Here is a 72,089-nt window from a genome sequence, read left to right on the forward strand (position 1 = left end):
GCCTTTGAAGGTCGTCTTTGTAGGTTTAATCCTTGAGGGGTCTATGCCCATCTTGCGCACTGTATCCTGATAAAGCAGGTTCAGGCTGCTGCCGCCGTCCATCAGGACTCTCGTTAGGTGAAATCCATCGACGATTGGGTCTAAAACCAATGCGGCGAATCCGTCATGGCGGATGCTGGTCGGATGGTCTCTTCGATCGAAAGTGATCGGGCAAGAGGACCATGGATTGAATTTCGGGGCGACTGGCTCCATCGCATATACGTCCCTTAGTGCACGCTTCCACTCCCTCTTGGGTATATGGGTTGCGTATATCATGTTTACCGTCCGCACTTGTGGGGGGGAAACCCTTCTGTCCTCTACTGTTCGGCGGCCGGGTCTCTTCCTCGTCGTCGCTATGCAGCCCCTTGTCACTGTTTTCGGCAATTAACTTGCCTGCCTGCTTAAATACCCAACAACCTCTGTTGGTGTGGTTAGCTGGCTTTTCGGGGGTGCCATGTATCTGCCATGAGCGGTCGAGTATTCGGTCCAAATTGGATGAACCCGGAGTGGTTCTTTTGAATGGCTTCTTCCGCTGACCGGGTTTAGAGCCTCGGAATCCAGCGTTGACTGCCGTATCCTCATTGTTGTCGCCGTTAACGCGGCGCTTGTTTTTGCTTCGACGCGACCTGCCGCTGTGGTCCTTAGTATCCGGACTGCCAGCATTTTTACTGAGGTTGTTGCTGCGAGCTAGCCAGCTATCCTCTCCCGCACAGAAGCGGCTCATTAGTGACGTGAGGGCTGCCATGGATTTCGGCTTTTCCTGTCCTAGGTGCCAGGCTAGCCATTCGTCGGGGATGTTATGTTTGAAGGCTGTGAGGGCCTCTGCATCCGAACAGTCGACGATTTGGTTTTTCTTTGTTAAGAACCGTGTCTAGAATTGTCTGGCCGATTCATCTGGCTGCTGAATTATGTGGCTTAGGTCATCGGCATCTGGTGGTCACACATATGTGCCCTGGAAGTTGTCGAGGAATGCGGCTTCCAGGTCTTCCCAACACCCAATTGACTCTGCGGGCAAGCTGTTAAGACAATGCCGAGCTGGTCCTTTAAGCTTGAGTGGGAGATACTTGATGGCGTGGAGATCGTCACTGCGGGCCATATGGATGTGAAGGAGATAATCTTCGATCCAAACCGCGGGATCTGTTGTGCCATCGTAGGATTCGATGTTGACGGGTTTAAACCCTTCAGGGATTTGATGATCCATTACTTCGTCAGTGAAGCATAGCAGGTGTGCGGCGCCTCTGTATTGAGCAATATCACGACGTAGCTCGAGGGAGTGTTGTTTGCTGTGTTCGGCCCGGCCGGAGTTGTTGTATTCGGCGCGACGATATTCGTCGTGGGTCGTGGGGCGCCCACGTGATCCGTAGATGGATCTGGATTGCCTTGCTTTGTCCTCCAATATATCTCGCAAGTCCAGCGCGTTCCCTCTTGGCTTCGTACTTTTGGAGCGATGCCGGGGTACGGTCTTGGTGGAGGGCCTGGATGCCTCTCTGTCGCGACCACGGGGTGGTTGGTCGGCCGTATTGTGCGCTGGTGATGAAGGTATGTATGCTTCTTCCTCTAATCGGGGGAGCAACTTGCGTTTTGGGTAACTCTTGGAGGGACGTTCGAGTTCATACTCTTCGGCCGCGAGGACCTCAGTCCATCTGTCGGCCAGCAGGTCTTGATCAGCTTGAAGCTGCTGCTGCTTTTTCTTTAGGCTATTTGCCGTGGCGATAAGCCTGCGTTTAAAACGCTCTTGTTCGACGGGATCCTCTGGCACGATGAATTCGTTGTCGTTGAGGCTTGCCTCGTCTCCGGAGGGAGGTATGTAATTATCATCCTCGACCTCTTCGTCTGCCGCTCTCTCGTGAGGGCTTGCTTCTGCATCCTCCTGCGCTGAATCTTGCTGGAGGGGATTGTCTTCGGCACTTTCTGGGGTATTATTATCTCCTGTGCCGGAATCTCCATTCTTGCTGTGGCGGGATTTAGAGCGGCGCCGCTGACGTCGGCGCTTGGGCTGTTTCTTTGAGGAATCTGCCTCCGCTGCATCTTCGCCACCCCCATCTTTTGGGGTGTCCACCATGTATATGTCATATGACGAGGTGGTCTTCCAGTGCCCTGTAGGTGCTGGTTCTTGATCGTCTCCGGCATCATCGTCCATACCGCCGATGTCCTCGGAGTCGTAGTCTAGCATGTCAGTTAAATCGTCGACAGTGGCTACAAAGTGGGTGGTGGGTGGGCTTTGAATTTCTTCGTCGTCCGCATCCCAACCATCCTGGCCGTAATCCGGCTAGGGCTCTCCGGATAGCGAGAGATGCTTTAGCGAATTTAGGATGTCGCCAAAGGGTGAGTGTTGGAAGATGTCCGCAGCGGTGAACTCCATGATCGGCGCCCAATCAGATTCGATTGGCAGGGGCGCGGGAGGTTCGGAGTCCGGCAAGGAGTCCGGCACCTCGGAGTCACATGCTTTATAAGGGACAGGGTCAGTGTTCGGCTCCATCGCCGTGGAAATTGCAGCCCCCGAGGCGGTGTCCAGCCACCCGTCCTCGATCTGCGTAATCGGCTCCGGACCATGGGCCGGAGCGAATTTGTGTGCGGCCTCCAAGGTACTGTCCGGCGGTAGAGTTAGATCATGCCCATCGTGACAGTGCGGCACGCTCGGCTGCAGCTTGGATCCATCGAAGATCAAGTCTCCGTGGATATCCGCCATGAAGTTTAAGCTTCCAAATCTGACCTGACGGCCAGGGGCATAGCTTTCGATCTGCTCCAGATGGCCAAGTGAATTGGCCCGCAGTGCAAAGCCGCCGAACACGAAGATCTGTCCGGGGAGAAAAGTCTCACCCTGGACAGCGTTGTCGTTGATTGAAGGACCACAAGCCTATCGGTGACGACACAGAGGAACTCTCAATGAAAGCACCAATGTCGGTGTCAAAACCGGCGGATCTCGGGTAGGGGGCCCCGAACTGTGCGTCTAGGCGGATGGTAATAGGAGGCAAGGGACACGATGTTTTACCCAGGTTCGGGCCCTCTTGATGGAGGTAAAACCCTACGTCCTGCTTGATTAATATTGATGATATGGGTAGTACAAGAGTGGATCTACCATGAGATCAAGGAGGCTAAACCCTAGAAGCTAGCCTATGGTATGATTGTTGTAATGGATGTTGTCCTACGGACTAAAGCCCTCCGGTTTATATAGACACCGGAGAGGGCTAGGGTTACACAGAGTCGGTTACAATGGTAGGAGATCTACATATCCGTATTGCCAAGCTTGCCTTCCATGCCAAGGGAAGTCCCATCCGGACACGGGGCGAAGTCTTCAATCTTGTATCTTCATAGTCTTGGAGTTCGGCGGACGATGATAGTCCGGCTGTCCGGACACCCCCTAGTCCAGGACTCCCTCAGAGCTACACAAGGTAGCCAACCAAGTGGTAGCCAACAAGTGCCAAGCCAATCAAGTGGTAGCCAACAAGTGCCAAGGCAACCAAGTGGTAGCCAAGCAAGTGGTAGCCAAAGAGGATCTAGGCAACAAAGAGGGAGGCAACTAGGACTTACAAGAGGCCGTGGTGGTGGTAAGATCGTGGTGGTGGTCTAGGCCGTGGTGGTGGTAGAGCTCGTGGTGATGGTCTTGGTCGTGGTGATGGTCTTGGCCTTGGTGGTGGACTTGGCCATGGTGATGGTCTTGGCCTTGGTGGTGGTCTTGGCCGTGGTGGTGGTCAAGGGCAAGGTCGTTATAGAGGAATATTTGGATACCTCGATGGACCATTTCCGTATGTTGCTTACTAATTATAATGTTTCACGTGTTCTTGTTTTTCATATGTTCTTGTTTTTCATATGTTCATGTTGCAATGTCATGTCCTTCCATTTGTTCTTATTGTCATTACTAACTATTATGTTTCCCTCATTGTAGGTATGGTGGCTTCTCAACCCAACAAACCAACAATGAAGAAGGATGGTGAGGATGAGATGCCGGGGTGGTGGGAGAAGGCTGCGAAGAAGCTGAGAGAGGAGGATGCAGCCGCACTAACGAAGAAGAAGGAAGAGGAGCTTGAAAAGAAGAGGAAGGAAAGAGAGGGAGAGCAGATTTTGAGTGTCGCGCTAGGGAGCGAGCGTTGCACAGGAAATGTGAATAGGCACAAAAGAAGAGTCTCAAGGATTTTCAAGAAAAAACCTTGAAACTTTGGGCATTCGAAGCTGAAAAAGAAGAGAGGAAGAACAAGATATGCATGGAGAGGGTGGTTAAGGAGGCTCACTGCATAAGGGAAAGGGGGGAGGAAGAGGAAGAAGAGAGGAAGAAGAAGAAGGGAAAGGGGCCTTGCTCTACGCAATAGAGCTATGTCATCTTCATAAGGATTGTGGACTATGAACTACTATGCGTCATGAACTACTATGTCCTTTGAACTCCTCCTCGATTTGGTTGTGAACTACTATGTGTCATGAACTACTATGTGTCGTGAAGTACTATGTATTTCCTCCTCGATTTGGTTGTATGAACTACTCCCAAGTTGAAGTACCGTGTGTTATGAACTATATGTGTCATGAAGTACTTTGTGCATATGTTGTCTACTTGCTATCAATCCTATAGTACATCATCATACTATGTGTGCATATGCTACCTTCACACTTCTCCGTTTGTCAAAAAAACGCTAAGTACAAGTGCCACGCCTAGCTCAGAGGCGTTGCACTGTTTAGTGCGGCGCCTCCTAGCTAGGCGCCACACCAGGTTGTATTTGTCCGTAGCTTATGTTACTCCCTGGATAGTCTACCCAGGCGTGCAACGCCTCAGAGCTAGGCATTGCACTACACAGTGTGGCGCCTAGCTCGGAGGCGTTGCATGCCTATGTAGAGCAATCCAGAGAGCAACAGAAAGTTTGCACCCATTTTGGGGGGGGGGGGCAAACAATCTCTAAGTGTTGGTGTGGCGCCTAGCTAGGAGGCGCCACACTATATAGTGCAACGCCTCCGAGCTGGGCGTTGCACAATACAATGCGGCGCCTCCTGATACGTCTCCGTCGTATCTACTTTTCCAAACACTTTTGACCTTGTTTTGGACTCTAACTTGTATGATTTGAATGGAGTTAACCCGGACTAACGCTGTTTTCAGCAGAATTGCCATGGTGTTGTTTTATGTGCAAAAAACAAAAGTTCTCAGAATGACCTGAAACTCCACGGAATATCTTAGAATAAATAATAAAAAATCCTCGCCAAAGATGAAGGCCAGGGGGCCCACACCCTGTTCACGAGGGTGGGGGGCGCGCCCCTCCCCCTGGGCGCGCCCCCTACCTCGTGGGCCCCCTGGTGGCCCTCCGACGCCAACTCCAACTCCATATATTGGCTTTCGGGGAGAAAAAAATGAGAGAGAAAGTTTCATCGCGTTTTACAATACGGAGCCGCCGCCAAGCCCTAATCTCTCTCGGGAGGGCTGATCTGGAGTCCGTTCGGGGCTCTGGAGAGGGGGATTCGTCGCCGTCGTCATCATCAACCATCCTCCATCACCAATTTCATGATGCTCACCGCCGTGCGTGAGTAATTGCATCGTAGGCTTGCTGGATGGTGATGGGTTGGATGAGATTTATCATGTAATCGAGTTAGTTTTGTTAGGGTTTGATCCCTAGTATCCACTATGTTCTGAGATTGATGTTGCTATGACTTTGCTATGCTTAATGCTTGTCACTAGGGCCCGAGTGCCATGATTTCAGATATGAACCTATTATGTTTTCATGAATATATGTGTGTTCTAGATCCTATCTTGCAAGTCTATAGTCACCTACTATGTGTTATGATCCGGCAACCCCGAAGTGACAATAATCGGGACCACTCCCGGTGATGACCGTAGTTTGAGGAGTTCATGTATTCACTATGTGCTAATGCTTTGTTCCGGTTCTCTATTAAAAGGAGGCCTTAATATCCCTTAGTTTCCATTAGGACCCCGCTGCCACAGGAGGGTAGGACAAAAGATGTCATGCAAGTTCTTTTCCATAAGCACGTATGACTATATATGGAATACATGCCTACATTACATTGACGAACTGGAGCTAGTTATGTGTCACCCTATGTTATGACTGTTACATGATGAACCACATCCGGCATAATTATCCATCGCTAATCCGGTGCCTACAAGTTTTCCATATACTGGTTTACGCTTATTTACTTTTCCGTTGCTACTGTTACAATCACTACAAAATACTAAAAACATTACTTCTACTGTCTTTACTTTTGTTACCGTTACCACCACTATCATATTACTTTGCTACTAAACACTTTGATGCAGATATTAAGTTTCCAGGTGTGGTTGAATTGACAACTCAGCTGCTAATACTTGAGAATATTCTTTGGCTCCCCTTGTGTCGAATCAACAAATTTGGGTTGAATACTCTACCCTCGAAAACTGTTGCAATCCCCTATACTTGTGGGTTATCAAGACCTTTTTCTGGCGCCGTTGCCGGGGAGCATAACTCTATTCCTTGAGTCACTTGGGATTTATATCTGCTAGACACTATGAAGAATTTGAAAGCTGATCGAACTACTATTTTGCCCTCAACTACGAGGGGAGGTAAGGGATTGCCATCTAGCCTTGCACTAGATTCTCCTTCTGTTATGAGTAAGTTTGCGACACCTAAACCTACTACTGCTATTGATTCTTATATGTGGCATGTTATTGATGATGCCACTTCTGCTATGCATGATACTTATGATGAAACTACTTCTATGCTTGATACTACTGTGCCACTCGGTGAATTTCGTGATGAGCAAATTGCTAGGTCTAGAGAAAGAGAAATTATTGAACCTGAACACGATGATGATAGTGATGATGATCCTATGCCCGCTATTCCTGAGGGTTATCTTTTTAGTGCTGAATCTTTTGAAGCTGTTGTTGCTTGCCAGGATAGTCTTGAACGTAAGAGGTTGCTAACTAAGTGGAGTAAAGAATCTTTTAGAGGTAGGATGAGACCCGACCCTACTTTTGCTACTTCACCTATCTGTGTTCCTGATTATGATTATTATGATATTTCTGTCGATCCAGATATAATTACTTTGGTTGAATCTGATCCTTTTTATGGCTACGAATCTGAAACTGTTGTGGCACATCTTCGTAAGTTAGATGATATAGCTGCCCTGTTTACTAATAACCTGAGATCGCGCCACTTTTATATACTCAAAATATTTCCGTTCTCATTAAAGGGTGATGCTAAGAAATGGTTTAATTCTCTTGATCCTGGTTGTGTGCAAAGTCCCCAGGATATGATTTATCACTTCTCTGCTAAATATTTCCCTGCTCATAAGAAACAAGCTGCTTTGAGGGAAATATACAATTTTGTGCAAATTGAAGAAGAGAGTCTCCCATAAGCTTGGGGGAGGCTTCTCAAGTTACTTAATGCTTTGCCTGATCATCCTCTTAAGAAACCTGAAATATTTGATATCTTTTATAATGGACTAACTGAAGCTTCTAGAGATTACCTGGATAGTTGTGCTGGTTCTCTTTTCAGGGAAAGAACACCGGATGACGCTGAACTTCTATTGAATAATATGTTGGCTAATGAAAATAATTGGGCACCTCCCGAGCCAACTCCTAAGCCAACTCCTGAGCCAGCTCCTGAGCCTATTACTGAGCCTATTCCTAAACCAACTCCGAAGAAGAGAGGTGTTCTATTTCTCAGTCCCGAAGATATGCAAGAGGCAAAGAAATCTATGAAAGAAAAAGGTATTAAAGCTGAAGATGTTAAGAATTTACCTCCTATTGAAGAAATACATGGTCTTAATTTACCGCCTGTTGAAGAAGTATATGATCTCAATTATTTACTGAAGAACCTCCCGATATCCCGACACAGGTAGTAAAGGTAAATTCTCTCTATAGATATGATAAAGCTGAAGTTCCTCCTACTAAAATTGCTAGTCAGTGCTTGGATGAGTTTGATGACTTTATGTTTAAGCAAGATGACTTTAATGCTTATTTTGGTAGACAATTAAAACATAATACCTTTATGATTAAACGCTTGAGTGATTATATGGCTGATATTAGAAGTGAACTTAAACTTGTTAGCAAACATGCTTCTATGGTTACGACTCAAGTAGAACAAGTACTTAAAGCTCAGAAAGAAGTGCTCGATGAAATGAATAGTAAGAAAAATGATTATGCTGTTAGAGTGGCTACTAGAACTAGTAGAATGACTCAGGAACCTTTGGATCCTGAAGGCCACCCTAAGAGAATCGAGCAAGATTCTCAGAGAAATAATATTGATCTGCCTAGTTCTTCTAAGAGGAAGAAAAAGAAAAATGATAGGACTGTGCAAACTTCTAGTGAACCTATTACTGAACCACCTGATAATCCAAATGATATCTCTATGTCTGATGCTGAAACACAATTAGGTGATGAACGTGAACCTAGTGATAATGTTAATGATAATGTTCATGTTGATGCTCAACCTAGTAATGATAATGAAGTAGAAGTTGAACCTGTTGTTGATCTTGATAACCCACAATCAAAGAATCAACGTTATGATAAAAGAGACTTCGTTGCTACGAAACATGGTAAAGAAAGAGAACCATGGGTTCAGAAACCCATGCCTTTTCCTCCCAAACCATCCAAGAAAAAGGATGATGAGGATTTTGAGTGCTTTGCTGAAATGATTAGACCCATCTTTTTGCGTATGCGATTAACTAATGTGCTCAAAACAAATCCTTATGCTAAGTATATGAAGGATATTATTACTAATAAAAGAAAGATACCTGAAGCTGAAATTTCCACCATGCTTGCTAATTACACCTTTAAGGGTGGAATACCAAAGAAACTTGGAGATCCCGGAGTGCCTACTATACCATGCTCCATTAAAAGAAATTATGTTAAAACCGCTTTATGTGATCTTGGAGCCGGTGTTAGTGTCATGCCTCTCTCTTTATATCGTAGACTTGACTTGAATAAGTTGACACCTACTGAAATATCTTTGCAAATGGCTGATAAATCAACTGCTATACCTGTCGGTATTTGTGAGGATGTGCCTGTTGTGGTTGCAAACGTTACTATTTTAACGAACTTTGTTATTCTTGATATTCCCGAGGATGATAGTATGTCTATTATTCTTGGAAGACCTTTCCTTAATACTGCAGGGGCTGTCAATGATTGCAACAAAGGCAATGTCACTTTTCATGTTAATGGCAATGAGCACACGGTGCACTTTCCGAGGAAACAACCTCAAGTTTATAGTATCAACTCTATTGGAAAAGTTCCATCGATTATATTTGGAGGTTTTGAATTTCCTCTCCCTACTGTCAAGAAAAAGTATGATATTCTTATTGTTGGGGATTTTCATATCCCCGTTGAGGTAACTTAGTGTCATTCGAAATTTCTCCAGCTCCGGGATTATTCGGAATGAGTTTGTTAACAAGACTTGATCAACCTTGTTAGCGGGTTCATTTTGATGATCACGAGATGGATGAAACTAGAAGCACAACTTTCTGTACCCTCTTTATATTTTCTGTTATTTAGTAGAAATAAAGTAAAATAGTATTTTTCTGTCTGTTTCCTGACTTATCCATGCAATATAAAAACATCCCGAAAATAAAAGTCCTCAGAATGCCATGCCAATTTAATATGATTTTTTCGGGAATATTTGAGAATTTACTGTGCAAAAATTACCACGGGGGGAGCTACCCCCTGGGCGCGCCCCCCTGCCTCGTGGGCCCACGGTGGCCCTCCTCCACTTATTCCTGCACCCATTTTCTTCCTCTGTCTCACACAAACACAAAAAACCAACTCAAGCACGAGTTCCAGCCCCCGTTGCTGTGATTTTCGATCTCCTTGCTCAAAGCACCTCTCGCAAAACTGCTTGGGGAGATTGTTCCTTGGTATGTGACTCCTCCATTGGTCCAATTAGTTTTTGTTCTAGTGCTTTATTCATTGCAAATTCGTGCTGCATAGGTGACCATGTTCTTGAGCTTGCATGTCAAATTTATATGGTTCCAAGTAGTTCTAATGCTTGATATAGGCCCTAGGCACTTGTGGGAGTTGTTGCTATCAATTTTATTGAAGTTGGTTCACTTTTATTTGAAGTTACTAAAAATTTCAGAAAATTTTCAGAGGAAACAATATGCTTAGGAGGATGTTCCAAGGTGGTCCTTCAAGGAAGCAAGGTCCCAGGCTTGCAATACGTGATGCTGACGAGGAACCACCAAGAGACGCACTCGTGAGGCCCTGTCAATGGCCTTCAGAAAATTTTATGAATCAAGTGGGAATTAAAGAAGAATTTTACGCATATTTGCGTAATGCCGATCTTGAGGACTTTGAAGCTGATAAATGCCCACAGTATCGTGACCTTACAAGTTCATTTGTGGGGAGGTTTGATTTTTCAACTTCGCGTAATTCTCCTTCGGTCATGTTTGACCTTTATGAAAAATCTTATACCATGGACTTAGAGGATTTCACTCTTGCATGCAAACTTCCATCTTGGGGTAATATCAGGGATCCCCCTAAATCTGAATATAGAGACTTTCTTGCTAGAATAACTATGGGGGAATCTAGAGATATAGCGCAGGCCACTATAGGGACCATTCACTTTCCTGCTATACATTATTTGGCTCTCTTCATTGGTAGATGTATAACTGCTAAGGATGAAGCATGTCACATGTGTGCCCCGGATCTCAGCATTCTCAGAAGTGCTGTGTTAGGAGACCAATCTTATCATATGGGCGCCATTGTAGCTCGTAGGTTGCATCAGAATAGGCATAATGGAGATTTCTTTGGAGGAATTTATGCAACCCGCTTAGCTAATTTTCTTGATGTAGACATTCGTGAGGGTGATATGGAGTTACCCTCTTCTTATTTAGATCTTGATCCTATGTTTTCTCACCAGTTCATTGAGAGGACTGGACCACCTTACCAGTATCGACTAATCTTTAACAAATGGCATGTGGTCCGTGTTGCTCTTCCTGCTCCTACCTTCTTTGATTTTCAGGCGAGAGGAAGATATATTATTACCAGAGAGGAGGCAGATGAGTACGAAAGGAGAATGGAGGCTGCTCGACTCCACGCTACAGCTCAGGCGGCGATAGCCGCTGTGTCACATTACGACCCCAGCTTCACCTACGGATATCCGCCAGGCCACCCCTGGCAATAGACCAACTTAGGCCAAAAGCCTAAGCTTGGGGGAGTACGTATTTCCCACCGACATTACATTCATGTTCACACACACTCATTGCTAGATGTCGGTGCTTATACTCTTTCACTGTAATATCCATGCTAGTTTATTTTCTTTTTCCTGCTTTCTTCTTGTGTGTTTGATAAACTTTAAGAAAAACCAAAAAAAATAGTTAGTTTACTTTCCATGCTTGTAGTAGAATTAAAAAGAAAACCCAAAAATATTTCCCGTTCTTCTTTTTACTTGTTGGGAGCTTTCCCGTGTAAATAGTTTTTATTTCTTTTCCTTTCTTTGGGGGTCGAGAAGACTATATTGAAAATGCTTAGCGGCTCTCATATGCATGATTGATTATTCAAAACTTAGAGCCCATATTACTTGTCTTCTCTCTTGAGTTGAATGCTTGCAGATTCCAGCTTAGTCCAATGCACGTGCACTCTTATTATTATACACACCATTCGGTCGTGCAAGTGAAAGGCAATAATGATGATATATGATGGACTTATTGGGAAGAGAAAAGCTGGTATGAACTCGACCTCTCTTGTTTTTGTAAATATGATGATTCATCATTCTTGATTCAGCTATTATGAAGTAAACATATTTGCAATGACATTTAGAGATTATAGTTTCTTGTGCCATGCTTGATTAGCTATGAGTTATAATGGTTTACCTTGCGTGCCAACATGCTATTGAGATGATTATGATGTGGTATGATAGGATGGTATCCTCCTTTAAATGCATTGAGTGACTCGACTTGGCACATGTTCACGCATGTAGTTGAATCCAATCAACATAGCCTTCATGATATTTATGTTCATGGTGGATTATATCCTATTCATGCTTATATTCGGTGTAAATTAATTTTAATGCATGTTTACGACTATTGTCGCTCTCTCAGTTGGTCGCTTCCCAGTCTTTTCCTAGCCTTCACCTGTACTAAGCGGGAATACTGCTTGTGCATCCAAACTCCTTAAACCCCAAAGTTATTCTGTCACACCCTAGCTAGTCATGCATTAGAGTGTTGCATCATGTTTACTCTTTCATCAGAAACTTGAAATGGGGATCTGTGAAACCCTCAGAATCATTTTGAAAATGACCCAAATAAAAATTTCTCCAAAAGGGTCCAAGAAAATGCTCATGTTGATCTCTGAAAATATTGGACAGAGATAAAAATCAAACCAATATTTTTAGTGGCTCATGGACATTTATTTTGGGCATTTGGAATTAATGCATAAATATTTGCTTTGGAAATATATTTCTATATATATTAATATATGTCCAAATATTATGCCAATTATAAAGGAGTTCTGGAATAATATATCTAGCCCCTGAAAAATTTGGCATAAGTTAAATAAATGATTTAATATATTATTTAAATCAAAACAAATGTCAGAAATTAGAAAACAGAAAAAAATAAAAGGGAGAAGCTTACCTGGGCTCCTCCACTGTGCAGCCCATCCAGCTGGCCGGCCCAGCCAGCAGGCGGCCCAGCCCGTCTCCCTCCTCTGTCGTCTTCGTCCCGACAGAGGGAGGGGAGTGTGGCCGGCGCGCGCGCGCGCCACCGCGCCACGCCACCTCTCTCCCTGCCTGCCTGCCCTCCCCTCCTCGCCTCGATGCCCTGGACGATGCCACGCCTCCCCCGCTGCTCTCTCTCACTCGCCCTCGGCTCTTCCCTCCTCTCCCTCGCTCTCTCTCTCACGGCCGAACACCACCGTCGCCGCCGTTCGCCTTAGCAGCCGTCTCCGGCCACCCCTCGCTCCCTCGACTAGCTCAGAAGCTCCGCCACAACCCCCTCTTCCTCCCCACCGCTCCACGGGCCTCCGGAAGCCCTGCATGGCCGCCACGTCGCCGTTTCCCTCTTCGGGCTCCGACCATCATCGCCGTCGAATTCGCCGTCTCCAGCGCGTCCCCGAGCCCGCTTCGACGCCCACTGCAACCGCGGTGAGCCCCCGAGTCGTTTCCCCCTTCTCCCCTGGTCTCTTTCGACCTCTAGGCCTTAGCCCCACCTTGGCCGAGAGCTCCACGCCGCCGGCGATGTCGCCGTCGTGGCCACGGTCACCGTAGCGCCCAACCGAGCACACTATCGTGCTCCACGCCTCACTAGGAGCACGCAGCACGCACCAACGCCTCCCCAAACCCCCTGCAACGCCGACTCCGACCGCACCCGAACTCCGGCGGCCGCAGCCGAGCTCGCCGCCGTCGACTCCGGCCACCCCAGGCCCAGCCACGGCCACCGTTCGACGCGCGGGAGCAAGAGCTCTCCAACGAGCCCAAGAACGGCCTCGCCCGGGCCCTGTAGCGCGATCCCGCATCGCGCCGCCGTCTCGGGCCTCGCCGGCGTCACGTCGCCGGTGGGTTTGACCCACTTTGACCACGGCAGGAACCCCCTGAGTCCCTGACAGGTGGGCCCAGCCCTGTAGCTAATTAGGATTAGCGCTAACCACTGTTAGTTAACCCCCTGACACTGACTAGTGGGCCCCAGCGCCACTAATTAGTAATTAGGATTAATTTAACCCTGTTTAACCCCCCTGTCACTGACGTGTGGGCCCCACACGTCAGGTTTGACCTCAGCCAGCCGCAGTTGACCACTGACGTCATGCTGACGTCATGCTGGCGCAATAATTATATTTCTGGATATAAATTAAATCAGGAAATTCCAGAATATTACTTAAACTTCAAAAATTCACAACTTTTATTCTGTAACTCCAAATTGGACAAATTATATATGAAAAATGATCAGAAAAATCCAATCTATCCATCTGTACTATGTTCATGCATGATCAAACAAGTTAAATTGATGTTTCAAGCAGAACAAGGAAAAGCACTTTAAAAGGCCATATTTGAATTTGAAATTTGAATCCTTGATTCAAATTTGTTCAAACCCTTCTGGTTTTAGTTGCATTAGCCCAACACACTCATATTGCTATGTTTCATGCATGCATCATATTGTTGCACATTATTTGGTGATGGTTGTGTCGGTGTCCTTTGCGACAGGTTCTGCCTCCGAGGAGTACCGCGATTACCCTAACGAAGAACCGTATCAGTGCATCGAACCATCAGGCAAGCAACCAACCATTTGATCATATCGATACAATCCCATGTTCTCGCTCCTGCTCTCTTTTACTGCATTAAGACAACGCGATTCAAACTGCTGTGTGCTACGGTAGTTGAACCCATTTCCTCTGCATGACCTGTCATTGCCACAGTAACTAGATGAAACCCACTAGCATGTGTAGGAGTTGATTGAGCCCCATGTATGTGTTGTTCCTACCTTGCTATGCCTGCTATGCTTAGAGTCGTGTCAGGTCTGGTTCATCTGGGTGATGGGCTAGAGTGAAATGATTATGTCGGTAATGGGAGTGGTGTGGTGAACACGATTTGGTAAAGGTATCGATGAGAGGCCATGTAGGAGTACATGGTGGGTTGTTTCATTGAAGCCGACCTTAAGCACTGAGATCTGTATGTGTGATTTAAGAATCAGCTACTACCATGCATTGGGCCCGAAACCAATGGACCCTCTTGGCTTCTTATTCACCCTAGTTCTCCGTCCAGGAGTTGCAAGTAGTTTCTGGTGTTTGTAGCCTACTGGAGGCCGTGGACAGCGCTGACCGTAGGGGTGGGCTGTGATGCGGTAGGTACGTGGCACGGTGTACCGAATACCCGTTAGGTATCTCGGGAACCCTGTTCACATCGTTCGGGGCCGTATGGGAAACCTCGGCCGGACTCCCTGCGGATGGAACCTGGATAGGCGATAAACCTGGACTAGAGGCTTAGGTGATTAGGTAGGTCGTGGCCGACACCCACGTTGGGCTTCCGCTTGAAGGTTGCCGAGTACATGTCGTGTAAACGACGGTAAGTGGTGGGAGCGTGTATGAAGGAGTACACCCCTGCAGGGTTAACATGATCTATTCGAATAGCCGCGTCCGCGATAAAGGACTACTTGGTTGCCTATACAGTTCATAGACAAGTAAATGGAAACTACTAAAAGCCTCAAGATAAGAGTGAGTGCCGAGGATGGCTCTTTCGTAGGAAGACGGAGGCGGATCCTCGGTAGTGTATTGAATTGGTGAGTAGTGGACTCGTGTGCGCAAAACCATTTCAAGTTGGAGTATCGTAGGATAGCCTAGCCAAGAGTCAAAGCTGGCTTGCTGCAATAACTCCACCAACCCTTCTTGATACTAAGCATGTATGTAGGATCTGATGTAAGTCTTGCTGAGTACCTTTGTACTCATGTTGCTATAATCTACATTTTTACAGAAGACGCTGCAACCCCTTCTGATGGGTTCTATGTAGACGTTGACATCAACGAGTAGGCTAAAGACCCAGGTGGTGACCCTGAGCTTGTGAAGGACCTTGTAGTATAGCTAGGCTTCCCAAGCCTCTTTTATTTTACTAGTTGTCTGTACTCAGACAAGTTACTTCCGTTGCTGGTTTGTATGACTGTATGACTTGTATGTTGGGTCGTGAGACCCGTACCTTCGTGTATGTTATGTATGGCTTCCTGAGCCTTAAATAAAGTACTTGTGTCGTAGAGTCATGTTGTGATGCTTCGTTGTATTTGTACATATTGAGCATATTGTGTGTATGATTGAAATGCTTGGTATGTGTGGGATCTGACTATCTAGTTGTTTATCTTTAGTAGCCTCTCTTACCGGGAAATGTCTCCTAGTGTTACCGCTGAGCCATGGTAGCTTGCTACTGCTCTGGAACACTTAGGCTGGCCGGCATGTGTCCTTCTTCGTTCTTGTGTCTGTCCCTTCGGGGAAATGTCACGCTTTGAGTACCGGAGTCCTGTTAGCCCACTACAGCCCGGTTTACCGGAGTCCTGCTAGCCCAGTGCTACAGCCCGGACCCACTTGCTGATGACCGACACGTTCGAAGCTGGGTCATGGATGCCTGTCCCTGTAAGTCTGTGCCACTTTGGGTTTACGACTAGTCATGTCAGCCCGGGCTCTTTATCATATGGATGCTAGCGACACTATCATATACGTGAGCCAAAAGGCGCAAACGGTCCCGGGCAAAGGTAAGGCGACACCCGTGGGGATACCGTGCGTGAGGCCGCAAAGTGATATGAGGTGTTACCGGCTAGATCGATGTGACATCGAGTCGGGGTCCTGACAGCGCCGCCGTCTCGGGCCTCGCCGGCGTCACGTCGCCGGTGGGTTTGACCCACTTTGACCACGGCAGGAACCCCCCTGAGTCCCTGACAGGTGGGCCCAGCCCTGTAGCTAATTAGGATTAGCGCTAACCACTGTTAGTTAACCCCCTGACACTGACTAGTGGGCCCCAGCGCCACTAATTAGTAATTAGGATTAATTTAACCCTGTTTAACCCCCCTGTCACTGACGTGTGGGCCCCACACGTCAGGTTTGACCTCAGGCAGCCGCAGTTGACCACTGACGTCATGCTGACGTCATGCTGGCGCAATATTTATATTTCTGGATTTAAATTAAATCAGGAAATTCCAGAATATTATTTAAACTTCAAAAATTCATAACTTTTATTCTGTAACTCCAAATTGGACAAATTATATATGAAAAATGATCAGAAAAATCCAATCTATCCATCTGTACTATTTTCATGCATGATCAAACAAGTTAAATTGATGTTTCAAGCAGAACAAGGAAAAGCACTTTAAAAGGCCATACTTGAATTTGAAATTTGAATCCTTGATTCAAATTTGTTCAAACCCTTCTGGTTTTAGTTGCATTAGCCCAACACACTCATATTGCTATGTTTCATGCATGCATCATATTGTTGCACATTGTTTGGTGATGGTTGTGTGTCGGTGTCCTTTGCGACAGGTTCTGCCTCCGAGGAGTACCGCGATTACCCTAACGAAGAACCGTATCAGTGCATCGAACCATCAGGCAAGCAACCAACCATTTGATCATATCGATACAATCCCATGTTCTCGCTCCTGCTCTCTTTTACTGCATTAAGACAACGCGATTCAAACTGCTGTGTGTTACGGTAGTTGAACCCATTTCCTCTGCATGACCTGTCATTGCCACAGTAACTAGATGAAACCCACTAGCATGTGTAGGAGTTGATTGAGCCCTATGTATGTGTTGTTCCTACCTTGCTATGCCTGCTATGCTTAGAGTCGTGTCAGGTCTGGTTCATCTGGGTGATGGGCTAGAGTGAAATGATTATGTCGGTAATGAGAGTGGTGTGGTGAACACGATTTGGTAAAGGTATCGATGAGAGGCCATGTAGGAGTACATGGTGGGTTGTTTCATTGAAGCCGACCTTAAGCACTGAGATCTGTATGTGTGATTTAAGACACAACTACTACCATGCATTGGGCCCTGAAATATGACCCCGCTCGACTTCTTATTCACCCTAGCTCTCTGTCCAGGAGTTGCAAGTAGTTTCTGGTGTTTGTAGCCTACTGGAGGCCGTGGACAGCGCTGACCGTAGGGGTGGGCTGTGATGCGGTAGGTACGTGGCCGGGTGTACCGAATACCCGTTAGGTATCTCGGGAACCCTGTTCACATCGTTCGGGGCCGTATGGGAAACCTCGGCCAGACTCCCTGCGGATGGAACCTGAATAGGCGATAAACCTGGACTAGAGGCTTAAGTGTTTAGGTAGGTCGTGGTCTACACCCACGTCGGCTTTCGCTTGAAGTCTGCCGAGCACATGTCGTGTGCAGACGCTAAGTGGTGGAAACATGTATGAAGAAGTACACCCCTGCAGGGTTATCATAATCTATTCGAATAGCCGCGTCCGCGGTAAAGGACTACTTGGTTGCCTATACAGTTCATAGACAAGTAAATGGAAACTACTAAAAGCCTCAAGATAAGAGTGAGTGCCGAGGATGGCTCTTCCGTAGGAAGACGGAGGTGGATCCTCGGTGGTGTATTGAAGTGGTGAGTAGTGGACTCGTGTGCGCAAAACCATTTCAAGTTGGAGTATCGTAGGATAGCCTAGCCAAGAGTCAAAGCTGGCTTGCTGCAATAACTCCACCAACCCTTCTTGATACTAAGCATGTATGTAGGATCTGATGTAAGTCTTGCTGAGTACCTTTGTACTCATGTTGCTATAATCTACATTTTTACAGAAGACGCTGCAACCCCTTCTGATGGGTTCTATGTAGACGTTGACATCAACGAGTAGGCTAAAGACCCATGTGGTGACCCTGAGCTTGTGAAGGACCACGTAGTATAGCTAGGCTTTCCAAGCCTCCTTTATTTTACTAGTTGTCTGTACTCAGACAAGTTACCTCCGCTGCTGGTTTGTATGACTGTATGATTTGTATGTTGGGTCGTGAGACCTGTACCTTTGTGTATGTTATGTATGGCTCCCTGAGCCTTAAATAAAGTACTTGTGTCGTAGAGTCATGTTGTGATGTTTCGTTGTAATTGCACATATCGAGCATATTGTGTGTATGACTGAAATGCTTGGTATGTGTGGGATCTGACTATCTAGTTGTTTATCTTTAGTAGCCTCTCTTACCGGGAAATGTCTCCTAGTGTTACCGCTGAGCCATGGTAGCTTGCTACTGCTCTGGAACACTTAGGCTGGCCGGCATGTGTCCTTCTTCGTTCCTGTGTCTGTCCCTTCGGGGAAATGTCACGCTTTGAGTACCGGAGTCCTGTTAGCCCGCTACAGCCCGGTTTACCGGAGTCCTGCTAGCCCAGTGCTACAGCCCGGACCCACTTGCTGATGACCGACACGTTCGAAGCTGGGTCATGGATGCCTGTCCCTGTAAGTCTGTGCCACTTTGGGTTTACGACTAGTCATGTCAGCCCGGGCTCTTTATCATATGGATGCTAGCGACACTATCATACACGTGAGCCAAAAGGCGCAAACGGTCCCGGGCAAAGGTAAGGCGACACCCGTGGGGATACCGTGCGTGAGGCCGCAAAGTGATATGAGGTGTTACCGGCTAGATCGATGTGACATCGAGTCGGGGTCCTGACATATTCCATATGAGTCCACCATACCTTCCTGTATGCGGTATTTACCTGCCGTTCCAAGTAAATTTGTATGTGCCAAACTCTAAACCTTCAAATAAACATTCTGTTTTGCATGCTCGAATAGCTCATATGTTAACTAGAGCTGCCCTTATATTCCGTGTTAGGCGGGTTATTCTCAAGAGGAGTGGACTCCGCTCCTCATTCACGAGAAAATGGCGGGTATTCGGGATGCCCAGTCCCATGCTTTGTGCAAACTAAATCAAAATAACTGCAAACAAAACTCCCCTTGGGACCCGTTGAATGTTGGAGGCACTCGTTGTTTCGAGCAAGCCATGGATTGATGCTTGTGGAGGAAGGGGAGTATAAACTTTACCATTATGTTTGGGAACCACCTATAATCTGTTTAGCATGGAAGATATCGTCGTCTTTTAGTTATTATGTTGACAATGAAAGTATGCCGCTCAAAATATAATTTATCTCTATTTCAAAATCAAGCTCTGGCACCTCTACAAATCCCAGCTTCCCTCTGCGAAGGGCCTATCTATTTACTTTTATGTTGAGTCATCACCCTTCTTATTAAAAGGCACCGCTGGAAAGCACACTGTCGTTTGCATTCATTATGATTGGTTTATATTGGGTATGACTTTACTGGATCTCTTTTACCATGAATTACAATGTTTAGTCAGTCCTTGATCTTTAAAGGTGCTCTGCATTTATGTTTTGCAGTCTCAGAAAGGGCTAGCGAGATACCATTTTGTTATATCATGTTATAATTATTTTGAGAAAGTGTTGTCATCCGAGTTTTATTATTATGGCTCGCTAGCTGATTATGCTATCGATATGAGTAATTGTGAGACCTACGTGTTATTGTGAGTATGGTTAGTTCATAATAATTGCTGAAACTTGAATGTTGGCTTTTCATGTTTAAAACAACAAGAGCAAACGGAGTTTGTAAAAGTATTTCTTTTTCTCTTTCAGTTTGTCAACTGAATTGCTTGAGGACAAGCAAGGGTTTAAGCTTGGGGGAGTTGATACGTCTCCGTTGTATCTACTTTTCCAAACACTTTTGCCCTTGTTTTGGACTCTAACTTGTATGATTTGAATGGAACTAACCCGGACTGACACTGTTTTTAGCAGAATTGCCATGGTGTTGTTTTATGTGCAGAAAACAAAAGTTCTCGGAATGACCTGAAACTCCACGAAATATCTTAGAATAAATAATAAAAAATCCTCGCCAAAGATGAAGGCCAGGGGGCCCACACCCTGTTCACGAGGGTGGGGGGCACGCCCCTCCCCCCTGGGCGCGCCCGCCTACCTCATGGGCCCCCTGGTGGCCCTCCGACGCCAACTCCAACTCCATATATTGGCTTTCGGGGAGAAAAAAATGAGAGAGAAAGTTTCATCGCGTTTTACGATACGGAGCCGCCACCAAGCCCTAATCTCTCTTGGGAGGGTTGATCTGGAGTCCGTTCGGGGCTCCAGAGAGGGGGATTCGTCGCCGTCGTCATCATCAACCATCCTCCATCACCAATTTCATGATGCTCACCGCCGTGCGTGAGTAATTGCATTGTAGGCTTGCTGGACGGTGATGGGTTGGATGAGATTTATCATGTAATCGAGTTAGTTTTGTTAGGGTTTGATCCCTAGTATCCACTATGTTCTGAGATTGATGTTGCTATGACTTTGCTATGCTTAATGCTTGTCGCTAGGGCCCGAGTGCCATGATTTCAGATCTGAACCTATTATGTTTTCATGAATATATGTGTGTTCTAGATCCTATCTTGCAAGTCTATAGTCACCTACTATGTGTTATGATCCAGCAACCCCGAAGTGACAATAATCGGGACCACTCCCGGTGATGACCGTAGTTTGAGGAGTTCATGTATTCACTATGTGCTAATGCTTTGTTCCGGTTCTCTATTAAAAGGAGGCCTTAATATCCCTTAGTTTCCATTAGGACCCCGCTGCCACGGGAGGGTAGGACAAACCATGTCATGCAAGTTCTTTTCCATAAGCACGTATGACTATATATGGAATACATGCCTACATTACATTGATGAACTGGAGCTAGTTCTGTGTCACCCTATGTTATGACTGTTACATGATGAACCACATCCGGCATAATTATCCATCGCTAATCCGGTGCCTACGAGTTTTCCATATACCGGTTTACGCTTATTTACTTTTCCGTTGCTACTGTTACAATCACTACAAAATACCAAAAACATTACTTTTACTGTCTTTACTTTTGTTACCGTTACCACCACTATCATATTACTTTGCTACTAAACACTTTGCTGCAGATATTAAGTTTCCAGGTGTGGTTGAATTGACAACTCAGCTGCTAATACTTGAGAATATTCTTTGGCTCCCCTTGTGCCGAATCAACAAATTTGGGTTGAATACTCTACCCTCGAAAACTGTTGCGATCCCCTATACTTGTGGGTTATCACCTCCTAGCTAGGCGCCACACCAGGCTGTATCTAGCTGTAGCTTCTGTTGCTCCCTAGAATGTTTACCCAGGCGTGCAACACCTCTGAGCTGGGCATTGCACTACACAGTGTGGAGCCTAGCTCAGAGGCGTTGCATGCCTGGGTAAACATTCCAGAGAGCAACAGAAAGTTTGCACCCACTTTGGGGGAAAAAAAATTGCTAAGTGTTGGTGTGGCGCCTAGCTAGGAGGCGCCGCATTGTATAGTGCAACGCCTCCGGGCTAGGCATTGCACAATACAATGCGGTGCCTCGCCAGGCTGTACCTGGTTGTACCTTATGTTGCCCTCTGGAATGTTTACCCAGGCGTGCAACGCCTTTGAGCTAGGCGTTGCACTGCACACTATGGCGCCTAGCTCCGAGGCATTGCACTATACAGTGTGGCGCCTCTTTGCTGGGCGCTGCACAAGCACTTTGTGTTTTTTTAACCCTCAAACTTGGTCATTTCAGACACATGTTAAGGCACATTTTCAGGCACATATACTTACATCACAGAATAAACAATAATGATCATGATGACATTTTAAATGAAGGAAATATGCCCTAGAGGCAATAATAAAGTTATTATTTATTTCCTTATATCATGATAAATGTTTATTATTCATGCTAGAATTGTATTAACCGGAAACATAATACTTGTGTGAATACATAGACAAACAGAGTGTCACTAGTATGCCTCTACTTGACTAGCTCGTTGATCAAAGATGGTTATGTTTCCTAGCCATAGACATGTGTTGTCATTTGATTAACGGCATCACATCATTAGAAGAATGATGTGATTGACTTAACCCATTCCGTTAGCTTAGCACTTGATCGTTTAGTATGCTGCTATTGCTTTCTTCATGACTTATACATGTTCCTATGACTATGAGATTATGCAACTCCTGTTTACCGGAGGAACACTTTGTGTGCTACCAAACGTCACAACGTAACTGGGTGATTATAAAGGTGCTCTACAAGTGTCTCCGAAGGTACTTGTTGGGTTGGCATATTTCGAGATTAGGATTTGTCACTCCGATTGTCGGAGAGGTATCTCTGGGCCCACTCGGTAATGCACATCACTTAAAGCCTTGCAAGCATTGCAACTAATGAGTTAGTTGTGGGATGATGTATTATGGAACGAGTAAAGAGACTTGCCGGTAACGAGATTGAACTAGGTATTGAGATACCGATGATCGCATCTCGGGCAAGTAACATACCGATGACAAAGGGAACAACGTATGTTGTTATGCGGTTTGACCGATAAAGATCTTCGTAGAATATGTGGGACCCAATATGGGCATCCAGGTCCCGCTATTGGTTATTGACCGGAAACGTGTCTCGGTCATGTCTACATAGTTCTCGAACCCGTAGGGTCCGCACGCTTAACGTTTCGTTGATGATATAGTATTATATGAGTTATGTATATTGGTGACCGAATGTTGTTCGGAGTCCCGGATGAGATCATGGACATGACGAGGAACTCCGGAATGGTCTAGAGATAAAGTTTGATATATGGGATAATAGTGTTTGATCTCCGGAAGGGTTCCGGAATTCACCGGAAGGGGTTCCGGATGTTTCCCGAAATGTTTGGGTACGAGAACACGTTATTTGGGCCAAAGGGGAAAGCCCACGAGGCTTTTGGAAAGTGCAAAAGGAATTTTTGCGGAGACCAGAGGCTAGACGCCAAGAACCCTGGCGTCTAGGGGGTAGACGTCGGGAACCCTGGCGTCTAGCCCTGGAGTCTGTGTAGGACTCTTGCCTTTCGGGAAAACCCGACTTTGAGGAGGCTTTTACTCCAAGTTTCGACCCCAGGGCTCAACATATAAATAGAGGGGTAGGGCTAGCACCAAAGAGACATCAAGAAACACCAAGCCGTGTGCCGGCAACCCCGTCCCCTCTAGTTTATCCTCTGTCATAGTTTCTGTAGTGCTTAGGCGAAGCCCTGCGGAGATTGTTCTTCACCAACACCGTCACCACGCCGTCGTGCTGCCGGAACTCATCTACCACTTCGCCTGTCTTGCTGGATCGAGAAGGCGAGGACGTCATTGAGCTGAACGTGTGCAGAACTCGGAGGTGCCGTGCGTTCGGTACTTGGATCGGTCGGATCGTGAAGACGTACGACTACATCAACTGCGTTGATAAACGCTTCCGCTTAGCAATCTTCAAGGATATGAAGATACACTCCCCCTCTCATTGCTATGCGTCACCATGATCTTGCATGTGCGTAGGAATTTTTTTGAAATTACTACGCTCCCAATAGTGGCATCCGAGCCAGGTTTTATGCGTAGATGTTATATGCACGAGTAGAACACAAGTGAGTTGTGGGGGATACAAGTCATACTGCTTACCAGCATGTCATACTTTGGTTCGGCGGTATTGTTGGATGAAGCGGCCCGGACCGACATTACGCGTACGCTTACGCGAGACTAGTTCTACCGACGTGCTTTGTACATAGGTGGCTGGCGGGTGTCAGTTTATCCACTTGAGTTGAACCGAGTGTGGCTACGCTCGGTCCTTGAGAAGGTTAAAATAGCACTAACTTGACGAACTATCATTGTGGTTTTGATGCGTAGGTAAGAACGGTTCTTGCTAAGCCCATAGCAGACACATAAAACTTGCAACAACAAAGTAGAGGACGTCTAACTTGTTTTTGCAGGGCATGTTGTGATGTGATATTGTCAAGGCATGATGCTATATTTTATTGTATGAGATGATCATGTTTTGTAACCGAGTTATCGGCAACTGGCAGGAGCCATATGGTTGTCGCTTTATTGTATGCAATGAAATCGCCCTGTAATTGCTTTACTTTATCACTAAGCGGTAGCAATAGTCGTAGAAGCAATAGTTGGCGAGACGACAATGATGCTACGATGGAGATCAAGGTGTTGCGCCGGTGACGATGGTGATCATGACGGTGCTTCGGAGATGGAGATCACAAGCACAAGATGATGATGGCCATATCATATCACTTATATTGATTGCATGTGATGTTTATCTTTTATGCATCTTATCTTGCTTTGATTGACGGTAGCATTATAAGATGATCTCTCACTAAAATTTCATGATAAAAGTGTTCTCCCTAAGTATGCACCGTTGCCAAAGTTCGTCGTGCCCAGACACCACGTGATGATCGGGTGTGATAAGCTCTACGTCCATCTACAAAGGGTGCAAGCCAGTGTTGCACACGCAGAATACTCAGGTTAAACTTGACAAGCCTAGCATATGCAGATATGGCCTCGGAACACAGAGACCGAAAGGTCGAGCGTGAATCATATAGTAGATATGATCAACATAATGATGTTCACCATTGAAAGCTACTCCATTTCACGTGATGATCGGTTATGGTTTAGTTGATTTGGATCACGTGATCACTTAGAGGATTAGAGGGATGTCTATCTAAGTGGGAGTTCTTAAGTAATATGATTAATTGAACTTAAATTTATCATGAACTTAGTACCTGATAGTATCTTGCTTGTCTATGTTTATTGTAGATAGATGGCCCGTGCTGTTGTTCTGTTGAATTTTAATGCGTTCCTTGAGAAAGCAAAGTTGAAAGATGATGGTAGCAATTACACGGACTGGGTCCGTAACTTGAGGATTATCCTCATTGCTGCACATAAGAATTACGTCCTGGAAGCACCGCTAGGTGCCAAACCTGCTGCAGGAGCAACACCAGATGTTATGAACGTCTGGCAGAGCAAAGCTGATGACTACTTGATAGTTCAGTGTGCCATGCTTTACGGCTTAGAACCGAGACTTCAACGACGTTTTGAACGTCATGGAGCATATGAGATGTTCCAGGAGTTGAAGTTAATATTTCAAGCAAATTCCCGGATTGAGAGATATGAAGTCTCCAATAAGTTCTACAGCTGCAAGATGAGGAGAATAGTTCTGTCAGTGAGCATATACTCAAAATGTCTGGGTATAATAATCACTTGATTCAACTGGGAGTTAATCTTCCGGATGATAGCGTCATTGACAGAATTCTTCAATCACTGCCACCAAGCTACAAGAGCTTTGTGATGAACTATAACATGCAAGGGATGGACAAGACGATTCCCGAGCTCTTTGCAATGCTAAAGGCTGCGGAGGTAGAAATCAAGAAGGAGCATCAAGTGTTGATGGTCAATAACACCACCAGTTTCAAGAAAAAGGGCAAAGGGAAGAAAAAGGGGAACTTCAAGAAGAACAACAAGCAAGTTGCTGCTCAGGAGAAGAAACCCAAGTCTGGACCTAAGCCTGAGACTGAGTGCTTCTACTGCAAGCAGACTGGTCACTGGAAGCGGAACTGCCCCAAGTATTTGGCGGATAAGAAGGATGGCAAGGTGAACAAAGGTATATGTGATATACATGTTATTGATGTATACCTTGCTAGAGCTTGCAGTAGCACATGCGTATTTGATACTGGTTCTGTTGCTAATATTTGCAACTCAAAACAGGGACTACAGATTAAGCGAACTCTGGACAAGGACGAGGTGACGATGCACGTGGGAAACGGTTCCAAAGTCGATGTGATCGCCGTCGGCACGCTACCTCTACATCTACCTACGGGATTAGTATTAGACCTAAATAATTGTTATTTGGTGCCAGCGTTCAGCATGAATATTATATCTGGATCTTGTTTGATGCGAGACGGTTATTCATTTAAATCAGAGAATAATGGTTGTTCTATTTATATGAGTAATATCTTTTATGGTCATGCACCCTTGAAGAGTGGTCTATTTTTGATGAATCTCGATAGTAGTGATACACGTATTCATAATGTTGAAGCCAAAAGATGCAGAGTTGATAATGATAGTGCAACTTATTTGTGGCACTGCCATTTAGGTCATATCGGTGTAAAGCGCATGAAGAAACTCCATACTGGTGGACTTTTGGAACCACTTGATTATGAATCACTTGGTACTTGCGAACCGTGCCTCATGGGCAAGATGACTAAAACGCCGTTCTCCGGTACTATGGAGAGAGCAACAGATTTGTTGGAAATAATGCATACAGATGTATGTGGTCCGATGAATGTTGAGGCTTGTGGCGGATATCGTTATTTCCTCACCTTCACAGACGATTTAAGCAGATATGGGTATATCTACTTAATGAAACATAAGTCTGAAACGTTTAAAAAGTTCAAAGAATTTCAGAGTGAAGTTGAAAATCATCGTAACAAGAAAATAAAGTTTCTATGATCTGGTCGTGGAGGAGAATATTTGAGTTACGAATTTGGTCTACATTTGAAACAATGCGGAATAGTTTCGCAACTCACGCCACCCGGAACACCACAACGTAATGGTGTGTCCGAACGTCGTAATTGTACTTTACTAGATATGGTGCGATCTATGATGTCTCTTACTGATTTACCGCTATCGTTTTGGGGTTATGCTTTAGAGACGGCTGCATTCACGTTAAATAGGGCACCATCAAAATCCGTTGAGACGATGCCTTATGAACTGTGGTTTGGCAAGAAACCAAAGTTGTCATTTCTTAAAGTTTGGGGCTGCAATGCTTATGTGAAAAAGCTTCAACCTGATAAGCTCGAACCCAAATCGGAGAAATGTGTCTTCATAGGATACCCAAAGGAGACTGTTGGGTACACCTTCTATCACAGATCCGAAGGCAAGACATTTGTTGCTAAGAATGGATCCTTTCTAGAGAAGGAGTTTCTCTCGAAAGAAGTGAGTGGGAGGAAAGTAGAACTTGATGAGGTAATTGTACCTGCTCCCTTATTGGAAAGTGGTTCATCATAGAAACCGGTTCCTGTGACGTCTACACCAATTAATGAGGAAGTTAATGATGACGATCATGAAACTTCAGATCAAGTTGTTACTGAACCTCATAGGTCAAACAGAGTAAGATCCGCACCAGAGTGGTACGGTAATCCTGTTCTGGAAGTTATGTTACTAGACCATGACGAACCTATGAACTATGAAGAAGCGATGGTGAGCCCAGATTCCGCAAAATGGCTTGAGGCCATGAAATCTGAGATGGGATCCATGTATGAGAACAAAGTGTGGACTTTGGCTGACTTGCCCGATGATCGGCAAGCCATTGAGAATAAATGGATCTTCAAGACGAAGACTGACGCTGACGGTAATGTTACTGTCTATAAAGCTCGACTTATTGCGAAAGGTTTTCGACAAGTTCAAGGGATTGACTACGATGAGACTTTCTCACCCGTAGCGATGCTTAAGTCTGTCCGAATCATGTTAGCATTTGCCGCATTTTATGATTATGAAATTTAGCAAATGGATGTCAAAACTGCATTCCTGAATGGATTTCTAGAAGAAGAGTTGTATATGATGCAACCAGAAGGTTTTGTCGATCCAAAGGGAGCTAACAAAGTGTGCAAGCTCCAGCGATCCATTTATGGACTGGTGCAAGCCTCTCGGAGTTGGAATAAACGCTTTGATAGTGTGATCAACGCATTTGGTTTTATACAGACTTTTGGAGAAGCCTGTATTTACAAGAAAGTGAGTGGGAGCTCTGTAGCATTTCTAACATTATATGTGGATGACATATTGTTGATTGGAAATGATATAGAATTTCTGGATAGCATAAAGGGATACTTGAATAAGAGTTTTTCAATGAAGGACCTCGGTGAAGCTGCTTATATATTGGGCATCAAGATCTATAGAGATAGATCAAGACGCTTAATTGGACTTTCACAAAGCACATACCTTGACAAAGTTTTGAAGAAGTTCAAAATGGATCAAGCAAAGAAAGGGTTCTTGCCTGTGTTACAAGGTGTGAAGTTGAGTAAGACTCAATGCCCGGCCACTGCAGAAGATAGAGAGAAAATGAAAGATGTTCCCTATGCTTCACCCATAGGCTCTATCATGTATGCAATGCTGTGTACCAGACGTGATGTGTGCCTTGCTATAAGTCTAGCAGGGAGGTACCAAAGTAATCCAGGAGTGGATCACTGGACAACGGTCAAGAACATCCTGAAATACCTAAAAAGGACGAAGGATATGTTTCTCGTTTATGGAGGTGACAAAGAGCTCATTGTAAATGGTTACATTGATGCAAGCTTTGACACTGATCCGGACGATTCTAAATCGCAAACTGGATACATATTTACATTGAACGATGGAGCTGTCAGTTGGTGCAGTTCTAAACAAAGCGTCGTGGCGGGATCTACGTGTGAAGCGGAATACATAGCTGCTTCGGAAGCAGCAAATGAAGGAATCTGGATGAAGGAGTTCATATCCGATCTAGGTGTCATACCCAGTGCATCGGGTCCAATGAAAATCTTTTGTGACAATACTGTAGCAATAGCCTTGGCGAAGGAATCCAGATTTCACAAGAGAACCAAGCACATCAAGAGACGCTTCAATTCCATCCGGGATCTAGTCCAGGTGGGAGACATAGAAATTTGCAAGATACATACGGATCTGAATGTTGCAGACCCGTTGACTAAGCCTCTACCACGAGCAAAACATGATCAGCACCAAGACTCCATGGGTGTTAGAATCATTACTGTGTAATCTAGACTATTGACTCTAGTGCAAGTGGGAGACTGAAGGAAATATGCCCTAGAGGCAATAATAAAGTTATTATTTATTTCCTTATATCATGATAAATGTTTATTATTCATGCTATAATTGTATTATCCGGAAACATAATACTTGTGTGAATACATAGACAAACAGAGTGTCACTAGTATGCCTCTACTTGACTAGCTCGTTGATCAAAGATGGTTATGTTTCCTAGCCATAGACATGTGTTGTCATTTGATTAACGGGATCACATCATTGGAAGAATGATGTGATTGACTTGACCCATTCCGTTAGCTTAGCACTCGATTGTTTAGTATGTTGCTATTGCTTTCTTCATGACTTGTACATGTTCCTATGACTATGAGATTATGCAACTCCCATTTACCGGAGGAACACTTTGTGTGCGACCAAACGTCACAACGTAATTGGGTGATTATAAAGGTGCTCTACAGGTGTCTCCGAAGGTACTTGTTGGGTTGGCGTATTTCGAGATTAGGATTTGTAACTCCGATTGTCGGAGAGGTATCTTTGGGCCCACTCGGTAATGCACATCACTTAAAGCCTTGCAAGCATTGCAACTAATGAGTTAGTTGCGGGATGATGTATTATGGAACGAGTAAAGAGACTTGCCGGTAACGAGATTGAACTAGGTATTGAGATACCGATGATCGCATCTCGGGCAAGTAACATACCGATGACAAAGGGAACAACGTATGTTGTTATGCGGTTTGACCGATAAAGATCTTCGTAGAATATGTGGGAGCCAATATGGGCATCCAGGTCCCGCTATTGGTTATTGACCGGAAACGTGTCTCGGTCATGTCTACATAGTTCTCGAACCCGTAGGGTCCGCACGCTTAACGTTTCGTTGATGATATAGTATTATATGAGTTATGTATATTGGTGACTGAATGTTGTTCGGAGTCCCGGATGAGATCATGGACATGACGAGGAACTCCGAAATGGTCTAGAGATAAAGTTTGATATATGGGATAATAGTGTTTGATCTCCGGAAGGGTTCCGGAATTCACTGGAAGGGGTTCCGGATGTTTCCCGAAATGTTTGGGTACGAGAACATGTTATTTGGGCCAAAGGGGAAAGCCCACTAGGCTTTTGTAAAGTCCAAAAGGAAGTTTTGCGGAGACCAAAGGCTAGACGCCAGGAACCCTGGCGTCTAGGGGGTAGACGCCGGGAACCCTGGCGTCTAGCCCCGGAGTCAGTGTAGGACTCTTGCCTTTCGGGCAAAACCGACTTTGAGGAGGCTTTTACTCCAAGTTTCGACCCCAGGGCTCAACATATAAATAGAGGGGCAGGGTTAGCACCAATGACACATCAAGAAACACCAAGCCGTGTGCCGGCAACCCCGTCCCCTCTAGTTTATCCTCCGTCATAGTTTCCATAGTGCTTAGGCGAAGCCCTGCGGAGATTGTTCTTCACCAACACCATCACCACGCCGTCGTGCTGCCGGAACTCATCTACTACTTTGCCCGTCTTGCTGGATCGAGAAGGTGAGGACGTCATCGAGCTGAACGTGTGCAGAACTCAGAGGTGCCGTGCGTTTGGTACTTGATCGGTCGGATCGTGAAGACGTACGACTACATCATCCGCGTTGATAAACGCTTCCGCTTAGCGATCTTCAAGGGTATGAAGATACACTCCCCCTCTCGTTGCTATGCATCACCATGATCTTGCGTGTGCGTAGGATTTTTTTTTGAAATTACTACGTTCCCCAACAGCTCCACACTAAGTGCAAACTGTATGATATAATTCCTGTGATGCTTGTCCCAATGCTTGACCTTCCACTGCCTTCTCCTATCAAACCTGCAAGTTAGAAACAGAATATTAGCACCATCGAAACCGCCGAGAAGCTGCTAAGTGCTCAAGGTTGATTATATCTTACGCGTGTAAACACTTGTCCATGTCCTCCCACTTCGGCGGGTGTGGCTGGAACAAACCGAATTGGCGGTACACCTGATGTGGCGGGTGAAGCTCAACCGCCCAGTTGCATATGAGTGGGCACCACATATGCCTAAGATCCCTATCCCTAAGGCACATCGGATTCAGCACAAAGTCTCTAAGGTTACCAAAACTATCCCCTTTTCCATACGGCTCCCATTCCACCTGCAACATAGCATAGAATGCAAAATTGATTATGAGTTACAATAGAAGCATGAGAATCACTTAACAATGTCGAGTCACCTGTTCAGCCATGATCGTGTCCAGCTCGCTCTTGTACACCTTGTACACGACGAGGGATTATCCGTCGTCTCATTTACCACATCCCACTTGTAAGCCCAAGTGGGGTACCGTAGTGGGTCGTCATGGTCGTTCCAATCCTCGTACTTCATGGTCTTCGGTCGTCTAACCGGCAATCGCTCCCAGCTCCATATAGAAAGTGCAAGCATACAACCACCAATACCTCCTGATTTCCTACAAGAGGCTTCATCTAACTGCACATAAAAGAGAACATGGTTGAATTAACAAGAAGATTGCATTGATAATGTAGCAATGAAGTGAAAAAGAAACAACTTTCTGCCTGTCTATACAAGTAAGCCAGTGTCGCCGAACCCCAACTCCATTTGCTATCGAAGATGGTCAACGCCTTCAGCCACATCCATGGAGCATTCTTGCCCATGCCATTAGCAAACATAGTCCTGGATATAACGTACCACATGTAGACACGAGCATATGTCTTGGCCTCATCCTCATTAGCCTTCTCGGGGCAATTAGCAAAGTTCCATGCAACCCAGGTGAAAGGAGCACCGGCTGCGACTCTTTCCTTCTTCTTGTCTTCTGCTTCTGGTTGCCGAGGCTCCGGAGGAACCATACCGATAAGGGCATGCATCTGCTCGCGCCACCCATCTGAATCGGTGCTCATACATAGAGGATTACCCTCGATAGGAAGATCGGTGATCATAGCAATATCCTGGAGTGTCACGGTCATCTCCCCGGTCCGAAGATGGAAACTGTGTGTCTCCGGCCGCCAACGATCAGTAAGCGCGGTGATTGCTGCAACATTGAGGGGTGGCGTCGACCGGCTGACCAATTGAATGAAAGGGAGGAGTCCTGTCTCCCACATACGGTGTGTATCGCTCATCATATCGCATCCCCGAAAGGTTGACCCCGTGAGATCGAAGCTTCAGAGGTTGAAGCTCCTACAAACAAGCAAATCAGAAAATTACATATGGGGCATTTGTCTTTGAAATAAACACGAAATTCATAATATCGGCCACTTTCATTATTACCTGCTGCTGCACCGACAAAGCGTACGACTGGTGTTGATGGTCCCAGTGATCATTGAGAAGGCAAACCATCCTAACAATTTCAAACAAAGCATTCTTGTCAACACGATTATCTTTTCAATACAAATAAACTAAAGTAGGCCTACTATATGCAAGATTCAAAGCATATGTATCCAAAACACTCTTGTCAATACGAGTATAATTTCAATACAAATAAACTAACCCTAATTCATACAAATATCCTTTCCATAGAAATAACATGTCAACCTATGTATCCAACCATACCTTTTCAATAAAATAAACTAAACTAGGGTTCCCCAAATCAAACAAACTAGGGTTCTAATACATGCAAGATTCAAATCAAATCAAATCAAACAAGGGTTCCCCAAATCTTCAAAATAGCATACTTTCTATGGATAGAAAGAAGGGGACCGGAGGAGAGTACCTTCTAGGATGGATTGGTGAAGAAATCCACGGACCAAATCGTCAGATATGAAGGATTTGGGAGAGGGGATTGAGAGGGGGAGAGGAGGAAGCCGACGGTGTTGGAAATATGCCCTAGAGGCAATAATAAAAGCATTATTATTATATTTCTTTGTTCATGATAATTGTCTTTATTCATGCTATAATTGTGTTATCCGGAAATCGTAATACATGTGTGAATAACAGACACCAACATGTCCCTAGTAAGCCTCTAGTTGACTAGCTCGTTGATCAATAGATAGTCATGGTTTCCTGGCTATGGACATTGGATGTCATTGATAACGGGATCACATCATTAGGATAATGATGTGATGGACAAGACCCAATCCTAAACATAGCACAAGATCGTATAGTTCGTTTGCTAGAGTTTTTGCAATGTCAAAGTATCTATTCCTTCGACCATGAGATCGTATAACTCCTGGATGCCGTAGGAGTGCTTTGGGTGTATCAAACGTCACAACGTAACTGGGTGACTATAAAGGTGCACTACAGGTATCTCCGAAAGTATCTATTGTTTTATATGGATCGAGACTGGGATTTGTCACTCCGTATGACGGAGAGATATCACTGGGCCCACTCAGTAATGCATCATCATAATGAGCTCAAAGTGACCAAGTGTTTGGTCACGGGATCATGCATTACGGTACGAGTAAAGTGACTTGCCGGTAACAAGATTGAACGAGGTATTGGGATACCGACGATCGAATCTCGGGCAAGTAACATATCGATTGACAAAGGGAATTGCATACGGGGTTGATTAAATCCTCGACATCGTGGTTCATCCGATGAGATCATCGTGGAGCGTGTGGGAGCCAACATGGGTATCCAGATCCCGCTGTTGGTTATTGACCGGAGAGCGATCTCGGTCATGTCTACATGTCTCCCGAACCCGTAGGGTCTACACACTTAAGGTTCAGTTACGCTAGGGTTGTAGGGATATGTATATGCAGTAACCCGAATGTTGTTTGGAGTCCCGGATGAGATCCCGGACGTCACGAGGAGTTCCGGAATGGTCCGGAGGTAAAGATTTATATATGGGAAGTCCTGTTTCGGGCATCGGGACAAGTTTCGGGGTTATCGGTATTGTACCGGGACCACCGGAGGGGTCCCGGGGGCCCACCGGGTGGGGCCACCCATCCCCGGGGGCCACATGGGCTGTAGGGGGTGCGCCTTGGCCTGCTTGGGCCAAGGGCACCAGCCCCACTAGGCCCATGCGCCTAGGGTTTCCAAGGGGGAGGAGTCCTACTAGTGGAAGGCACCTCCTAGGTGCCTTGGGGGGGAGGGAAACCCCCCTTGGCCGCCGCACCCCCTAGGAGATTGGATCTCCTAGGGCCGGCCACCCCCCCTTGGCACCCCTATATATAGTGGGGGAGAGGAGGGACTTCATACCTTGAGTCCTTGGCCTTTGGTTGCCTCCTTCTCCCTCCCCAACACCTCCTCCACCTCCTTATTGCTTAGCGAAGCTCTGCCGGAGTACTGCAGCTCCATCAACACCACGCCGTCGTGCTGCTGCTGGTGCCATCTCCCTCAACCTCTCCTCCCCTCCTTGCTGGATCAAGAAGGAGGAGACGTGGCTGTTTCCGTACGTGTGTTGAACGCGGAGGTGCCGTCCGTTCGGTGCTAGGATCTCCGGTGATTCGAATCACGTCGTGTTCGACTACATCATCCCCGTTCTTTGAACGCTTCCGCTCGCGATCTACAAGGTATGTAGATGCATCTATTCACTCGTTGCTAGATGAACTCCTAGATGATCTTGGTGAAACGAGTAGGAAATTTTTTTGTTTTCTGCAACGTTCCCCAACAGTGGTATCAGAGCTAGGTCTATGCGTAGTTCTTCTTGCACGAGTAGAACACAATTGGTTGTGGGCGTAGATTTGTCAACTTTCTTGCCGCTACTAGTCTTATCTTGCTTCAGCGGTATTGTGGGATGAAGCGGCCCGGACCAACCTTACACGTACGCTTACGTGAGACCGGTTCCACCGACTAACATGCACAAGTTGCATAAGGTGGCTGGCGGGTGTCTGTCTCTCCCACTTTAGTTGAAGCGGATTCGATGAAAAGGGTCCTTATGAAGGGTAAATAGAAGTTGACAAATCACGTTGTGGTTTCACGTAGGTAAAAAAACGTTCTTGCTAGAACCCTGCTTCAGCCACGTAAAACTTGCAAACAACAATTAGAGGACGTCTAACTTGTTTTTGCAGCAAGTGCTTTGTGATATGATATGGCCAAAGTTGTGATGAATGATGAATGATCTATATGTCTTGTATGAGATGTTCATGCTATTGTAATAGGAATCACGACTTGCATGTCGATGAGTATGACAACCGGCAGGAGCCATAGGAGTTGTCTTTATTTTTGTATGACCTGCGTGTCATTAAAGAACGCCATGTAAACTACTTTACTTTATTACTAAACGCGTTAGTCATAGAAGTAGAAGTAGTCGTTGGCGTGACAACTTCATGAAGACACGATGATGGAGATCATGATGATGGAGATCATGGTGTCGTGCCGGTGACAAGATGATCATGGAGCCCCGAAGATGAAGATCAAAGGAGCTATATGATATTGGCCATATCATGTCACTACTTTATATAATTGCATGTGATGTTTATTATGTTTTATGCATCTTGTTTACTTAGAACGACGGTAGTAAATAAGATGATCCCTTACAAAATTTCAAGAAGTGTTCTCCCCTAACTGTGCACCGTTGCTACAGTTCGTCGTTTCGAAGCACCACGTGATGATCGGGTGTGATAGATTCTTACGTTCACATACAACGGGTGTAAGACAGTTTTACACAGCGAAAACACTTAGGGTTAACTTGACGAGCCTAGCATGTACAGACATGGCCTCGGAACACGGAGACCGAAAGGTCGAACACGAGTCGTATGGAAGATACGATCTACATGAGAATGTTCACCGACGATGACTAGTCCGTCTCACGCGATGATCGGACACGGCCTAGTCGACTCGGATCGTGTAACACTTAGATGACCAAAGGGATGTCAAATCTGAGTGGGAGTTCATTATAATTTGATTAGATGAACTTAATTATCATGAACTTAGTCTAAATTTTTACAATATGTCTTGTAGATCAAATGGCCAACGTAGTCCTCAACTTCAACGCGTTCCTAGAGAAAACCAAGCTGAAAGACGATGGCAGCAACTATACGGACTGGGTCCGGAACCTGAGGATCATCCTCATAGCTGCCAAGAAAGATTATGTCCTACAAGCACCGCTTGGTGACGCACCCATTCTCCCTGCGGAACAAGACGTTATGAACGCTTGGCAGGCACGTTCCGATGACTACTCCCTCGTTCAGTGCGGCATGCTTTACAGCCTAGAGCCGGGGCTCCAAAAGCGTTTTGAGAGACATGGAGCATATGAGATGTTCGAAGAGCTGAAAATGGTTTTCCAAGCTCATGCCCGGGTCGAGAGATATGAAGTCTCCGACAAATTCTTCAGCTGTAAGATGGAGGAAAACAGTTCTGTCAGTGAGCACATACTCACTATGTCTGGGTTGCATAACCGCTTGACTCAGCTGGGAGTTAATCTCCCGGATAATGCGGTCATTGACAGAATCCTCCAGTCGCTTCCACCAAGCTACAAGAGCTTTGTGATGAACTTCAATATGCAGGGGATGGAAAAGACCATTCCTGAAGTATTTGCTATGCTGAAATCAGCAGAGGTAGAAGTCAGAAAGGAACATCAAGTGTTGATGATCAATAAAACCACTAAGTTCAAGAAGGGCAAGGGTAAAAAGAACTTCAAGAAGGACGGCAAGGTAGTTGCCGCGCCCAGCAAGCAAGCTGCCGGGAAGAAGCCAAAGAATGGACCCAAGCCCGAGACTGAGTGTTTTTATTGCAAGGAAAGTGGTCACTGGAAGCGGAACTGCCCCAAATACTTAGCAGACAAGAAGGCCGGCAAGACCAAAGGTATATTTGATATACATGTAATTGATGTGTACCTTACCAGTAATCGTAGTAACTCCTGGGTATTTGATACCGGTGCCGTTGCTCATATTTGTAACACGCAGCAGGAGCTGCGGAATAAACGGAGACTGGCGAAGGATGAGGTGACGATGCGCGTCGGGAATGGTTCCAAGGTCGATGTGATCGCCGTCGGCACGCTACCTCTACATTTACCTACGGGATTAGTTTTGAACCTCAATAATTGTTATTTTGTGCCAAGTTTGAGCATGAACATTGTATCAGGATCTCGTTTAATTCGAGATGGCTACTCATTTAAATCCGAGAATAATGGTTGTTCTATTTATATGAGAGATATGTTTTATGGTCATGCTCCGATGGTGAATGGTTTATTCTTTATGAATCTCGAGCGTAATGCTACACATATTCATAGTGTAAGTACCAAAAGATGTAAGATTGATAGTGATAGTCCCACATACTTGTGGCACTGCCGCCTCGGTCACATAGGTGTCAAACGCATGAAGAAGCTCCATGCTGATGGACTTTTAGAGTCTCTTGATTACGAATCATTTGACACGTGCGAACCATGCCTCATGGGTAAAATGACCAAGACTCCATTCTCAGGAACAATGGAGAGAGCAACCAACTTATTGGAAATCATACATACTGATGTGTGCGGTCCAATGAGTGTTGAGGCTCGCGGTGGCTATCGTTATGTTCTCACCCTCACTGATGACTTGAGTAGATATGGGTATGTCTACTTAATGAAACACAAGTCTGAGACCTTTGAAAAGTTCAAGGAATTTCGAGTGAAGTTGAGAATCAACGTGACAGGAAAATCAAGTTTCTACGATCAGATCGTGGAGGAGAATACTTGAGTCACGAGTTTGGTACACACTTAAGAAAATGTGGAATAGTTTCACAACTCACGCCGCCTGGAACACCTCAGCGTAATGGTGTGTCCGAACGTCGTAATCGCACTCTATTAGATATGGTGCGATCTATGATGTCTCTTGCCGATTTACCACTATCTTTTTGGGGCTATGCTTTAGAGACTGCCGCATTCACTTTAAATAGGGCCCCGTCGAAATCCGTTGAGACGACACCGTATGAATTATGGTTTGGGAAGAAACCTAAGTTGTCATTTCTAAAAGTTTGGGGATGCGATGCTTATGTCAGGAAACTTCAACCTGAAAAGCTCGAACCCAAATCGGAAAAATGCGTCTTCATAGGATACCCTAAAGAAACTGTTGGGTATATCTTCTACCTCAGATCCGAAGGCAAGATCTTTGTTGCCAAGAATGGGTCCTTTCTGGAGAAAGAGTTTCTCTCGAAAGAAGTAAGTGGGAGGAAAGTAGAGCTTGATGAAGTATTACCTCTTGAACCAGAAAATGGCGCAACTCAAGAAAATGTTCCTGAGGTGCCTGCACCGACTAGAGAGGAAGTTAATGATAATGATCAAAATACTTCAGATCAAGCTCCTACTGAAATTCGAAGGTCCACGAGGACACGTTCCGCACCAGAGTGGTACGGCAACCCTGTCTTGGAAATCATGTTGTTAGACAACGGTGAACCTTCGAACTATGAAGAAGCGATGGCGGGTCCGGATTCCGACAAATGGCTAGAAGCCATGAAATCCGAGATAGGATCCATGTATGAAAACGAAGTATGGACTTTGACTGACTTGCCCGTAGAACGGCGAGCCATAGAAAATAAATGGATCTTTAAGAAGAAGACAGACGCGGATGGTAATGTGACCATCTATAAAGATCGGCTTGTCGCTAAGGGTTATCGACAAGTTCAAGGGGTTGACTACGATGAGACTTTCTCACCGGTAGCGAAGCTGAAGTCCGTCCGAATCATGTTAGCAATTGCCGCATTTTATGATTATGAAATTTGGCAAATGGACGTCAAAACGGCATTCCTTAATGGTTTCCTTAAGGAAGAATTGTATATGATACAGCCGGAAGGTTTTGTCGATCCTAAAAATGCTGACAAGGTGTGCAAGCTCCAACGCTCGATTTATGGGCTGGTGCAAGCATCTCGGAGTTGGAACATTCGTTTTGATGAGATGATCAAAGCGTTTGGGTTTACACAGACTTATGGAGAAGCCTGTGTTTACAAGAAAGTGAGTGGGAGCTCTATAGCATTTCTCATACTATATGTAGATGACATACTTTTGATGGGAAATGATATAGAACTTTTGGACAGCATTAAGGCCTACTTGAATAAGAGTTTTTCAATGAAGGACCTTGGAGAAGCTGCTTATATATTAGGCATCAAGATCTATAGGGATAGATCAAGACGCCTCATAGGTCTTTCACAAAGCACATATCTTGATAAGATTTTGAAGAAGTTCAAAATGGATCAGTCCAAGAAAGGGTTCTTGCCTGTTTTGCAAGGTGCGAAATTGAGCTCAGCTCAATGTCCGACCACGGCAGCAGAGATAGAAGAGATGAGTGTCATCCCCTATGCCTCAGCCATAGGTTCTATTATGTATGCCATGCTGTGTACTAGACCTGATGTAAACCTTGCCGTAAGTTTGGTAGGAAGGTACCAAAGTAATCCCGGCAAGGAACACTGGACAGCGGTCAAGAATATCCTGAAGTACCTGAAAAGGACTAAGGAAATGTTTCTCGTTTATGGAGGTGACGAAGAGCTCGTCGTAAAAGGTTACGTCGACGCTAGCTTCGACACAGATCTGGATGACTCTAAGTCACAAACCGGATACGTGTATATTTTGAATGGTGGGGCAGTAAGCTGGTGCAGTTGCAAGCAGAGCGTCGTGGCGGGATCTACATGTGAAGCGGAGTACATGGCAGCCTCGGAGGCAGCACATGAAGCAATATGGGTGAAGGAGTTCATCACCGACCTAGGAGTCATACCCAATGCGTCGGGGCCGATCAAGCTCTTCTGTGACAACACTGGAGCTATTGCACTTGCCAAGGAGCCCAGGTTTCACAAGAAGACAAGGCACATCAAGCGTCGCTTCTACACCATCCGTGAAAATGTTCAAGATGGAGACATAGAGATTTGTAAAGTACATACGGACCTGAATGTAGCAGATCCGTTGACTAAACCTCTCCCAAGAGCAAAACATGATCAACACCAGAATTCCATGGGTGTTCGATTCATCACAATGTAACTAGATTATTGACTCTAGTGCAAGTGGGAGACTGTTGGAAATATGCCCTAGAGGCAATAATAAAAGCATTATTATTATATTTCTTTGTTCATGATAATTGTCTTTATTCATGCTATAATTGTGTTATCCGGAAATCGTAATACATGTGTGAATAACAGACACCAACATGTCCCTAGTAAGCCTCTAGTTGACTAGCTCGTTGATCAATAGATAGTCATGGTTTCCTGGCTATGGACATTGGATGTCATTGATAACGGGATCACATCATTAGGATGATGATGTGATGGACAAGACCCAATCCTAAACATAGCACAAGATCGTATAGTTCGTTTGCTAGAGTTTTTGCAATGTCAAAGTATCTATTCCTTCGACCATGAGATCGTATAACTCCTGGATGCCGTAGGAGTGCTTTGGGTGTATCAAACGTCACAACGTAACTGGGTGACTATAAAGGTGCACTACAGGTATCTCCGAAAGTATCTATTGTTTTATATGGATCGAGACTGGGATTTGTCACTCCGTATGACGGAGAGATATCACTGGGCCCACTCAGTAATGCATCATCATAATGAGCTCAAAGTGACCAAGTGTTTGGTCACGGGATCATGCATTACGGTACGAGTAAAGTGACTTGCCGGTAACAAGATTGAACGAGGTATTGGGATACCGACGATCGAATCTCGGGCAAGTAACATATCGATTGACAAAGGGAATTGCATACGGGGTTGATTAAATCCTCGACATCGTGGTTCATCCGATGAGATCATCGTGGAGCGTGTGGGAGCCAACATGGGTATCCAGATCCCGCTGTTGGTTATTGACCGAAGAGCGATCTCGGTCATGTCTACATGTCTCCCGAACCCGTAGGGTCTACACACTTAAGGTTCAGTTACGCTAGGGTTGTAGGGATATGTATATGCAGTAACCCGAATGTTGTTCGGAGTCCCGGATGAGATCCCGGACGTCACGAGGAGTTCCGGAATGGTCCGGAGGTAAAGATTTATATATGGAAAGTCCTGTTTCGGGCATCGGGACAAGTTTCGGGGTTATCGGTATTGTACCGGGACCACCGGAGGGGTCCCGGGGGCCCACCGGGTGGGGCCACCCATCCCCGGGGGCCACATGGGCTGTAGGGGGTGCGCCTTGGCCTGCTTGGGCCAAGGGCACCAGCCCCACTAGGCCCATGCGCCTAGGGTTTCCAAGGGGGAGGAGTCCTACTAGTGGAAGGCACCTCCTAGGTGCCTTGGGGGGGGGGGAGGGAAACCCCCCTTGGCCGCCGCACCCCCTAGGAGATTGGATCTCCTAGGGCCGGCCAACCCCCCTTGGCACCCCTATATATAGTGGGGGAGAGGAGGGACTTCATACCTTGAGTCCTTGGCCTTTGGTTGCCTCCTTCTCCCTCCTCTACACCTCCTCCACCTCCTTATTGCTTAGCGAAGCTCTGCCGGAGTACTGCAGCTCCATCAACACCACGCCGTCGTGCTACTGCTGGTGCCATCTCCCTCAACCTCTCCTCCCCTCCTTGCTGGATCAAGGAGGAGACGTGGCTGTTTCCGTACGTGTGTTGAACGCGGAGGTGCCGTCCGTTCGGTGCTAGGATCTCCGGTGATTCGAATCACGTCGTGTTCGACTACATCATCCCCGTTCTTTGAACGCTTCCGCTCGCGATCTACAAGGTATGTAGATGCATCTATTCACTCGTTGCTAGATGAACTCCTAGATGATCTTGGTGAAACGAGTAGGAAATTTTTTTGTTTTCTGCAACGTTCCCCAACAGACGGCGCCGCTGTTCTGTAACTCCTGGAACAAATGGGTGAGGTGGGAGGAGGGGGAGCGGGCGACTGGCATCTAAGTCATAGTGCAGCGCCTAAGGGCTAGGCGCTGCACATTACATGTGTGGTGCCTAGCTCGGAGACGCTGCACTGCTTGGGTGCGGGCCCAGTGGCTGTCACGGTGGACAGGTGTGCAACGCCCCAGAGCTGGGCGCTGCACCGTAGGGTGTGGCGCCTGCGTGTCGCGCGCCACTCAAAAAGGTTAGGCGCGTGAAATAGTTTTAGGGTCAGTTCATTTCGTGAATTCATTGCGTCCATAGGTCAAAATTGTCAATTTTGCCTGCCCTAACGGCAGTGACGGCTCCAGAAATTTGCAACCAGATATTCATCTGTATTCATTTTGCCAAAATCATTGCTGTTTTTCAAAAATTGTAACTCTTTTGTCAAAATCAACACTGTTTTGTAAAAATCACGGGTGTTCACATGAAGACCGAAGAATACCCCTAGCGCCGCCCCTGCCTAACGGCAGGTAGGCAGGGTGGCAATACACATGGCACGATGTCGGCTGTAGGCAGGAAGACAGCCGGTGGCTAGAGGTTAAAGACGACTGGAAGCCCTTGGATTGAAATCTTACGGTGGCTAGAAAATGACTGCACGATACCGAATTGTGCTCCAGCCCCCAGGCGCTCTCCTCCTTTTCCCCCTCACTCTATTCCTCTGCTCCGCCACCAGGGGGTGGTGGCGCACCGCCATTGAACAAAACCCCTCAACCCAGATCGGAAACCAATCCGCCGCCATGTCCTCCTCCAACGACGCCCCCGTCAGCCCTCGCTCCCAGGTACGCCAGGCCGGGCTGAATTTCCCAAGTTCCTCCCTCAATTTCGGTTGACGAATCCCCCTTCTCTGGCGCGCGCAGCTCGTGCTGAGCTGCTTCGAGGAGCTCCTCGACTTCGCGGTGGCGGACGTGGCGTCGGAGTGCCACCGCATCGCGCGCCTAGGCCTCGACCGCAGCGTCGACGCCGAGGAGGAGGAGCTCCGCCTCTGGGCCGCGCGCGTCGCCGGCGACCACCCCGGCGCCGAGGACGGGGCCACCCGCGGGGCCGGGGGAGGAGGGGGGAACAAGGGCGCGCCCGACGTCTTCGGGCAGACGCACCCCGCCATCGCCGCCGACGTCGTCGACTGCATGAACTGCGGCCGCCCCGTCGTCGCGGGCCGCTTCGCCCCGCACCTCGAGAAGTGCATGGGCAAGGTAAACCCGTCATCTGTTCCGGGCATCTGCGATCGACGCTGGTGCCCCAAATCTCATTGTCGTCCCCCTTTAGTATCAGAAGAAGTGGTAGACCGTTTTAATTGTTGCGGATAGGCTAGCTGGTACTCGCTCCGTCCCAAAATAAGTGTCTCAGCTTTATACTAACTCTAGTATAAAGTTGTATTAAGGTTGAGACACTTATTTTGGTACTGAGGTGTTATGTTTCTGATCTGAGTGTCGTGATGCGCTTCCTCATTAATTAGAAATGAGTATGTTTCCTCATGACCCTCAAGAAAGTTAGATTCTTTTTTTTTTTTTGCGTTCAAAGAAAGTTAGATTCTGCTCCCTATGTTCAGTTTGTCTGTTGATTGATTAGCTAAAGGTTGATTTGAGCCCTCTTAACTCTGTAAATGTTCAGTTGCAACCTTAAAACCAATCACAAAGTTGACTTGGTCCATGTACGAGTTAAATAGCCTACTGTCTATTGAACTTTTCATGTGTATATTAACTAGTTACTTCTATATACAGGTATGTGTCATTTCACAACAAAAGATATGGTGTACTGCTGCTAAATTAATAAAGTTAAAATTGCATTAAAATAACTTCAAAGTTACAGTGCTTCACAGAAGAAGAACAATGTGTACATTTAATGATTTCAAACCATTCCATTAATGCTGTATCTCAAACCAGGCACTTCAACTTTGAATTCAGCTAATAAATAATGTGAAAGAATCTATGAACTAAATAATGGATATTTCTGTTATGATAATTACCATTTCAATGTCTTCCGCGGATGTCACTATGGACAAACCATTAGTCCCACTGGAAGGAAACTGGCAACTCCTTTACAGCCCATGCAGTGGTGGGTCCCAAATGTTCAAGATGTGCTGTAGCGGTAGAATAACATGCTAATGTTTCTGCTTACATTGGTATGTATTCAGTTATTCAAGACTTCTACCAGTTATGCCTGATTTGCAAATACACATGCAATGTCAACTCGGCCACAAATATTATTCACAGTTAGCTTTGGAACTTATTTAAGTATTGCACTCGTTCGGCTTTTTGTGATTGTTGAGAGACTTGATACATCAGGAAGCTCATGTACATAATATAATGTTCTTCACAATTATTCCTGCATTCATCATGTTTTGCTGATGCAGAATTAACTATTCTCCGTTGCTGATGCAGAATTAACTATTCGCCGATCTTCCATGTTGGCGTGGATAGAGAATTCTAGATTTTCTACATCATGACATTGTTTAAAATGATCCACTAGCATGAAAATTTACCTCTCATATTTTGTGAGTATTCACTAAAATCTGTATCGTCAATCGTCCTTTGAAGTCTTAGCCACCAAAATTGCCAAATGATGCCATCTCTGTTCGAGCGGTTTTAATTCTGAATGCTGGACTCTGTTTGCACAATTTGTACAAATTTTGATTTCAATAAAGATGGAATTGGGGCGTAGGTTTAATGCGCCATATAAATCAAAATAAAATGCTAAATTACAACAATAGGCTAATTGAACACGTGATTTTGGAAATGTTATGGCCGAAGGAGCTTAGGAATCAGTGTTAACTGTAAACTGGTTGGTTATTTTTTAAACTCTGAATGCTGGACTCTGTTTGCACAATGGGTACAAATCTTGATTTCGATAAAATTGGAGCTGAGGCATAGGTTTAAGGCGCCAAGAATCTAAATAAAATGCTAAATTCAACAATAGGCCGAAGGAGCTTACGGATCCGTGTTAACTGTAAACTGGCTGGTTATTGCTTAAATTCTGAATGCTGGACTCTGTTTGCACAATGTGTACAAATCTTGATTTCAATAAAACTGGAGCTGGGGCATAGGTTTAAGGCGCCATGTGAATCTAAATAAAATGCGAACTTACAACAATAGGCTAATTGAACTCGTATTTTGGAAATGTTATGGCCGAAGGAGCTTATGAATCAGGTTCAACTGTAAACTGGTTGGTTATTGAGGGTCCTTTATCTGTTTCTGTCCCAGCTGGTCCACAGGTGCATGGCAATGGTGATAATGTGGTATCTGCGATGTTCTTTACACTAACTGGATGCAAGTGATGTGTGTTAGTCTGCTTTTCAGTTTCTTCTCCCACCTTTATGTCGAATGTGCTATGTGTTTTTGCCATATCTGGTTCTTGACATTCCCTAGAATGGATAAGTAGTGTTTCTGTCACATTTGCGGGCTATCGTTATGTGCTTTCTCCATGTAGTCGCTGGCTGGACCAAACATTTGTTGCATGACAATTTTTTTTTTATGATTGCTGTTTGTAGAGGAAATAAAGAATACAGTGCAAGCTGGTACCTCAAACGGGTGTGATTGACCTTTAACTTTTCTATCCATTTGCTCTTTCAGGGCCGCAAAGCTCGCGCAAAGACCACGAGGAGCAGCACAGCTGGACGGAACAGAAACAGCAACGGTAACACAGCTTCTTATTCCCCATACTAGTAACACGGTAGAGGGCGACGAACGCTGTAACTGATGATGGCAGTGGTGGTGCAGGGGAGGAGCATAGCAACCATACATTCCAGGAGTCCTGATCGCAAGCTATGATTCTGCCATGTTATCGGTGCCTGAGCGGCGTACAGAGGGCGAAGCACATTATATTGATCAATGTGGCTTGCATGCTCTATCTGTTGCCTCGAGTCCTCTGTGTATTAAGGCTTAAGAGTGTTTTGTTTATCAGTGGATTCTTGGCCGTCCTGTATAGCTAATTGACTAATTCCTTCCAGTAAGTAATACAGTTCATTCCAACACCGAGTTATTTGGTCTGGTGTGTAGTTTTTGGGCCTGCTGTGTTACCATATCCCTTGCTTAAAACTGGATCTGCCAGGGGATCTGATCACTGGCTCCCTGGTCGAACCTCTGGTCATCACAAAGAAGATGCCGATACCACCATGCACAATGCACACATCTACTCCCTCCGTTCCTAAATATATTGTAGAGATTCCACTATGAACCATGTACGGATGTATATAGATGCGTTTTAAGTATAGATTCATTCATTTTGCTCCGTATGTAGTCCACCTAGTGGAATCCCTACAAAGACTTATATTTAGGAACGGAGGGAGTACATGTTCCTTATGCCTTGTACAATGCAAGATGCTCACGGAAGATGCTTTAAGAAATAAATCAATTTTTCCATAAGTACCAGTGCTTATTTTGTACCCCTCCGTTCCAAATTACTTGTCAAATTGATGCCCCGAATTACTTGTGGCAAAAATGGATATATCTAGACGAAAATTTAGTTCTAAATACATCCATTTCTGCCTGCGATAAGTAATTCGGGACAGAGGGAGTGTGTGTTAGAACAGTGCGCAAGTTCTGGGCCCTTCTCCTATTTTGGCTTTTCCCCTGTTCAAAAGAAAAATACAATTCCACCTTAAACAGGATTCATCTTCGGTAACATGGAAACTAAGCCAAGAGGTGATGGAGTGGCGCTTTTCAGAGCCATTGGGAACTTAATCTGTATGCATCACCAACTGCTGAGCCAACATGCTCAGAACAGGGCAAGTTTTTTTTCTTTTCTTTTCAGAGAGAAGAACAGGGCCGGTTGATTGCAGAACTAAAGCCAAAAGAACCTACACTGGCTTCAATTTCTTCACAGTTCCTCTGAATAAACCTACAGACCAGGGGGCTTGAGAAATGGAATTGGGAACAGGCTCTCCACGTCGATCTGAGTACCAACGATGTTATTCACAAGCTCAGGCGAAGCGGTCGTGCCTTTCCACCCGTTGAACCAGGGACCTCCCCCAACTTCCACCGCTGCCATGTTGCTTGTAGTGTCAAGTACTATCTGCAACGAAACAAGTTAAAGTGTCGTTATTACATACTATTGCCAAAAGGATGTTTTCTAAAAGACTGCTAAATCAAACAGGCATAACATCTTGGTGCAATATGCAAGTTACTTGGAAACAAGTTCATTTTTTTCCACCTCGACTTGTGCAAACAATCAACCATGAATGCATACCTTCCCTTTGCTCCCATCGTATTTCTTTTCCCACATTTGCAGCTTGAGATCTCCATAACATGTGTCTTTGCATGCTGGTACCAATCCAGCCTCCATTGTTGGGGCTCGCAAAGCGGTCCCCGGTTCTTTGGTGGTTGCTTCTATTTCGACCTGTGGAATGTGTCGGAATGCACGCCATATCAGTGCACAGAATGTAATGCCAGTGTCCCCAAAACTTCAAAACACCTCCAGTAATATGACAGCGAAATGCATAAAGTGCACTTGAGTTCAAGCGCAACGGAGATTGTAGCAATTGAAAACATTTAGGACTACACAACAAAAAAAGTAAAAAGTGTGCATCTGCTCAGTCATGAATACATGTCAAGAAACCCAACACAGATACTGGCAAACATTCAAGCAGGGTTCACATTTTAACCGCATTGGGTAATAATAATAATTACCAGATGATTTTTGTTCTCGCCAGACATCCTCCAGTGACCCCAAGGAGCAATGTCCCAGCTTACTGTCCCAGTCCAAGGCACAAACTCGTAAAATTTTCCCTCGTGATGGACGCCAATCTGAACAGAGCAACAAGAGTTTTTATGAGGATAAGTAGCGCCAAATATCTCACTAGTCCATTTGCGGGTAACAGAACAGCAACAGTATGGAACATAATTTCATGTTCTACTTAGAAATAATACTTACTACTCACTATGTTAATTAAGTTGCTTTAAATACTTGTAACAAACAACAAAACAGGTAAAACTGCATTTTATTATCATCTTCGGGTGCCCAATGATATGCAGGAATATGCACTCCCTCCGATCCAAATTAGATGCAGCCACTATACAACATTGTATAGAGGCTGCGTCAGTTAATTCAGATCGGAGGGAGTATATTTGGACTTTCAGAAGGCGGTGCTATTTCCACCACGATATCCTTGTTGGTGGTTTGCCAGCCTGACTGTCATATTTATAAGTGGGGCCAATTGCAAATGCCAAGAGAAATAGGGAAGGGCTGGTCTTTTCCGACAGGAACTTGTTGTAGTGTACTTCTGCATTTTTATCAAGCAATAAGCCACATTGCCCAGTTTACCTCTAATTAACTGAGTGGTGTATGGTTTTTAGCCTAAACAGGGCCAACTCTACTATTCTCAAATAATAGACCCTCCCCTTCCGAGGTTTCTTGGATAAATAAGCCAAAAACAAATCTTCTTTTTGTGCAGATATCCAGAGATCAAGCTTGCATATGCTTGCATGATGAGCTAAGTAACATATAACACAAAATGGAAGTATGCACCACAGATTAAGTTGAAAGTATCAGATACATACCAGTGAAGGACTCTCGTAGGTATCTCCCAATCCAATTTTCCTTAATCCACCAGCAGCAGTTAAAGCAACTTCACCAGATGTGCCTGAGAAGACATTACACTGGATCTGCACGAGCAAAGATGTTACAATTGGTATCTTGGGTTATGCATGCAATTGCGGAGTTAACTAAAATTCTACAACCATACAGAACGAACAGCCTACTTCACAACTATCCAACTTGGAGCCTACGTAACAATTATGGTTAGAAGGCTAAAAAAATATCAAGTGTCCTTGGTAATACTATGTGTCAAGGACCTCGGTGCCCAAGACAGCAGGACCTCGACTACGTAGTTTGTAGTCTCGGTTGATAGGAGCGCTAGGGTTTTTGCCTAACTGCTCAATGGTGCAGGAGAAGAGATTAGGAGTAGAGGAAGAGGTAGGAGATAATGATTTCTTGCTCGCGTCAAAGGGTGCAGATTACAGGATATATAAAGGCCTTATGGGCTTCTAACTAACTAGGAAACTAACTACTCCTGGACTCTAGGAACCAACGTAGAACAAACTAGGAAACTAACTACTCCTGGACTCGTAGGATCAGGACTCCTTGCCCCGATCATGCCTCGCCAGCTGTGGCCGCCGGCTGCTGCTCCTGGGCGCACGACCCGCGCCTGTACGCAGCGCCCCACATGACATCTCTCCCCCCCTCGACGAGCAGCTCGTCCTCGAGCTGAAAAGCGGGGTAGCGCTCGACGAAACTGTCAAGATCCTCCCATGTTGCCGATGACGCAGCCTCGCCCTTCCAGTGGACAAGGAGCTGGCGAACGCCGCGTGCGAGGCATGAACGAGTCACGCGTTCTGGTTCCGGGACAGCAGCACCGTTGCGGATTGGAGGCAAACCCGGCGGTGCAGTTGGAGGCGTGCCGAAGAACTTCTTGAGGAGGCCCACGTGGAACACATCATGGAGGCGCGAGCGCACCGGTAGCTCAAGGCGGTAGGCGACGTCGTTGGCAACCTCGAAAATGCGGTATGGCCCGTAGAAGCGTGGCTTGAGCTTGCCCCTGGTTGGCAAGTTGAGAGAAGATGCGGCGCGCTGGCGAAGACGAAGCCACACCCAATCGCCCACTACATGCCTGACGTCGCGATGGCGTCTGTCGTAGTAGGACTTGTAGACCGCCTGCGCCTGCTGTAGTCGATAGCGGACATCAGCGAGTAGCTCATCTCGCTCCGCCATGCTTTTTGCCACGCCCGCCACCCTCGTGTCGCCTGGCTCGTAAGAGCGAATAGTGGGAGGGTCGCGGCCATACACGAGCTTGAACGGAGTTTCTTGGGTCGCCGTCTGGTAGGTGGTGTTGTAGATGTACTCGGCCCAGGGAAGCCACCGTAGCCACTGTCGCGGACGATCCCCTGTGAGGCAACGCAGGTACATAACAATGATCTTGTTAGCAGCCTCTGTTTGGCCATCCGACTGAGGATGAAACGCCGACGTCATGTGCAGCTTCGTCCCGGTGAGGCGCATGAGCTCCCGCCAAAACGCCGAGGTGAAGACGGGGTCGCGATCCGAAACCATGGACTGCGGAACGCCATGGAGGCGCACGATCTCGGCGAAGAGCACCTGTGCCACCGACTCTGCCGTGTACGGGTGGGCCAACGCCACGAAGTGGCAGTACTTGCTGGAGCGATCCACCACGGTGAGGATGACCGACTTCCCGCCCACGCGAGGGAGTGCTTCCACGAAGTCGATGCCGACGTCAGTCCACACGCCAGTGGGCACCGGCAGCGGCAGCAGCAGACCGGCGGGGTGCAAGTGCTCGGACTTGTACCTCTGGCAAGTACCGCAGGCGCGGACGTACTCTTGCACCGTCTTGCGAAGGTTAGGCGCGTGGAAGTCGCGGCGGAGACGATGCAGGGTGCGCAGGACGCCTTCGTGCCCGTCGTCGTGCACTGCGGTGAGGAGCTCCTGGAGTAGCGGGGACGACGGCGGAATGTAGAGGCGGCCGTTGAAAGTGACGAGGCCGTCGGAGAGCGACCACGGCTGCTGCCGCGTACCCACCGTGATATCCTCACGCAGCGACGAGCGCCAGTTCGGTTGACGTAGCTTGCCGGGGGCGATCGATGAAGTCGAAGCGAGGACCCGATATCGCCATGACCGACGTCTCCTCCGTGTCGCGGCGGGAAAGGGCGTCCGCCACCGTGTTTGTACTACCGGCCTTGTACTCCACGGTGAAGTCGAACCCCAGTAGTTTGCCGACCCAATGATGCTACGGAATGGTTGCCAAACGCTGGTCAAGTAGGAATTTGAGACTGTAGTGATCCGTTTTTACCACAAATTGGCGCCCCCCAGAGGTATGGTCTCCAATGACGAATAGTGAGCACCAGGCCGATGAGTTCCCGTTCATATGCTGCCAGGGAACAGTGACGTGGCGCGGCCGGCCGGCTAAAGAAAGCCACCGGGTGCTGGTCCTGAAAAAGGACAGCCCCGAAGCCGTACATAGAGGCGTCACACTCGATGATGAACGGCCGCGTGAAGTCCGGCAACGCGAGGACGGGAGCCGTGGTGACCGCCGTCTTGAGGGCGGTAAAAGCTGCTGCCGCCTCCGGCGACCAGGAGAAACCATCCTTGCGAAGGAGGGCCGTCAGTGGCGCGGCAACCACTCCAAACTCCTTGACAAACTTGCGGTAGTACCCCGCAAGGCCGAGGAACCCCCGGACCGCGCGCGCCGAGCGTGGCTGCGGTCATTCGGCCACGGCCTGCACCTTTTCCGGATCCATGGCCACTCCTGCAGCGGAGATGGTGTGACCCAGGTAGGAGATCGACTCGACGGTGAACGCGCATTTGGATCGCTTGACGAAGAGCTGGTGCTGGTGCAGGACGGTGAAGACGGTGCGCACATGTCGGAGATGGTCTGCCCACGTCTCGCTGAAAATGAGGATGTCGTCAAAGAAGACGAGAACGAAGCGGCGCAGGTACGGCCGCAGCAGATCGTTCATGAGTGCCTGGAACGTCGCCGGCGCGTTGCAGAGGCCGAACGGCATCACCAGGAACTCGTAGAGGCCGTCGTGGGTACGGAAGGCGGTCTTTGGGATGTCCTCCGCACGCATCCGCACCTGGTGGTAGCCGGAGCGCAAGTCGAGCTTGGTGAAGAAACGAGCGCGCCGGAGCTCGTCGAGGAGTTCGTCCACCACCGGGATCGGAAACGCATCCTTGACGGTGATGGTGTTCAGGGCACGATAGTCGATGCAGAAGCGCCAGGACCCGTCGGGCTTGCGGACCAGCAGTACCGGCGATGAGAATGCGGAACAACTCGCTCGGATGATGCCCTGGGCGAGCATGGCGGCGCACTGACGCTCCAACTCGTCCTTGTGCGCGGCCGGGTAGCGATACGGACGGACGACCACCGGGGCGGAACCGGGCAGCAGGGTGATGCCGTGGTCGTGGCTGCGGGGTGGTGGCACACCGGAGGGTTCGGCGAAGATGCTGTCGAACTCGGTGATGATGGCGTCGAGGAAGTCACGACCGCTGCATGATTTCAGGGCTGGTCCGTCCGGTCCTGCAATGCCGCACCAGCACACCCGATGGCCCCTTCGCCAGAACGTCATGGAGAGGGCGCGGAAATCCCACAGGATCGGTCCAAGCGTCGCAAGCCACTGCGTGCCCAGGACGACGTCGTAGCCCGCGAGCGGCAAGGCGAGGAAATCCTCCGAGAACGCCTCTTGGTCGATGCAGAAGGACACGGCGCGATATGCGCCCTGGCACGGAACGCGCTCGCCGTTGGCCACCGTGACGCGCATCTTCTCGGTGGTGGGGGATGGCAGTGTAGCACGAGCGGCCGCCTCCTCGGCGATGAAGTTGTGGGTGGAGCCTGAGTCGATCAGGGCGAGGAGGGAGACACCCCCGAGGGTGATATGCATCTACATGGTCTCGCTCGTGCGCACGCAGGAGATTGCGTGGAGCGAGATCTGAGGGTCGGCCGGCGAGGCATCAGCGGTGGCGGAGGCCGTGTCGTCGTCGTCGTCGTCCGGCGCCAGGTCGAGGAGAAAGATGCGCTGGCACACGCGGTTGTGGCCCCTGCCAAACTTCTCATTACAATTGAAGCATAGGCCCAGGCGACGGCGTTCCTCCATCTCTGCCTGTGTCAGGCGTTTGATTTGGCGCCCTTCCGGCAGACTGGGGGCATGCTGGGGTGCGGCTGGTGGAGCCGGGGCGAGGGGCGCGAGGCGTGGTACGGGCGCCGGCAGGATGCCCTTCTGCTGAAAACGCACCGGTGGCGCGGAGGCGAGCGCGCACTGGTCGCGCAACTCCAATTTGCGGGCGAGGCTCATGGCGACGGCGAGGGACTGCGGGTTGTGGATTTCCACGTCAAGGCTGAGGGGTGGATGGAGTCCCGCGGTGAAGATCTGAACCTTCTGTGTCTCGGATAAGATGCCTGCCCGGGGAAGGAGCGCCTCAAACCGCTCCTGGAAGTCGACGACGGACGTCGTGCGCTTGCACGCCATTAGTTCGCCCAGCGGGTTAGCGCGCAGAGGTGGCCCGAAGCGGAGATTGAGCAGCTCGGTGAAGCGACGCCACGGAGGCATGCCCTCGTCACGCTGGACCTGCATATATCACAGTTGGGCAGTACCCTCGAGATTGTATGACACAATCCACACTTTCTCCTCCTCGGCGATCCGTTGTTGATGGAAGGACTCGCATCTGTTGATGAATGCGAGAGGATCGGACTTGCCGTCGAACTTGGGGAAGTCCATCTTCTGAAACTGGGGCGGTCGATCATTGTGGTGCTGCCCATCGTGGGCTCCGTCAGCGCTCGACGAGGAGGCGGACTTGTCCTTCTGGAGTGCGTCGACGGACGTCTGCAGGGACGCCACCGTTGCAGTCAAGGCCTCGATCATCTTAGCCAGATCAGCGGTGGTTGGTTCTGCCATGCCGGAAGTGACCGAGGCGGCGGCGGATGGTGGCGATGGAGGTGTGCTTGGCGCGGACGCAAGGGTGGAGGCGGGCTGCGGATGGAGCGCGGACGAGGAAGAGGATCGCCTGGAACCCGATACCAAGTTGTCAAGGACCTCGGTGCCCAAGACAGCAGGACCTCGACTACGTAGTTCGTAGTCTCGGTTGATAGGAGCGCTAGGGTTTTTGCCTAACTGCTCAATGGTGCAGGAGAAGAGATTAGGAGTAGAGGAAGAGGTAGGAGATAATGATTTCTTGCTCGCGTCAAAGGGTGCAGATTACAGGATATATAAAGGCCTTATGGGCTTCTAACAAACTAGGAAACTAACTACTCCTGGACTCTAGGAACCAACGTAGAACAAACTAGGAAACTAACTACTCCTGGACTCGTAGGATCAGGACTCCTTGCCCCGATCATGCCTCGCCAGCTGTGGCCGCCGGCTGCTGCTCCTGGGCGCGCGACCCGCGCCTGTACGCAGCGCCCCACATGACACTATGTCTACAGAAGGCGATCTTCAACGTACCACAGATAATAAATAATACGTACATTAATAACAACTGAGGACTGGAATATACTTAGCGTCATCAAGACACCTAATGTGGAGAAATGCCATGCTCAGTGTGACACTATCCAGAATGCTACAGAAGCTTACTGCTCTTGTTCGGTATCTCCGGAGGACTTCTGTCTGGCACCTCTGAGCCAGCTAAGTTTGATTTCGAAGTTCCGACACTCCGAGTGAGTTCTGTCTGAACATCCCTAGATTATCTAGTAGCAAAATCATGTGTTCCAGTATAGTTCAGATCCTCCGAATGATGTGTGGTGGGAGCCTCCTGGCAGTAGCAAAATCCCTGTGTCCCAGTATAGTTCAGACCCTCCCTCCGAGCTCCCCTCCCCCCTCCCCCCATCAAAGCCTTTGTGGACATATCACTTCCTCCATTCAGAGCCTCCGAGAGACTTTTCTCTGGATCCTCCAAGGTATATTCTTTCGGCTTTGGACTCTGTGTGATATGGTCAGACCCTCTGAGCCAGTTGGAAGTTACCACCCTTGGCCCATTTGGAACCTTAAGAGTGATTTTGCCCGGAGCCTCCGAGCTGTGCTAATTAGTGTCTAACGGTAAGATTTCTAAGTCTAGCCCATAAATAACCCTATCCCATCCCACAATGTGCCAAGTCATTCCAAACACTTCACAGCTCATTTGCTCCAAGTTTCAAGCCATATTTTCAGAGCTCTCCTCCCATGAGATTCATTCCTATCCTTCGAACCTCTCATCCTCTCCTACCCTAGATCCATCCTAGGAGATTCTGAGAGTGGAGGACAATATCTTTTAGAGCACAATTAAGGGATTCATAACCAAGTAACCCCATTTTTTGTTACTTTTTGGGGTGCGTGTCTCATAAATTGGCTAGGTGTGCTTAGGAGCCTTCAAGATGTGAAGGAACCAAGAAGATTATGAGAGGCTTCCTAAGTGTCCGCCATGGTGGGATAGGTGGGCCAAGGTGCTTTGTGCGGCCCAGGACTTTGTGTCCTAAACGTTTGTGGTCATTTGGACGAGACTTTGTGTCCGAATCTCCACCAACGAGGGGTAGGATTGCGCCAACAATCGTAACCTCGGGGCAAATCCTTGTGTTGGTTGCGATATCTATCCCACACTCCATTTACTTTCATTAAAGTTTGCTTTATCTCTTTCAGTTCATAGTCTTGCATGTGTAGGGTGTTTTACACAAATGTAGCTTAAAAGTCAAATTCCATCGACTAAAACTGTCTGGTGCTTCTTTGTGATAATCTATTCGCCCCATGTAGACTCCAACATTGACTAGCCAAAACGTTGGCTAGAGATTCCTCTACCTTTTGTTCGACAGCTGGCAAGAATTGTGAAGAGAATGTGAGGAGGGTGGGCAAGTTTTCATGGGCAGCCAAAATTTGGGAAACCAACCAAGCAAGAGTCAAGATATCATAGGCTGCCAATTTTTTGGCCGGGTTAAATATGGGCACCGATAAACATACATAAGGACAGAACAAGAATACAAGAGTGAGACCGATGATAATGAAATATGTATAATGCATTTTGCTTATAGAATTCTATCTTGTCAACAAGTACATACATTCTTTCACATCAATTTATACTGAAACCATGGGTGAAGATTAATGGCAATACAGAACCAAAACTACAAAGTAGCCTATTTTCTGATCCTTAAATGAGTTACTATGCGCTCCATATTTTGATCTATATGAATCAAGACTAATAGAAGATCAAAGCTCAGAAAGAGGATAGAGAAACACACCCAGTACCACTTCCTGGGGAACCCCCCACCCCAGTTCTTCTCTGAGTAGGAGGGAGCATTTTCAAATTCAAACCGTTCTCCATCCCATTCTATCCATCCTGGAAAGTACTCACACATCACAGAAACCAATATAACTCAATAATCTGGATAGGTATATCCCTATATGAAGTATTAGAAATCTTTTATATATCAAGCACATTCACATTAGTTGTTCCATGAAGCAAACCAGCTTCAAAAGTGTCTTTACATCAGATAATATCATACTACTGCTACGACTAATGACTCACAAAATTGTAGATGTCTGCTATAAACCTATAACCATGAAAGAAATGTGGAAAACATACCTTTTAACAAACAATAACGTACTAAAATGTAGGACTGGACTGGAGAAGTTATTCAATGGAAGATAAAAATTGGACTCAAAGACAAGATACGACTAGATGCAACTCCTGGTATGTGCTGATTACCTGAATGCAACTACGATTTTTGTGAACATTATTAAAGGGGCAAAAATTGGATGAAGCGAAGTTTATGAGCACATCCAATTTTGTATTTCGGATTAAGAATTACAGCTCCACTGAACATGGTAATTTCACACATGAGAGATGACCCTGTCCTTCCATAAAATTAATCAGCAGTACATGTGCCATCTTCGAGATAGTTCTACACATGAGAGATGAACATCTCCTTCATGAAATTAATTGATGGTAAAAACAAACCTGTGGATAGGCCACCTGCCATGCATATCTGCCAATGAGGTTCAAAGAATGGAAAAGCAGCAAGCCAACCAGCTGTTGACTTCTGCTTAGATGTGAAATCACCCCAGCCATACACTGGACGGGTGCTGTACTCCCAACGAGCTGTTTGGACGTTTGGCACATACTTTGACCTGTGAGGGGCAACAACTACCTTCAATTAGAATATAAAAAAGTGTGCATACATTTTTTACCCAATCTCCATGTCAACAACTTATATGGTACATTTTGCTGCAGTTATAGGAGGCAGCTTTAAGTTTACCCTGTTTTGTACAAGGGCTTGGAAAGGCTCTCGCCACTACAAGCAAGATAGAAGAACTGTTCTTGTAGTACTTCCTTTATTACACATTGGGTGGGGGGGTGGGGGTGGGGGGCTCTTCGTATAGAGGCATAACAATCCAATCCAATCCAAGTAACAAATCATAGATCTTATCTCTAACTAGCTTAAGGTCCAAGTTAAACAATATATTCTTAATTTAAATGACAAATTTCTTAACTGGGAGATCACAGGGATCCTCTCCCCAACTTGGTACTGGGCGCGCCCACACCTCTCTAGAGGCTCGTCCACGAGCTGCTAGGGGAGGCCACTGGCAGCCCAAGGAAGCCCCAGACTGAAGATAACACATTATGAGGCTTCACCTTGTGGCAAGGAAAAACTTGCGTCTCTTTGGCCCTGCACCCGTAGTGGAGGCCATACTGGCCTAGGGTAGAAGGCACCGTCTTCATCCATTCACACACGAACGGCATCAATTCTGAAAAATGTTGAAACGCCGCCGCCACTGCTCAACTATGGAAGGCCACTGACTCAATGAAAGCATTGTCTGTGATTTGTTTATCTTCACTTACACTAAGATGTGATCAGGATCTTCATCACAATATTTCTTAATGTTGTCTAGAACCATGGCTATATATTTTGAACCATATTTCAGTGCCATAAAATTTTAACTACATGATGCAGTTCTCACACATGAAAGGGCGATAATGGTTCAGTAACAACAAATGTAATGCTTCTAAATAAGCAACCTACTAATCATTAAAAGCACAGATCTTCAACAAACATGGGATTTCACATGCCTTCCGTCATCACGTATGAAGCCCTGATGCCAAGTTGGTGTGACTTGGTAGCCTTCCAAAACGCGATTAGAAAATTCCTAAATCATCAAACATAATAACTGTTCAGAATTTCAGGAAGTCTTTGCAAGTCATAAGACTGTAGAGAACTTAAAATCCATGAATCCCCAGAAAGACAACTGGAAATATGTGACGTCAGCACAAGAATTAAAATCCCATTTTCAGGTCATTCAAAGACTTGCAATCTGGGCTAGTATCTAATCATGCATGCATCTGTACTGGAAATTTTTCTTTCCCGAGATTTTTTTTTGTTTTTGCTTTCAGTTACTCGACAGCAGAAGCAGTTATATCAACAAGAAATGTCACAACAAGATGGTCAGTAAGTACATTAAGGCAACATACAATGGGAAGCAAAGTAATATATAAGAAGTGGGAGTAAATCAATCTTCTCACATAGTTACCCGCAAAAAAAAAAACTCCTTACATAGTTGTTAAGAACCTAAGACTACGCCAGAAACAAAGAATAGAAATAAAGCATTGACCAAGTATAAAGCTTCAAGACATACAAATCTGTTAATTCAATGGAAAATCTTGCACACAGTCTAGCAAGTTAGATGAACATGGAAGAATGTAATACATAAATAGATAACTAGTGTAGAGACGGAAAACAAGTTATAACCACAAATCAAACAAGAAAATAATCCTTTTCGAATGATTCGCTAGGTGGCAAGTAGACATGGAGCAGCTCAGCACATGCCATTCAATATGTTTTAGTAGGAAGTCATACTAAGGAAGAAAAAACTTTAGAACATAAAACTGGCTCTCAAATTTCATAAGAAGCCATAAATCATCTACCTGAGGAGGGATTTCACGCTCCGGGGGAGTTGAGCCTTTATTGGGAATGAAAGTGTTTCCGAGAATTAGCTCATGTCGACCTATTGAATTGCAGCTTATTAATTGGGAAATCCACAGAGTGATGAATTGCAAAACTTGAAGCAAACAGGGAAAGTAATACTAATTGTCAGACAACAGAAAAATGAGCGAAATAAGTTTGCATCTTGGTTTAGTTTCGCTGCTTGGTTGTTAACGTGCAGTAATTCCTCATAGGTAAATAAACGGGGCTTCCAAAAATATGCAGTTGATCTATACTTATTTGTTGAAGAGAAACACTGAGATATTATAGCTCTATTTATCTATTATGATTTACAATGTATTGAAATATAAGTTTGTGACCGTGATGATGTCTGAAATGTCGCTATTTTGTGACTGAAGGTACTAGTTGATGTCCGATAACCTCCTGTTTGGTGCAAATTAAAAAAAGAAGACCAGATTAGTGGTTCAACCAAATAAAACCGAGTAGGGGTTCGACCGGGAAAAATCAGACCCAATGCTTTCTCTGGTCTGGTTCCCAATCCTTTTGAGATTTCTCGAATAGAAATAACAGATTATGCAACGTACAGAACTAGTTTTGTGAGGATATTTTTGGTGATGGATTATCCAGCTTCACGTTTGTATTTTCATCAAATGTAGAGCATAAGATCTCATATATATATGACAACACAACTACATTTCATTAGAACATTAATGACCAATACTGTTTATTTTGGCTCTATAAACCTCATTGCAAGAAATATAGCTCTACCAGCTAATACATAGACAATGACAGTACCATACACGCCACAATCTTATTATGTCAACTTAATCTCAATAACTAAAATGTTTCTAGGGCAGAAGTGCCAGAAAAGAAGCATTTGTAAGGAAAAACAATTGAAGAGAAGAGACTGAACAAGTATCTTACTCCCCCAAAAGTTGTTTGATTTTTCAGAGAACTGGCATATGTACTTGTCATCCGCACCAAGAATCTGCGCTCCCACACCGGTAAACCGTGGACCATACAATGTCTGGTCGAGAGCAGTCATCCCATCACGAAAGAATGGGTTCTCAACAGAGTACATGAAACAGAAGCTCTGCCTGCATTCTGGAATGGAGACCTTGAAGTACCATCCTTCAAAGAAAGCCCTGGCGGTTCCATCATAGTGATACCTGCAAACAGTTCACCGCCACTATTAGCCTCTGAATCTCCTGCAACATGAACATAGTGTCACATCACAGTCCTGGAAGCTTGTGAATGCAGAGCAGCACGTTAGCAGCATTCTACAGAATCTCAGCCCACCCCACTTGAGAGCTGCATCATATCAGGTTGGGGTTAAATTCAGTGAGCCCTTATTCAGAAAACCAAGCATGCGGACGGCTGGGGGTGAATCTGTGAACTAGAGCTACATTTCTTCAACCAAAACAGACAAATCGCCATGCGCCTGATTCAGGAACTCTGATACCATATACAGAAATGAACGAACCCTCCGAATCGGCCGTTTATAATTATTACCCGCTGTGCGGCGTCCGCAGAGGCCGATCCCGCGGAGTGGGGGCGTAGACGGGCGCCGCCGGCGGCGGCTCGGTGGCGGCGCGTGGGCTCAGGTTGCAGCGGGCGCTGGGGCGCCAGAGCGGCCGCGGGGCGCGGGGCGCTGGCCTGGCGGTCGGCACGAAAGCGGTGGCGGGGCCGGCGACGTTCATGTGGCTGAGCAGCGGGGCTATGGCGTGGGGGCACCGCGCACGCGGGAGTTGTGCTGGTCCCGTTGCGTCTCTGGTTTTGCTCCAGCAGTGGTTGCCTTGCCTCGCTGAACGGTGGCTCGTGTAGTCCAACTGTCCAAGTGTCCAACTGCGGTCGTGGCGCACGAGAGGCTCGACAGGTTGCGTTTTGCATGCGGGGGTCGTCTTGGCACGCGGTGGGTTCAGAGAAACTCGTGGTCCACGTGTACAAGGAAGAGCATCTCGATCTTATAATAAAAAAGAAGAAGAGGAAGAAGAGCATTTCGGGTCGCCCCTTTTCTCCGAGAGCATCTGCAACATGCACTCAATTGTTATTTTAGCAATCTTGGCCAAAAATTCTCCTCCGACAGCCTTTGTATAAGTGGTTTCATAAATAAAATTGTAAAGCTTGCTATACTTTCATCCAGATTTTGTATATTTGCAAAGTAGAGAGGTCACTTGCTATAATTTTTCAAAGCCTTCTAAAATGGCCCCCTTCATATTTTCATCTCAATGGCCGATAGGCCATGTATGCTGCGCGCGTGTGTGCGCTGTGTGATGTGTACGTGTGTTGTGTGTGCATGTGTACCTTTTTTGCATGCCGCATGTGTGTGTGCTTTGTATGTTTGTTTGTATGGATTTTTTCATGAAGTGTGTACGTGTATGTGTACGTGTTATGTGTGTATATGACCTGTGGCGAGTTGGGGTAGTATATACATTCATGTACGTAAACTAGTGTGTAGTGGGTATGACAAACTGTCCACACATGACAAAACACGTTTGTACAAATATACCAATCCAATATACAAAGGTTGCCAAAGCAAAAAACATGTTCACTTTGTAAACCTTCTCTCTCCTCTTGCTATAACAAGTTTTTAGCAATTCAATATACAAAAGTTGTTGGAGATGCTCTCTGCATTTCGGGTCACATGGACAGCAGGAGCGCTGCGCTCCTCGCCGAACCCATTTTCCTTTCTTTCGGGTTACGCGTAAACATGGACCATTTTACCAGTCACCTACGACTTGCGTCATGTAGGTCTTTTGCCAATTACAACATTGTCCATGTGTTAATAAAAGGATTACAACATGGTCCTTGTTACTATCACCTCCAACAACGATGACGGGCTCGCCGCAGCTCCAACTCTTGCAACACAATACATGTTGCAGCACCAGCGGCTAGCGACCTTGCAATAATGTGTATGTTTTTTTGCAGGACCTGGCAAGCAAGCACGGTGTATTGTGTTAGCATTACTTACATCCTTATAGGATGAGATTAATGTACAACCTTATACTAAATGGTTTGCTTGGGGTTGCCCAATGTTTTCCATAGCGGTGAGATCATTAAGGTAACTTATTGGTACATCGAAGATGTATGCCAAGGTTCTTGATGAAGACTGGAATTTGCTCCTTGGATGATGGAGAGATACTCTCAGGACCCACCTGATATTATGGTATCCATAATCAACTGCCCAGACACAGTGATAGTGATCACATGGATACCGAAATACGGAAACAAGAAAAGAGAACAAAACTGATGACAAGGATAACAAATATATAATGATCAAAGTGTTGATCATGGAAAAACTGGCTTTGCCTTGGGTTTTGTATAAGTATCACAAAGGAAAGGAAAGTGTATACAAAAATAAAAGGTTCACCAGATAAAGATCTTTGTGTATGTGTGGGAGTTAACATGGGTGTCAAGATCCACCATTAATTATTGATTGGAAAGTGTTTCGGTTAATGTCCACATATTACTGAACGCGTAGGGTCACATTCTTAATGACTTATTTGTTAGAGAACTAGAAGGTCATAGGAGAATGAGAGAAGGGCATTGGAAGAGTTCCAAATGGATCCGAGAAAGAGAGTGCGGGGGAGTGTCTCGAAAGTGATCGAGAGCGCCACAAAATTTTATAGAAGGCTCCAAAAGGCTCTAGAGGGTTTCAGAAAGTTTTGGAATATTCCCGCGGGACCTAATGAGTTGTCCCCCTGGCTGGCTCAAGAGGCAATACCTAATGGGCCACAATGGGCCTACAAGGGCGCCACCCCTTGTCTTGTGGGCCAAGCCAAGGTGTTGTTGTTGGGGAACGTAGTAATTTCAAAAAAATCCTACGCACGCGCAAGATCATGGTGATGCATAGCAACGAGTGGGGAGAGTGTTGTCCACGTACCCTCGTAGACCGAAAGCGGAAGCGTTAGCACAACGCGGTTGATGTAGTTGTACGTCTTCACGATCCGACCGATCAAGTACCGAACGCACAACACCTCCAAGTTCAGCACACGTTCAGCTCGATGACGTCCCTCGAACTCCGATCCAGCCGAGCTTCGAGGGAGAGTTCCGTCAGCACGACGGTGTGGTGACGATGATGATGTTCTACCGATGCAGGGCTTCGCCTAAGCACCGCTACAATATTATCGAGGTGGAATATGGTGGAGGGGGCATCGCACACGGCTAATAGATCTCAAGGATCAATTGTTGTGTCTAGAGGTGCCCCCTTGCCCCTGTATATAAAGGATGGAGGAGGGGAGGCCGGCCAGCCCCTAGGGCGCACCAGAAGTGTGGAGTCCTAGTAGGATTCCTCCTCCCACATGGAATAGGAAAAAGGGAAGGGAAAAGGAGAAGGAAGGAAGGGGGCGCCCCCTCCCTAGTCCAATTCGGACCAGACCATGGGGAGGGGTGCGGCCACCTTTTGAGGTCTTTCTCTCCTTTCCCGTATGTCCCATTAAGGCCCAATACGAATTCCCGTAACTCTTTGGTACTCCAAAAAATACCCGAATCACTCGGAACCCTTCCGATGTCTGAATATAGTCGTCCAATATATCGATCTTTACGTCTCGACCATTTTGAGACTCCTCGTCATGTCCCCAATCTCATCCAGAACCGTCATCGAACTTTAAGCGTGCGGACCCTACGGGTTCGAGAACTATGTAGACATGACCGAGACACATCTCCGGTCAATAACCAATAACGGAACCTGGATGCTCATATTGGCTCCTACATATTCTACGAAGATCTTTATTGGTCAAACCGCATAACAACATACGTTGTTTCCTTTGTCATCGGTATGTTACTTGCCCGAGATTCAATCGTGGGTATCTCAATACCTAGTTCAATCTCGTTACCGGCAAGTCTCTTTACTCGTTATGTAATACATCATCCCGCAACTAACTCATTAGTCACATTGCTTGCAAGGCTTATAGTGATGTGCATTACCGAGAGGGCCCAGAGATACCTCTCCGACAATCGGAGTGACAAATCCTAATCTCGAAATACGCCAACTCAACATGTACCTTCGGAGACACCTGTAGAGCTCCTTTATAATCACCCAGTTACGTTGTGACGTTTGGTAGCACACAAAGTGTTCCTCTGGTAAACGGGAGTTGCATAATCTCATAGTTGTAGGAACATGTATAAGTCATGAAGAAAGCAATAGCAACATACTAAACGATCAAGTGCTAAGCTAACAGAATGGGTCAAGTCAATCACATCATTCTCCTAATAATGTGATCTCGTTAATCAAATGACAACTGATGTCTATGGCTAGGAAACACAACCATCTTTGATTCAACGAGCTAGTCAAGTAGAGGCATGCTAGTGACACTATGTTTGCCTATGTATTCACACATGTATTATGTTTCTGGTTAATACAATTCTAGCATGAATAATAAACATTTATCATGAAATAAGGAAATAAATAATAACTTTGTTATTGCCTCTAGGGCATATTTCCTTCAGTCTCCCACTTGCACTAGAGTCAATAATCTAGTTCACATCACCATGTGATTTAACACTAATATTCACATCTGCATGTGATTAACACCCATAGTTCACATCGTCATGTGACCAACACCCAAAGGGTTTACTAGAGTCAATAATCTAGTTCACATCGATATGTGATTAACACTCAAAGAGTATTAAGGTATGATCATGTTTTGCTCGTGAGAGAAGTTTAGTCAACGGGTCTGTTACATTCAGAGCCGTATGTATTCTGCAAATATTCTATGTCTTCAATGCTCTACACAGAGCTACTCTAGCTAATTGCTCCTACTTTCAATATGTATCCAAATTGAGACTTAGAGTCATCTGGATTGGTGTAAAAGTTTGCGCCGATGTAACTCTTTACGACGAGCTCTTTTATCACCTCCATAATCGAGAAACATCTCCTTAGTCCTCACTAAGGATATTCTTGACCGCTGTCCAATGATCTACTCTTAGATCAAAATTGTATTCCTTTTCCAAACTCAGAGCAAGGTATACAATAGGTCTGGTACACAACATATCATACTTTATAGAACCTATGACTGAGGCATAGGGAATGACTTTTCATTCTCTTTCTATTTTCTGCCATGGTCGGGTTTTGAGTCTTACTCAACTTCACACCTTGCAACACAGGCAAGAACTCCTTATTTGACTATCCATTTTGAACTACTTCAAAATCTTATCAAGGTATGTACTCATTGAAAAATCTTATCAAGCGTCTTGATCTATCTCTATAGATCTTGATGCTCAATGTGTAAGCAGCTTCACCGAGGTCTTTTTTTTTTGAAAAACTCTTATTTAAGTATCCTTTTATGCTATCCAGAATTTCTATATCATTTCCAATCAACAATATGTCATCTACATATAGTTTTAGAAATGCTACAGAGCTCCCACTCACTTGTAAATACAGGCTTCTCCAAAAGTCTGTATAAAACCATATGCTTTGATCAACTCATCAAAGCGTATATTCCAACTCCGAGATGCTTGCACCAGTCCATAGATGGATCGCTGGATCTTGCATATTTTGTTAGCACCTTTAGGATTGACAAAAACCTTCTGGTTGCATCATATACAACTCTTCTTTAATAAATCCATTAGGGAATGCAGTTTTGACATCCATTTGCTACATTTCATAAAATGTGGCAATTGCTAACATGATTCGGACAGACTTTTAAGCATCGATATGAGTGAGAAAATCTCATTGTATTCAACACCTTGAACTTTGTCGAAAAACCTTTTGCGACAAGTCGAGCTTTGTAGATAGTAACACTACTATCAGCGTCCGTCTTCCTCTTGAAGATCCATTTATTTTCTATGGCTTGCCGATCATCGGGCAAGTCCGCCAAAGTCCATACTTTGTTCTCATACATGGATCCAATCTCAGATTTCATGGCCTCAAGCCATTTCACGGAATCTGGGCTCATCATCGCTTCCTCATAGTTCGTAGGTTCATCATGGTCTAGTAACATGACTTCTAGAATAGGATCACCGTACCACTCTGGTGCTGACCGTACTCTGGAAGACCTACGAGTTTCTGTAATAACTTGATATGAAGTTTCATGATCATCATCATTAACTTCCTCACTAATTGGTGTAAGAATCACTGGAACTGATTTCTGTGATGAACTACTTTCCAATTTGGGAGAAGGTACAATTACCTTATCAAGTTCTACTTTCCTCCCACTCACTTTTTTCGAGAGAAACTCCTTCTCTAGAAAGGATCCATTTTAGGAACGAATATCTTGCCTTCGGATCTGTGATAGAAGGTGTACCCAACAGTTTCCTTTGGGTATTCTATGAAGATGCACTTCTCCGATTTGGGTTCGAGCTTGTTAGGTTGAAACTTTTTCACATAAGCATCGCAGCCCCAAATTTTAAGAAACGACAACTTGGGTTTCTTGCCAAACCACAGTTCATAAGGTGTCATCTCAACGGATTTAGATGGTGCCCTATTTAACGTGAATGCAGCTGTCTCTAATGCATAACCCCAAAACGATATTGGTAAATCGATAAGAGACATCATTGATCGCACCATATCAAATAAAGTGCGGTTATGACGTTCGGACACACCGTTACACTGTGGTGTTCCAGGTGGCATGAGTTTGTGAAACTATTCCACATTGTTTTAACTAAAGGCCAAACTCGTAACTCAAATATTCATCTCCACGATTAGATCGCAAAAACTTTATTTTCTTGTTACAATGATTTTACACTTCACTCTGAAATTCTTTGAACCTTTCAACTATTTCAGACTTATGTTTCATCAATTAGATATACCCATATCTGCTCAAATCATTTGTGAAGGTCAGAAAATAACGATACTTGCCACGAGCATCAACACTCATTGGACCGCATACATCGGTATGTATTATTTCCAACAAGTCAGTAGCTCGTTTCATTGTTCCGGAGAACGGAGTTTTAGTCATCTTTCCCAAAAGGCACGGTTCGCAAGCATCAAATGATTCATAACCAAGTGATTCTGAAAATCCATCTTTATGGAGTTTCTTCATGTGCTTTACACCGATATGACCCAAACGGCAGTGCCACAAATAAGTTGCACTATCATTATCAACTTTGCATCTTTTGGCATCAATATTATGAATATGTGTATCACTACGATCGAGATCCAACAAACTTTTTCATTGGGTGTATGACCATTGAAGGTTTTATTCATGTAAACAGAACAACAATTATTCACTTACTTTAAATGAATAGCCGTATTGCAATAAACATGATCGAATCATATTCATGCTCAACGCAAACGCCAAATAACATTTATTTAGGTTTAACACTAATCTCGAAAATATAGGGAGTGTGCGATGATGATCATATGAATCTTGGAACCACCTCCAACACACATCGTCACTTCACCCTCAACTAGTCTCTATTTATTCTGTAACTCCTTTTTCGAGTTACTAATCTGAGCAACCGAACAAGTATCAAATACCCAGGGGTTACTATAAACACTAGTAAGGTACATATCAATAACCTATATATCAAATATACCCTTGTTCACTTTGCCATCCTTCTTATCTACCAAATATTCAGGGCATTTCCACTTCTAGTGACCATTTTCTTTGAAGTAGAAGCACTCAGTTTCAGGCTTTGGTCCATCTTTGGGCTTCTTCGCGGGAGTGACAACTTGCTTGCCATTCTACTTAAAGTTCCTTTCTTTCCCTTTGCCCTTTTCTTGAAACTAGTGGTCTTGTCAATCATCAACACTTGATGCTCTTTCTTGATTTCTACCTTCGGATTTCAACATCATGAAGAGCTCGGGAATCGTTTTCGTCATCCCTTGCATACTATAGTTCATCACGAAGTTCTAGTAACTTGGTGATGGTGACTAGAGAACTCTGTCAATCACTATCTTATTTGGAAGATTAACTCCCACTTGATTCAAGCGATTGTAGTACCCAGACAATCTGAGCACATGCTCACTAGTTGAGCGATTCTCCTCCATCTTTTAGCTACAGAACTTGTTGGAGACTTCATATCTCTCAACTCGGGTATTTGCTTGAAATATTAACTTCAACTCCTAGAACATCTCATATGGTCCATGACGTTCGAAACGTCTTTGAAGTCCCGATTCTAAGCCGTTAAGCATGGTGCACTAAACTATCAAGTAGTCATCATATTGAGCTAGCCAAACGTTCATAACATCTGCATGTGCTCCTGCAATAGGTCTGTCACCTAGCGGTGCATCAAGGAAGTAATTCTTCTGTGCAGCAATGAGGATAAACCTCAAATCATGGACCCAGTCCGCATCATTGCTACTATCATCTTTCAACATAGTTTTTCTCTAGGAACATATCAAAATAAACATAGGGAAGCAACAACGCGAGCTATTGATCTACAACATAATTTGCAAAATACTATCAGGACTAAGTTCATGATAAATTAAAGTTCAATTAATCATATTACTTAAGAACTCCCACTTAGATAGACATCCCTCTAATCATCTAAGTGAACACGTGATCCAAATCAACTAAACCATGTCCGATCATCACGTGAGATGGAGTAGTTTTCAATGGTGAACATCACTATGTTGGTCATATCTACTATATGATTCATGCTCGACCTTTCGGTCTCAGTGTTCGGAGGCCATATCTGTATATGCTAGGCTCGTCAAGTTTAACCTGAGTATTCCGCGTGTGCAACTATTTTGCACCCGTTGTATTTGAACGTAGAGCCTATCACACCCGATCATCACGTGGTGTCTCAGCACGAAGAACTTTCGCAACGGTGCATACTCAGGGAAAACACTTATACCTTGAAATTTAGTGAGAGATCATCTTATAAAGCTACCATCGAACTAAGCAAAATAAGATGTATAAAAGATAAACATCATATGCAATCAAAATATGTGACATGATATGGCCATGATCATCTTGCGCCTTTGATCTCCATCTCCAAAGTATTGTCATGATCTCTATCGTCATCGACACGACACCATGATCTCCATCATCTTGATCTATATCAATGTGTCGTCACATGGTCGTCTCGCCAATTATTGCTCTTGCAACTATTGCTATCGCATAGCGATAAAGTAAAGCAATTATTTGGCGCTTGCATCTTATGCCATAAAGAGACAACCATAAGGCTTTTGCCAGTTGCCGATAACTTCAACAAAACATGATCATCTCATACAACAACTTATATATCATCATGTCTTGACCATATCACATCACAATATGCTCTGCAAAAACAAGTTAGATGTCCTCTACTTTGTTGTTGCAAGTTTTACGTGGCTGCTACGGGCTGAGCAAGAACCGTTCTTACCTACGCATCAAAACCACTACGATAGTTCATCAAGTTAGTGTTGTTTTAACCTTCTCAAGGACCGGGTGTAGCCACACTCGGTTCAACTAAAGTTGGAGAAACTGACACCCGCCAGCCACCAGTGTGCAAAGCACATCGGTAGAACCAGTCTCGCGTAAGCGTACGCGTAATGTCGGTCCGGGCCGCTTCATCCAACAATTCCACCGAACCAAAGTATGACATGCTGGTAAGTAGTATGACTTGTATCGCCCACAACTCACTTGTGTTCTACTCGTGCATATAACATCTACGCATAAAACCTGGCTCGGATGCCACTGTTGGGGAACGTAGTAATTTCAAAAAAATTCCTACGCACACGCAAGATCATGGTGATGCATAGCAACGAGTGGAGAGAGTGTTGTCCACGTACCCTCGTAGACCGAAAGCGGAAGCGTTAGCACAACGCAGTTGATGTAGTCGTACGTCTTCACGATCCGACCGATCAAGTACCGAACGAACAGCACCTCCAAGCACTACAAAAAAAGACACATCCGTGACATTTTGGGCCGAACGAAAAAAAATTCTGTCATACATATGACACTTCTATGACGATAATTGTGATAAAACCCGGTATCATCATAGATGTGGTGGGCTCCTACTTCTATGATAAAAAATTATGACAGAAAATGGGCTTTTCGTCCTGGGCGGGCCGGAGACGCAGCTGCATGACATTCTTTGGTCCGTCCAGGACGGAAAAAACCGTGCTAGAAGCGAGGGGGAGGAAAATTTTGGGGAGTTGCCGGTTACGGTGGGAGGTCGGGGCCGAGCGGTGCACGTTTCTCTCGTACACGTACGCGTATGTGTGCGAGGCGTTGGCTCTAACTGAACCCGAGTGAGGCGTTGGGCTCTAACTGAACCCGAGCGATTGCACTGCTGGCTACGCGTTACTGAACCCGAGCGATCGATCGATGGCTGTTAACTGAACCCGATGGAGCGATTCCTTCACTACTGCTGCTAACTGAAGCCAATCGATTGGATGAACAGTGAGCGTTGCGGGAGGGGGGGGTTGGATGAACAGTGAGCGGTGGCGTTGCCTCTGGATGAACATGACCCCGTGGTGTGGAGGGCTGGGTGAACAGTAGACGGTGGAGGGGTGGCTGTGGAGGGGTGGTTGAACAGGACCCCGTGGTGTGGAGGGCTGGATGAACAGTAGACGGTGGAGGGGTGCCTGTGGAGGGGTGGTTGAACAGTAGCCGGTGGAGTGGCGCGCGGTGGAGGCTAGATGAACAGGAGCCCGTGGAGGCTGGAGGAGGTCGACGGTAGCCCGTGGAGGCTGGAGGAGGTCGATGGTGGAGATGAACAGTATCCCGTGGAGTCCCGTTTTGCGGTACGCCACACCCCTCCCGATGAACAGGACCCCCGTTTCGACCAACGCTCCAACACAAGTCCGTTTCGTCCGTTTTGCGGTACGCCACACCCCTCCCGATCAACAGGACCCCCGTTTCGACCGTAGGAGGTCCGTTTCCTCCGTTTTGCGGTACGCCACACCCCTCCCGATCAACAGGACCCCATTCCGAACGTAGGAGGTCCGTTTCCTCCATTGTGCAGTATGCTAGGCCTCGTTTCCATCGCCTGTTCTGTCCAAGCCGGATGGCTCCCACGTGTTCCGTTGCCTCCCAATGAACACGACGCATTCCGTTGCCTCCCAATGAACACGGCGCATTCCGTTGCCTCCCGATGAACACGACACATTCCGTTGCCTCCCGATGAACACGACGCATTCTGTTGCCTCCCCATGAACACGACGACGATGTTTCTCCGTTCCGACCCAGCCATGTACACGAGCCCTCACCGTACGTATGCGTGAGTAGGCGTTCGAGACCCCGCCCGTATGTACACATACGTGGCCGTATTTTCTTTCTTGCACCCTGGCCGCTGTACGTACGTGTACATGCTACATGTGTGCCTCTACTATGACACGTGCGCGCCTCTACAACGACCACTATGTACGTACACGTTCACGACCAGAATGACAATGCTACGTACGCTTCGACCAGGTGGGTCCCGACTGTCAGGCACTTTCTTGCGTGCGAAAATGTAGCTGGTGGGTCCCAACAGTCAGAGGGGCGAATCATTTTTTTTGCCCGGACGCACTTCCTTTGCGTGCAAAGATGTAGCTGGTGGGTCCTAGCAGTCAGGGGGGCAAATCATTTTTTTGCCCGAACGCACTTTCTTGCGTGCGAAGATGTAGCTGGTGGGTCCCAGCAGTCAGGGGGGCGAATCTTTTTTTTGCCCGGAGGCACTTCCTTGCGTGCGAAGATGTAGCTAGTGGGTCCCAGCAGTCAGGGGGAAACCTTTTTTTGCAAAATACGATGGCCCGTCCGGTGGGTCCCCGCTGTCAGGTGGAGGAATCATTATTTTGCGCGTAATAAGGAGGCACTTCCTTGCTGCGGCCGTGGACCCAGCTGTCAGCCTCTCCACGTATAGTCCACGTCCGATGGAAGTCGTTCCTTGACCACGTTGACCACGCCACGTCGAGAGCACCACGGCGGTGGACGACGGCGAGGCCTAGGAAGGGGACGACTCGGAGCCGGGGAAGACACAGCAATGGATGCCCATGCGAAGAGGAGTACGAGGGTTCACTGGTTCGGTTGCGGTGTCAGGCTGCTGTCGCCGCAGAATAACAAGGGGTGTGAGTGAGTAGAGGGATGGCCTGGCCAACGATGGGAGTAGTAGGGGGCGGTGAGGCCTCCGCGGCATCACAGCTAGCCACGGGAGGCAGGAGCACGCAGCACGACCGGCGCTGGTTTGGGTGGCTGGAGCAAGAAGACCAGAGGTTGAAGAAGCACTACAACCGTTGGATGAACATCGTACGGTAACAGGAGCTAGAATCGTTTATATTGACTAAGTTGACAAAGCCCTCCGTCCCCGTCAATTTGGTAGGCCCACAAGTCAGCCTCCCAGTATGCTGGGTTCCAGTTGGCAGGGGGAGTATTCATTTTTTTGTGCGTAATAAGGAGGCACTTCCTTGCGTGTGAAGATAGCTGGTGGGTCCGACAAGTCACCGGGGGCACATTTTTTTCGCGAAATACAGAGGCCCTTCCGGTGGGTCCCAAATGTCAGGTGGAGCAATCATTATTTTGCGTGTAATAAGGAGGCATTTCCTTATGTGTGGCCGTGGACCCAGCTATCAGCCTCTCCACGCACATTCTACTTCCGATGGTGTCATTCGTTGACCACGTTGACCACGTCGCGCCGAGCGCGTCCAAGGTGGTGGACGACGGCGAGGCCCCGGACAGCAACGAGCCGGAGATGGGAAGACGCGGGAGTAGAGTCGCAGACGGAGAGGTGTACGGGGGTTAACTGGTTCTAGTGCGGTGTGGTTCGACAGTCGGTGGAGAAGAACAGGAGGTGTGGAGGGGTGGATGGATGGCCTGGCCAACGGTGGAGTAGCGCTTCATAGCGAAGCGTGCTAAGCAGAGCTGCTAGCAGCAGGAGGCGGGAGGTGGTCCCGACAGCGCTGGAGGAAGAAGACGAGAGATTGAAGATGGATGCCGGTCGTTGGATGTAAATCCAACGGCTAACATGTCAGAATCATTTGTTGACTAAATTGACAACGACTTGCTTGGCTTCGACCTATTGGCCCACATTTCAGCCTCCAAAAATGTGGCACGTATTCAACCCATTTTTTCAGAATTTACAGTCTTTTTTTGCGCGGTAGAATTTACAGTCAATTTGATCTTTTTTGAATTACAACCATTAGCTGGGCGGGGTGAAGAAATAATGTAGCGTCCATGCGG

At 46.3% G+C, this 72,089-nt stretch overlaps 2 protein-coding genes and 1 pseudogene across 2 annotated transcripts; 1 reads left to right on the forward strand and 2 right to left on the reverse strand.

Annotated features, from left to right (window-relative positions):
• Positions 1-30,847: 30,847 nt before the first annotated feature.
• On the reverse strand, positions 30,848-32,346 carry LOC119350452 (annotated as a pseudogene).
• Positions 32,347-42,269: 9,923 nt separating this feature from the next.
• LOC119340102 (SAGA-associated factor 11-like) lies at positions 42,270-45,638 on the forward strand. Its single transcript, XM_037612011.1, has 4 exons — positions 42,270-42,442; positions 42,521-42,853; positions 45,230-45,293; positions 45,377-45,638. Exons 1-4 carry the CDS (start codon positions 42,401-42,403, stop codon positions 45,412-45,414), a joined length of 477 nt encoding a protein of 158 aa, XP_037467908.1. The 5' UTR covers positions 42,270-42,400; the 3' UTR covers positions 45,415-45,638.
• A 541-nt stretch (positions 45,639-46,179) lies between these two features.
• LOC119340110 (probable tocopherol cyclase, chloroplastic) lies at positions 46,180-59,871 on the reverse strand. The gene is made up of 10 exons (XM_037612019.1): positions 59,572-59,871; positions 58,984-59,228; positions 58,041-58,120; positions 57,189-57,265; positions 56,079-56,248; positions 55,360-55,457; positions 48,155-48,259; positions 47,285-47,401; positions 46,845-46,994; positions 46,180-46,670 (listed from the first exon to the last, which is right to left on the reverse strand). The coding sequence occupies exons 1-10, from the start codon at positions 59,757-59,759 to the stop codon at positions 46,497-46,499; spliced, it is 1,404 nt and encodes a 467-aa protein (XP_037467916.1). The 5' UTR covers positions 59,760-59,871; the 3' UTR covers positions 46,180-46,496.
• Positions 59,872-72,089: the final 12,218 nt, after the last annotated feature.

This window comes from Triticum dicoccoides, chromosome 1B (genome assembly GCF_002162155.2).
Source record: "Triticum dicoccoides isolate Atlit2015 ecotype Zavitan chromosome 1B, WEW_v2.0, whole genome shotgun sequence".
Taxonomy (NCBI): Eukaryota; Viridiplantae; Streptophyta; class Magnoliopsida; order Poales; family Poaceae; genus Triticum; species Triticum dicoccoides.

Coding starts and splice junctions, on each gene's coding strand:
- LOC119340102 (XM_037612011.1), top strand. CDS start 42,401: ATGTCCTCCTCCAACGACGCCCCCGTCAGCCCTCGCTCCCAG. Junction 42,854..45,229: donor TCGAGAAGTGCATGGGCAAG/GTAAACCCGTCA, acceptor TTGCTCTTTCAG/GGCCGCAAAGCTCGCGCAAA. Junction 45,294..45,376: donor ACGGAACAGAAACAGCAACG/GTAACACAGCTT, acceptor GTGGTGGTGCAG/GGGAGGAGCATAGCAACCAT.
- LOC119340110 (XM_037612019.1), bottom strand. CDS start 59,759: ATGAACGTCGCCGGCCCCGCCACCGCTTTCGTGCCGACCGCCAGGCCA. Junction 55,458..56,078: donor GGCAGGTGGCCTATCCACAG/GTTTGTTTTTAC, acceptor AGTACTTTCCAG/GATGGATAGAATGGGATGGA. Junction 48,260..55,359: donor TCCCCAGGAAGTGGTACTGG/GTGTGTTTCTCT, acceptor TTGCTCGTGCAG/ATCCAGTGTAATGTCTTCTC.